General features: G+C 42.7%; 1 protein-coding gene across 5 annotated transcripts; it reads left to right on the top strand.

Moving 5' to 3' along the window:
* The first annotated feature begins 2428 nt into the window (after window positions 1-2428).
* On the top strand, window positions 2429-55339 carry PCDH10 (protocadherin 10). 5 transcript variants are annotated; one of them, XM_056855180.1, is made up of 6 exons: window positions 2429-5141; window positions 7378-7436; window positions 8050-8156; window positions 17368-17673; window positions 48178-48253; window positions 54099-55339. In XM_056855180.1, the coding sequence occupies exons 1-5, from the start codon at window positions 2454-2456 to the stop codon at window positions 48210-48212; spliced, it is 3195 nt and encodes a 1064-aa protein (XP_056711158.1). In that variant the 5' UTR covers window positions 2429-2453; the 3' UTR covers window positions 48213-48253; window positions 54099-55339. The 5 variants fall into 5 exon arrangements, with proteins under 5 accessions (XP_056711158.1, XP_056711159.1, XP_056711160.1 ...); XM_056855181.1 differs by lacking the exon at window positions 48178-48253; XM_056855182.1 differs by lacking the exon at window positions 17368-17673.
* The last annotated feature ends 16750 nt before the right edge of the window (window positions 55340-72089 follow it).

The raw sequence follows: 72089 nt of genomic DNA on the forward strand, positions 1-72089 counted from the left end.
GAGCCTGAGGAGGGCGGGGTTTGGGTAGGGGAGGGACTTCAGTGCCATGGAATCCAATTACCAAAGCGGCCATTTTCTCCTAGTGATCTCTATCAGCTGGAGATCAGTTATAATAGCAGGAGATCTCCAGCTAGTACCTGGAGGTTGGCAACCCTAGGGGTGGAACCTGGGGAGGGTGAGGTTTGGGGAAGAGAGGGACCTCAGCAGGGTCTCATGCCACGCTCCAAAACAGCCATTTTCACCAGGGAAACCAATCTTGGATGTTCGGAGATCAACTGACATAGCGGGAGATCTCCAGGTGTCACCTGGAGGTTGGCAACCACATCTATTGGTTCTGTTCTTGGTGGTCTAATGAATCGTGTAACCAGTTTGCTTTTAACACTAACTCCTTCCTTTGCATGTCCAGAAACCTGTTTACTCCGAAGTTAGACTCAGTGAACTTTACTTCTGGGTAAAGGTGTGGGAAGAAGGGACTTCACCGAATCTGGGGTTATTCACAAACCGGTGAAGCTCACCCCAGCCAGCGCTGGGTCGTTTTCAAAATGTCAGCGTGCTGTTTTCAAATAACCTAGGCACGGCCAGTCAACAAACACCCTTTCCCAAATCTTTATTTGTTTGCCGTGTTTGCCCAGATGCTCCTTTATTGAAATTGGTTTAGGAGTAAGGGATAAGTGCAGCCAAGCTTTTATGACCAGCAAGACCCCTAAAGCTTGGTGGAAAACTGGACATTCTCCACTGCACATGGAGGAGGAGGAAGAAGAGGAAGAAGAAGAAATGGTTTTTATATGCCAACTTTCTCTACCACTTAAGGGAGACTCAAACCGACTTCCCTTCACCTTCCCGTCGTCTCCCCACAACAGACACCCTGTGAGGTAGGTGGGGCTGAGAGAGCGTGACTAGCCCAAGGGCACCCAGCTGGCTTCATGTGGAGGAGTGGGGAAACAAACCCAGTTCACCCGATCGGAGCCCACCGCTCCCAACTGCCCCTCTTAACCATCACACCAAGCTGGCTCTTAAAAAAAAAAGGGGGGGGGGAGAGAGAGGCGGAAGATCAAACCCCGAGGAAAACGAAGAAGGAAAATGCGATCTCAAGTTCCCCTCGCTGTCGAGTTTCCAAACAAACAAAACAGGTATAGGAACAGGCAAAAGACGAAAGGGAAAGCCGGCCGCAGGTGGAAACTCCGTCTCGGCGGAGCAGCGTGGTTATTAGCGTCATGGTTTTCATGCATGGCAAGAAGGTGATCTCCTCGCTCGGCAACGGCGACAGGGGAATAGTCACTTTCCGATGCAGGGAGATTTCCCCAGCAGGCGCTCCGGGAGCGGCAGGGTTATTCCCTTTGCCACAGCCGCGCGCGCGCGCGCCGGGGATCCAGCGCCGGGTTCTCCCCGGCTCGCTCGCCCTCCCCTCGCCTCCTCTCCGCCCCGTGACGGCTCCTGCCCGACGCGCGCCGCAGCCAATGGGCGGCCGTTCGGAGGCCGGGACGGCGCGGCGATTGGTTGGCAGGAGCGGGCCGCTGCGCAAAAACCGACGAGCCGAGCGCTCCGAGCGCAGACACGGCCGGCCGGGAGCCCAGCAGCCGGGGCGGCAGAGAGGAGAAGCGCTGAGCCGGAGCCGCGGGAGTCCGGGGGAAGATGAGGGCGCTCGGGGCGGAGGGAGGAGCGGCGACGGAGACCTGAGCCGAACCCCAGAGAAATTCGGGGGAGCAAAGTTTGGGGCTGCCAAGCCTGCCCCTCTGCCTTTTCTCCCCGATGGCATCCTTTGGCTGGTCGTAACCTTTTGGGGGCACATCCGATTTTATTTTTTTTTGTCTTTCCAAACGATCGTGCCTCCCCCCCCCACCCCGTCTTTCATGGTTTCCCTTCCTCCGTCTGAAGAGGGCATGCCCATCGGTTCCTCCTGCAGCCTTCCCCCCTCCCGCCGTCGCCGGGGAGCCGAACCGAGGACAGCCGTGAAAGAGCCCCGCTCGCCGGGATTTGCTGCTGCTGCTGCTGCCGCCTCCGCCGCCTCTCCGGCTGCCGCGGTGCAGCGCCAAGACTCGGGATAAATTAAAGCGGGCTCCGGTGCCTATATAGCCAGCTACCTATTGCCTCTAGCGGGTCATTCCTGGCGAAGATCACCGATGAGGCGGGAGCTCTGCCAGACCCATCGCGGGTGATTTTTCCCCCCTTTCTTTTTTTTTTCCTTTTCTTTCTTTCTTTTTTTTTTTGTAGTGGTAATTCATCGATTTTGTTTTCCCAAAGGAAAGCCCTGGGGGAGAAAGGCGAAAATGACGGAAAAGGAGTGACCATAAATCCTTTTTAAAGCCCCCCATCCATCTCTGCCCCTCCGCCCCCTCCCTCCGCTCGCAGACCCCGCGTTTCTCAGAAGAGGAGGAGGAGGAGGAGGAGGTGGCTTTTTCGGAGAAGGAGGCAGGAGCGCGTCGGGGAGGGGGGATCTCTTTCCCCTTTTGGAGATGGTCGTGCTAGCCCTCCTTGCCTTCATCTGGATGGCGGAGGGGGCCCTGGCGCAGCTCCACTACACCGTGCAGGAGGAGCAGGAGCATGGCACTTTCGTGGGGAACATCGCCGAGGACCTGGGCTTGGACATTACAAAACTTTCGGCCCGCCGCTTCCAGACGGTGCCCAGCTCGCGGAGCCCTTACCTGGCCCTCGACCTGGAGACGGGCGTGCTGCACGTGAACGAGCCCATCGACCGCGAGCAGGTGTGCAAGCAGAGCCCCTCGTGCCAGCTGCACCTGGAGGTCTTCCTGGAGAACCCGCTGGAGCTCTTCCGCGTGGAGATCGAGGTGCTGGACCTCAACGACAACCCGCCCGCCTTCCCGGAGCCCGACCTGACGGTGGAGATCTCGGAGAGCGCCACGCCGGGCACCCGCTTCCCCCTGGAGAGCGCCTTCGACCCGGACGTGGGCACCAACGCGCTGCGCACCTACGAGATCACCCCCAACGCCTACTTCGCGCTGGACGTGCAGACGCAGCCCGACGGCACCCGCTTCGCCGAGCTGGTGCTCTCCAAGGCGCTGGACCGCGAGCAGCAGGCGCTGCACCGCTACGTGCTCACGGCCCTGGACGGCGGGCAGCCGCAGGCGCGCACCGGCACGGCCCTGCTCAGCGTCCGCGTGCTGGACTCCAACGACAACGTGCCCGCCTTCGAGCAGCCCGTGTACACGGTGGCGCTGCCGGAGAACGCGCCGCCCGGCACGCTGGTGCTGCAGCTCAACGCCAGCGACCCGGACGAGGGCCCCAACGGCGAGGTCATCTACTCGTTCAGCAGCCACATCTCGGCCCGCGCCCGCGAGCTCTTCGCCATCTCGCCGCGCACCGGCCGCCTGGAGGTGAGCGGCGAGCTGGACTTCGAGGAGAGCGCCGTGCACCAGGTGTACGTGCAGGCCAAGGACCTGGGGCCCAACGCCGTGCCGGCCCACTGCAAGGTGCTCGTGCGCGTCCTCGACGCCAACGACAACGCGCCCGAGATCAGCTTCTCCACCGTCAAGGAGGCGGTGAGCGAGGCGGCGGCGCCCGGCACGGTGGTGGCCCTCTTCAGCGTCTCGGACCGCGACGGCGACGAGAACGGGCAGGTGCGCTGCGAGCTGCTGCCGGGCGACGCGCCCTTCCGCCTCAAGAGCTCCTTCAAGAACTACTACACCGTCGTCACCGAGGGGCCGCTGGACCGCGAGCGGCCCGGCGGCGACGCCTACACCCTCACGGTGGTGGCGCGGGACCGCGGCGAGCCGCCGCTCAGCGCCAGCCAGTCCATCCAGGTGCGCGTCGCCGACGTGAACGACAACGCGCCCCGCTTCTCGCAGCCCGTCTACCAGGTGCACGTCAGCGAGAACAACGTGCCGGGCGCCTACATCTACGCCGTCAGCGCCGCCGACCGCGACCAGGGCGCCAACGCGCAGCTGGCCTACTCCATCCTCGACGGCCAGATCCAGGGCATGTCGGTCTTCACCTACGTCTCCATCAACGCCGAGAACGGCTTCCTCTACGCCCTGCGCTCCTTCGACTACGAGCAGCTCAAGGAGTTCCGCTTCCAGGTGGAGGCCCGCGACGGCGGCGGCGGCGGCGGCGGCGGGGAGGAGGCGGCCGCCGCCGCCGCCGCCGAGGAGGCGCTGGCCGGCAACGCCACCGTCCACGTCGTGGTGCTGGACCAGAACGACAACGCCCCGGCCATCGTCAGCCCCCTGCCCGGCCGCAACGGCACGCCGGCCCGGGAGGTGCTGCCCCGCGGCGCCGAGCCGGGCTACCTGGTGGCCCGCGTGGCGGCGGTGGACGCCGACGACGGCGAGAACGCCCGCCTCACCTACAGCCTGGCAAGGGGCAACGAGGCCGGCCTCTTCCGCATGGACTGGCGCACCGGCGAGCTGCGCACGGCGCGCAAGGTGCCCGCCCGCCGCGACGCGCAGCGCCCCTACGAGCTGGTCGTCGAGGTGCGCGACCACGGGCAGCCGCCCCTCTCCTCCACCGCCGCCCTCCACGTGCTGCTGGTGGACAGCGCCGTCGAGCGCCAGGGGGCCGGCCCGGGCGGCGGGGGCGGCGGCGGCGGGGGCGCGGGCGGGCTGAGCCCCGGCGGGGCGGGCGGGCCGGGCGGAGAGCACCGGCCCAGCCGCTCGGGGGCGGGCGGCGGCAGCGGCGGCGGCGAGACCTCCCTGGACCTGACGCTGATCCTCATCGTCGCCCTGGGCTCCGTCTCCTTCGTCTTCCTGCTGGCCATGATCGTGCTGGCCGTCCGCTGCCAGAAGGAGAAGAAGCTCAGCGTCTACACCTGCCTGGCCAGCGACTGCTGCCTGGGCTGCTGCTGCTGCTGCTGCGGCCCCTGCTGCGGCCGCCAGGCGCGGGCCCGCAAGAAGAAGCTCAGCAAGTCCGACATCATGCTGGTGCAGAGCGCCGCCGCCGCCCCCAGCCACCCGCCCCCGGGCCCCGCCGAGGAGGCGGCCGCCTTCGGCTCCCACCACCACAGCCAGAACTACTGCTACCAGGTCTGCCTCACCCCCGAGTCGGCCAAGACCGACCTGATGTTCCTCAAGCCCTGCAGCCCCGCCCGCAGCGCCGACGCCGAGCACAACCCCTGCGGGACCATCGTCGCCGGCTACGCCGACCAGCAGCCCGACATCATCTCCAACGGCAGCATCTTGTCCAGCGAGGTAAGGCCCTGCTCCGCCCCGCCCCTCCCCGCCCCTGTAGCCCGCTGGAGGGGCGACCCTGATGCATTATTCTGGCCGAAGGAGACATGTGCCTTCTTCACAGTCGGTCCCAGGGGCTTACAATCATAGAATCATTAGTTGGACGGGACCACCAGGGCCATCTAGTCCAACCCCCTGCTCAATGCAGGACATTCTGAACTACCTCCCCTCCCCCACATCCCCAGTGATCCATAGTTCATGCCCTGAAGATGGTCAAGGTGCCCTCCCTCATAGAATCATAGTGTTGGACGGGACCACCAGGGTCATCTAGTCCAACCCCTGCACAATGCAGGAAACTCACAACTACCTCCCCCCACACCCCCAGTGACCTATACTTCATGCCCAGAGGATGGCCAAGGTGCCCTCCCTCTCAGAGAATCATAGAGTTGGAAGGGACCACCAGGGTCATCACCAGGCGACTCCCTCCCAAGCAAGTGCACAGGTTACATACAGCCTTTATGGCATCACATGTTGCTCTGTAATTAGCGTTGCTCTCTGTATTAGTGTTGCCAACACCTCGTAGTAGTGCGCTGGGGGTAGGCCAGTTGCCTTGTGATCTCCCTTCAAAGGATGACAGATCTGTAACCTGCACTTTCTTAGATTATACATCAGTTCTCACTCTCCTTTGACTAGATTGGAGGTTTCTTTTGCTGTCTCTTCTGCTTCAGCCGTTGCAAGCAGTAGATGGATAGTCAAGGGACTTGTGTGCTGACTTTTCCTAGCATGTATATACCTCACCCAGTGCCACTTCTCCTCCATCTTCTATGCCATCTGATTCCTTCCCTTCTCTTGAGCTTCCTAATGTACATGAAGCTGCCTTCTACTGAATGACCCTTGGGCCATCAAAGTCAGTATTGTCTGCTCAGACCAGCAGCGGCTGTCAGGCAGAGGTCTTTCACATCACCCACTTGCCTAGTCCCTTTAACTGGAGATGCCGGGGATTAAACCTGGGAGCATCTGCATGCCACAGCCCACCCCGAGCATGATATCTCTCTGGCACCATTTCAGCATTTTGATGCTATCTGCTAGTTTGACAGCACTGCTATTTTCTGCGGTACTTTTGCCCCCCCCTTCCCAATTTTAAAAGCAGAAGCATGTGTACACTAGAGACTAGCTCTGATATTATTGTAACCAAACACCCACGCTGTATGAATTTAAATGAAGCTGGCCTAGCTTCATCCGTTTCTATATAAAAAAACAACATAGCCTTAGGTTAAGTACTTTTATTTGTTTTCTCCTGGGGTTAAACCCATTAATGCATCTGAGTGCAATCTGAGTATTGTTCCATTCAGGAGCTGAATGTCTCCCTATGATAATCTCTGTATTTAATACAGCAACTTTCCCCCCAGTATATTCACATCTAGGAATCTTGCTTTTATGATTAAGGCTGTGAAAGAATTCCCTTGTGGGGTTGATGTACTACCAGTTGGAACTTCTAATTAATTCAAGAATTAAGACTTTATTAATTAACTTTTAATGACTCTGGCAGAGTCATCTCTATATTGAAGCATGCTTTTATAAAGAGAGCATTTGAAATGAATGTTTTTGGAATCCTCTGTTAGACCTTTACAGTCTACCCTTTTATGCGTGTTTTATGTTATCCTGGTGCACAAAGAATCCCTATGGATCATATAATCTAGACTTAACATTCTTCTACTAAATTTTGGTCAGCAGGGTGTTACATTGAGTGTACACTCTATTGCTGGGAGAGAAAAAAATCAGTTTGAGACTTACAAAACCTACAACCACTTTTTAAAATGTTAACATTTGTAAGGATTTAAAACATAGATTGAAGTGTATTTTCTTGCTGGTGCTGTTGATTTTATTACATTCTCCCTTTTCGTATGTTGCATTGAAATACACGCTGGAGACTGGATTGTGGGTCCATTATTCAGACTTGAATGATAGCTCCTTTTATACTTGTCATTCATGGTGTAAATTGTTGTTCAGCATAGGCTAGGAATTCAAATCCAGCCTTAATCCCTGTTGATCAACCTGAGGGCCAATCCTGTTGGCACCTTGCTGTGCGAGTAAAGAGGAAAATATATTTGAGACACGCTAGTAATACATGTTCCTCTAGATGTTGAATGGCCTAACTCTGAATATACATATTTCCATTACTACAACTGCAGCTGCATAAATTGGTTGCCAGCAAACCATACTGGGAGTTCATTTTTTTTCCTAATTATTTTTCTAGACTAAACACCAGCGTGCAGAGCTCAGTTATCTAGTTGATAGACCACGGCGGGTTAACAGGTAGGACCTCCTCATTCCTGATTTCCTAAATGATGGCCCTGATTTTCACACAGCCCGAGATATATTTCAGCAAGTACAGCTAGGGATGCGGAAATATGTTTACTGCAGCTGTAGAATAATAGCTGAGGAATATAAAAATGAATCCGTTCAGACAGTACCATTAAGCAAAATGAATCGGCGCTGAACGAGCATCTTTGAATTATGGCTGTGGTGGATCTTGCTGAAATTACCTGAAAAAGAGAGCCAAAACTAATTTTGTGCTTGTCTGCAACGTGCTCCAAATACCTATGAGCCCCTTTATGAGAATTGGCAGATAATATTGATTTCTCTGGTTGCAGATTTAGCTTCCCAGCTTAAGCAAATTCAACCAAATTATTTATAACAACTGTGTGTAACACAGGCGGTGTCATAATGGCCGCTGTCTGTTCCAGTTGGGTTATTAATGCCTGGAACTACAAGTTTTGTTTGTGATGGAAAGGAAGTAGTGCTGTGAGTGGGAGGTTTGGCTGAGTGCAGCACCACGTGTGGCCATGGGATGGCAGAAGAATGTTTTATGAGTTCTCCTGTTCCTGGGTGTTCAAGTATTAAGACTCTCTTTTTTTAATGTTTCTAGTTCTGCATTCCAGGAAGCAGACATAGTAAGCTCTAAGGACAGTGGTCATGGAGACAGTGAGCAAGGAGACAGCGATCATGACGCCACTAATCGAGGTCAATCCTCTGGTAAGTCTGATAAGAGGGAAATCTAAATATTTGATCTTTTAATAAGAGAGACAGCAAGGGCAATTACAGGTAGATAAATAAATAATAAACCAGCAGTAATGTGATACAGAGTGTTTATCGTCTTATGCGCCTGCATAACTGAATGGCCTTAAAGCAGTCCCATTCTTAATACACAAGGAAGGAGAGTTCGTTTTAAACCCAGGCTTGCAAGACTTTAGCGATGTTAATCCTGCACGGTTGATGCTCCTTGCGTGTCGTCATCTTCTGTAGCAAAGATGCAAAGATAAACTGGTCGATTTGGTTGCAGGCAAAAAAGATCTTTGGAAAAGCTGTTGGAAAGATACCCAAGTTCTTTGCGAGGACTCCAGCTGGCTTAGTAAAGTAATGTGCAGGGGTGAAGGAGTGAGAGATGAAATTGAGTGACAGCTGGATGGTGGATTTTGGGTTTTTTTGCTTATTTGTTTTGAGATCAGTAGTGTCTCTCGTAGAACACTGGGAATACGGGTTATGTTTGCATGATTCTGGTTCTTTTGGCGACTTATTTCTAAACTAACAACAGGACTACGGGCAATCTTTGGTTCAATAATCGTGTCGGAGGCGATTTTGTTCTTTATATGCTGCAGAAGGAAAGTGAAAGTATCTGCTCTTGCATTGCTGCCACCACACCTGTTTGAAATAAGTTTTGGTTCTGATGTTTGCATGGCTGGAACACCCCTTGCAGTTTAGCAGGTATCAGATCTCTAGAGCAAAGGCACCCAAGGTCTCGGAATCCACAATCAGTTGAAAAATCACTTTTCTCACTCCCCCCCCCAACAAAAAAAACCCCAAAAAGAATATAGAAAGTGACACTGCAGAGAGGCAGATATTTCCCTTCTCTTTTGAATTGTCCCCATAAACCCCCTTGACCAGCTACTGAATTAGGAGCGTTAGCGGAGAGGTTGGGTATTCCAGCCTTTTGCTCTTCCCGTGTGTTGCTGGGGAAAGCCTGAGCACGCAGGGGAAAAGTCCGCTCAAGGGCTGCTTTATATTTCTGCAAGTCATTAATATGCAGTCCTAATGAGACTTGAGGAGAGCCAAGAGCTTCTGAGCTCTCTGCTCTTTGCAGGGCTTCATGCTCGGTTAACAGAGCCTCTCTTTTGTGTCTGGGAACTTGACAACAAACCAGCTCTTGCCAGAAGTTTACATGGGGGGGGGGTGCCCTATATTTGGCATATGATTTCTTGTGGCCTGCCCAGATCTGTGCTTGTTGCTTCCTCCTTCCTCCTCAGCCTTCCATGTGGAGGCCACACTCAGCAGTTGAGATGTTATAACAAGCCTCCCTTGCCTTCTCTCCCCATCTGTTTTTTTTCTTTTTAGTCTCCTGTTTTTTTTAACACGTTTTATTGCAGTACTCATCTCCCTGAACATTTCAATCAGTTTATTCTCTCAACATAATGAACCATAATAACCAAATAGGAGAGGAAAGAATAAACATCTGCACAAGGAGCTGGAATGGAAAGGCAGAATGTGGGAATAAAATTGTGCTGCACATCAAGCAAAAAGCCATTTTATTTCAGAAGCATCCAGTAGTGTTGCTATCCTTAGCTTACTTATTGCTGTTGTTTTTAAAGGCTTGTCTGGAATTAGAGCATTTGTGATCTCTCGATGCTTGGCACCAATTCTTATCTGCAGCCAAGTATTGGTGCTGTTTTTCCTTCACTAAATAGGGGCCAAGGTTTGAAGGCATACATTTGTTTTCATCTGTTGACGTATAGGTTGAACACCAAATCAAAGTAGCTGAATAATTCCCTCGCTGATTAAGATCTAGTGACTTCAAAGCTTTGGTCTTTGGCTTGTAGGCCTGCCTGTTAATCTGAATTACAGGCTTCTACAAATAAAAGTGAGAAGAACAGTTTTACAGTCTAATTAGGATTAACATTTTGAAGTTCAACTATGGCCTACATTAATAACTACTGTACTCAGTGTTGGTAAATTATTGCTGGGCATTTCTGGTGAAAATGGTGAATAAGGACTTTTTTTTCTTTGCAGAGATGGTATCAAATATGTATTTATTGTGTGCACAAGAACCATCCACCTTTGCTCCTGAGATCTGGGGGAGTAGAGCTGCCTATTCATGACCATGCTTGGACTTGTATGTGAACATCACCAGTTGTGATTCACTGAAATATTGTAGGCCAGGTTTTCCGACTGAAATAAATCACAGCCAACTTAAAATAGGAAAAGAATGTGTGTGTCCAGGCGTGTGTGTTTTTTCATAATGCCTTTTAGAACCAATGGCCTTTCTACATGTAGAATATATTGGAGAAATTTTGCAAGATGTGGTTTCTAAGCTGGAGGATTGCCACCACCTCTGTGGATAATTAAGCTTTAGACTTCCCTTGAAGATTTCCAGCATAGGTGCTAAGTATCACTGTTTGTATTTTATGCTGTGTGATACAAACACCTGTCTGCCAGGAGTTGGACTAAAGCCATCACCTCATTTCCTCTATATATGAGGAAGCTGATTTTGGAAAACTAGATTTTGAATTGAGGGAAGGGTCTTCTAAACTCAATTTCTAGCTTATTTAGCAATGAAAAGTGCATAGACTTTGATCTTTGACAAGAGTTGATGGTTGTACTAGTAATTACAGATTACTGTTGTTCACCACCATACTGATTAAGGCATTATTTTCTAGCTTATGACTGTTTGGGGGAGTCACCCCCCAAAAAAACCCCCATTTATAACAGATTGGCTACTAAAAAGTTAACTACTAAGATTTTTAGGAGCGTATGCATGCAATTTCACAGGATTTTGTTGTCAAGTGTTTTGGGAAATAGTTTGTAGCAGCCATTAAAAGAGCCAGTAGGCTTTGGTGATAGAAACGAGAAAGAGAATTACACTTGAGTTCATGTGTGGAGAATGACCAATGGAAAGACAAAAATCCCAATGGGGCACAGAATGCTTTTTTCTCCTCTCAGCTTCTGTAGTGTTATAGTTCAATCCTGCTTTGAATATCATTTTGGCATTTAGCTAGTCTTGGAGAAAAATAGGATTGAACATGAGGGAAAAGGGTTTAAGGCAGTTCTTTGACAGTGGCCAAGTATTTTATTTTGGTGTCTTTCACTATGGTTGCTGTGATTAATAATGCAATTTACTAGTCCAGATTCAGCTATGATGTTAATGTTTTGTAAAGCTCATGGGAAGCGGGGCGGGGAGCACATAGATTACTGAAAGCAAACTTGTGAAGACTATCTTTACAACTGAAGAAATGGCAGGCAGCTTTATTAATAAAACATACCGCATTTTGATGAAAGTAGATGCAATGGGGGGATCTGGCAGATATTAGTACCTTACTTTACAGTTGCAATTTTTAATTGGATAATTAAAGGATGATACTTTGAAGATTATTCAAAATCTCTGGAGGCTTTGTGTGTGTAGTTTTTTCTCCTTAATTTAATCAAGAAGAAACAAATCTAAAAAATGCATAACATTGCAGAGCAAAATTAGTGATTTCATGCTAACTCCCATGGCTGTAGTCCAGTGTATTTTTAAGCTTCTTATTTCCCTTAGAACTCAATGGGAATGAAGCCGCCTAACCCCTAGACAGGATTGCAACTCTGTGTTAAACTTTGAAGAAAATACATTTATTAACATGGATTATGCTGCTGTTGCCTGTCTTTTCTTCCCAAGAAAATGTCTTTGGTACTACAATCATTTTCCCCCCCTCTTCTCATAGGGCTTATATTTAAAAGAACGATTTTTGTGGTTTCCTTAATTATGGTGGATGATGTGATTAGGGGAAAGTTGAGGGATCTAGACAGAGAAGCTGAGAACCATGGTTGCCTGATACGATTTTAAAATGCATATATTAGATATAGTGATGAATATTATTGAGCAGTTCTCTGTATTGGTTTTTTAAATCCTTTCAGCAAAGCCATTGAACATTCATGACTTGCATTCACTTTTAAAGAACCAGTGTAACTCTATAATTGAGGCTTTTACCATTTTTTTCAAATTCAATTATAGTTCTAAATGTTTTTCCCCCCACTTCAGATTGACAGTGATAATGGATAGGCTAGCCCAAAAAGACAGCTCATCAAGTGAGATATATGACAGAATGGAGATGGAAGTGTTTGAGTGACTGAACATTTCTTTAAACTATAAATCAAAAATATGACTATCTGTTTATGGAAGAGTAAGGAATTGGAAGCCTCCTTTTCAGATCTTATTGGCAGAATACTAGTAGTACAGTCAGGTGGCTTACGGAATAGCATCAGAAGCTCTGCTTCTAGTTTTAAATCAACAGAATGAGTATGTTAACAATGACATTAACCACTGGACACTTCCTTTGTTTGAGGACAGTCATATTCACTCCAAGGTGCACGGGGAGCCACGTTTACATTTACCATCAACCAAAAGAGCCACATGACTACTGTGAGCCCTGTGCATCACCCCACCAAAAACGCATGCATGCAATAAGATATAGATATTAATATTAAACAACCATAGTGCATCTGAGCAGGTAGGGTTGTTTCTCTCAACCACTTTTGAACCTTAGCTAGTGCAGCATGGTATAGTGGTTAAGAGCGGTGGTTTGGAGCTGTGAGTGGCAGAGCCTAATCTGGTGAACTGGATTGTTTCCCCACTCCTACACATGAAGCCAGCTGGATGACCTTGGGCTAATCACACTCAGCCCCACCTACCTCGCAGGATGTCTGTTGTGGGGAGGGAAGGGGATTTGTAATCCAGTTTGATTGTTCCTTAAGTGGTAGAGAAAGTCGGCAAATGAAAACCAACTCTTCTTCCTCTTCTTCTTCCTCCTCTCCCACTTCTTTTTTCTCTTCGTTGAGGGGAAAGACTTCCCTCTCTCCTTCCTCACCCTATCCTCAGCATGAGGCATAGCAGCTCAGTAGAGAGAGCGAGATTGCCGAGGCACTTGTAGGAGCGTAGGCTGGCAGAAAAAGGGAGTAAAATCAGCACCACTCCACTGTGGCCAACTTGCTCTTTTCCTAGGTGGCTGCCCAGGTGCTGGGATAAGAATGTGAAGGCTGCACAGAAGGTGGGGAGTGTTGAAGAGGATGGGCCCTTCCACAAGGCCCACAGCTCAGGGAGGCTGCCGCTTGCATCTTACCCATCCTCCAATCCTTTCAGCATTTCAAAGGGAGGGGCTGTGGCTCAGTGGTAGAACATCTGCTTGGTATGCAGAAGGTCCCAGGTTCAATCTCTGGCATCTCCAGTTCAAAGGATCAGGTAGTAGGTGATGTGAAACACCTTTCTCTGCCTGAGACCTTGGAGAGCTGCTGCCAGTCTGAGTAGACAATACTGATTTTGATGGGCCAAGGGTCTGATTCAGGATAAGGCAGCTTCATGTGTTCATGTGTTCAAGGTTGGAATCTCCTACCTGACACAAGCTTTACTGGGGCAATGGTCTTGCCCACTTGCCTGGAACATAGGGCAGATGTCAAATCGGGAAATAGTGCTCAAAGGCTCAGATGGCATGTCAAAGAGCCACATCTGGCTCCAGAGTGAGTCTCGCTGAATTAGAAAATATAATGACAGAGGTAACTGCTTTAATTCACAAAATGCCACATGCCATAAACTGGTTTCTGTTCTGGTTGCTTTTGTGGTGGTGGAAGCTTTTGGGAGCCATCCTAACCTTCAAGATGGTACAGGATACATATCTAAATACGTAAATAATGTTTGGAGCCAAGCTAACTCATTGATAAGAGTCCTCTATCTTAAATACACTTTTGGGCACCCCATGCCAGGCATGACTTGAAATGCGCTTGATAAATCGAACTTACTTGTTTTTTAAAAGTTGGGTTTAAATTTGCAGAAAGCAAATAGAGAAATGACCGAAAAAGGGAAGGAAGGGTTTGAAGTCTGTTATTTGACATTGTAAGAGTGATCAAAGTGAGCACTGTAGCGTGGCTAGAGAGATGTATTAGATGTGTTTTTAACTTTACTCGATAAAAATTCACAGCAAATTAAGCTACCAGACCCCTAGCCATTCACCTTTACCCAGTTTAGTACATGTCTGTATCTCCAGCTGTGCTTCTATTGCTACAATTCTAAGCCATTATGATGCCATGAAAAAAAAAAAAAACCACCTGTTAGAAACCATTTGGTAAAATATCACCCTATTGCAGAGTACTTAAAAAATGGAGAATTGGAATTGAAGCCTGCATATGTGCTAGTGTTGTTTCCAAACCAATCCAGTAAGGCATATCGTATCGTAAGGTACAATTGCATGATGGCCAGAAGCTATAACAATTGGCTAATAGTTGACGTTAACTTAATGGAAACTATTTTAAAAGAGTATTTCTTATGTTAGTTTTCCATGTCAGGGTTTCAGTGATTAGTACACTTTGCTGAACAGCTGCTCAGCCAATAGAAATATTTCACGCCATCTCCTTAGATGCACCATTGTTCCTGAACATATATTTCCACTGCAAATGTATACATCTAGTCTTTTATACCAATAATACCATCTATATTTTTGTAGTCCTGTGATTTCAGAAATTTCTTCTTTATTTCAACAAAATTACATTATGTAAAATACTCCCAGCTTAGGATTGTCATAGGGTTGTCAGGTCTCTCTTTGCCACCGGCAGGAGGTTTTTGGTGCGGAGCCTGAGGAGAGCGGGGTTTCGGGCAGGGAGGGACTTCAATGCTATAGAGTCCAATCGCCAAAGCGGCCATTTTCTCCAGGTGACCTGATCTCTATCAGCTGGATGTTAGCAGGAGATCTCCAGCTGTAGGTTGGCAATCCCAAATTGTCATTTAAAAAAAAATACAACCCAGCTAGATTTTCATACTTCAAATCTCCATTGATTTCAGTGGGAGAGAGCTAAGCACAAGCGCATGGAATCAGTTGAACTTAGAGTGCTGGGTCATGACTAATTTCCAGTCGTCGTAGCTCTGTTTTCATGTTTTATATCACACTGTTATATAACATTACTTGCTTGGTTCCTTCAGTTGCCACTTGGCAGGCAGAAATCATAGGAAGCTACAGTGAGTTTGTAGCTCAGAACTTAACATGCAATTGAAAACAGTAAGACGGTTTTTACCAGAAAGCTAAATTGGGAAAGGGGAAAGAACAGAGGGCCTGTTTGTTGAATAAATTAAAACCTTTCTCTGTGCAATTTCTCCCTTTAATTCATTGGGTTCAGTTTCAGAAAATGTTTAATAGACATGATTATTGTTACTTGGATTCCTTCTAAAGAAGATGATGACTATAATATATTAACATTTGCCTGTTTTTATTCATTTTAAATGTTAAATTGTAATTTTTAAAACCAGTTTTGGTGCTATGATACCTGGTGATCAGCTAGTAAAATCATTGAATGCAAAAGCTGGAGAAATGTTGGCAATACATTGGTATACCTTTCATCCTTCCTACTCCTTTCAGACAGAGAGCAAGCCATTTATTTCATTGAAACCCTTTGTATGTCTTGCATGTTGTTTCCCCCCTAAATCTTTAATCCCTGCTGCCGTTCACGTTTGCATTCCTCAACAGCTCACCGATTAGTAATTTACTTCCAGACTTCTGCATACCAATTATCAGTAGAAGGTTACAAACAAAGCCAGACTTTGTACTGCACGTAGCTTAATTTAAAATAAAATTGTCATTATAAAGCAAGATTAATCTGAGACAAATCCCCTTGCATTTTTTTTAACTTTCACAAATACTTGTTGATAAATCAGTGGGATTTCTTGTTTGCAGAATATTTACTGACACATTGCTTCTAGTTATATGTCCCAAATTAAAATTCAGAGCCATTGCAGAATTTTAAACTCTCCTCTGTGCTTGGGGGAGATAGCTAATTATTTCTTTTATGGCCGTGGTTCCTAATCCTTTTTATCAAAAAGCAGGCATTCCTCACGAGGTTCCTGTCTGAGAACCATCTGCCATTCTCAAATATTGATGTGAAAGAACCATATAGTTTACAGATCTTGCAGCAAATTATTGCTATCCTTTACAATCAGATCCTGCCAATCAACTTGTAAATCTGCCCGGATGCCTTACCTGTGAGTCCTGGCTCATGATTTTGGGAACTGATGATCTATGGCTTACAGTAATGAACAACTTGTGGTGTCCTGGCTATTATTCATATTAAAAAACACCTTGAAGGTTATATCAGTGAGCTATAGCATTTTGGGTACCAGTGGTGTGCTCATGGAGTAATTTTAATGCAGTCAACATAAGGCCAAATCAGGAAGGGATTTTGACCAGGTTACATGGACATTAAGCATATCTAAAATATTTAGCTTTCCCAAGCAAGATCTTAAGGAGTAATTTCTGATAATCGAAGACTTAATTCATGCTGCTCAATATCACTTGAGTTACTGCTGGTTATTTCATTCCATTCTAAAAGACTTCAGGCATGACTGTTTTTCAGGAAACCTGGTCTGATGACTTAAAATTCAGTGAGTCTATGGAAATGTCAATTTGAACTTTGTCAGTAGAAACTCTGCTTGTCATTCTGAATTGTAATGGCTTTAAAGGATTTGTAAGCAAACCGTTTTATGTTGGCAAGGACAACTCTTCGCTGGTATAGAGTAAGCATTAACTTGTTTGTCAATAGTATCTGGATCTGTGTCACATCGGACAACAGTTACCCTTAGTGCCGGTAATTAGTGTAATTTCAATCAAAGCTTTTCTCCAGTTTTAATGTGGCTTATAGGATTGTAAGGGAGATGCCTACGAAAAGTATCTTGGAAGAAATGATGAGAAGGCTAGTTCACCTAAGTCAAGTTCTTTCTTCTAAAGTAGGATGCTTAATTTTTAGCCTTTTGATATTTTCAGAAACATTCTACATTTATTTTCTACTGGTGAAATCTAAATGAACAGCAACTTCGTAAGATCCATTTTTTTAACCTCATTTTGTCACCACTTTTGTGTCACATTTACCTTCCGTACTGATTCTAGGCAACATGTTGTTGCCAACACTTTCTAATAGAATGGGGCTTACTCCTCAATAAGCTTGATCGAGTAGCTTCAGAAAAAAAAAATTAATACTGCTTTTTTATGACTGTTTTGCCAACTATGGGCTTTTGAGCACTTCCTTTCTTTTTGACTTTTTAAAGCTAAGTTGATCACATTCTTTATTGATAGGATGAAGGTGATGGACAAAAATCTTTCTTTTTCTTTTTGGCTGCCTCAATCAGCAGCTGGTCGTGTTCTGAAGATTATATCTGCAGTTTTTTTCTTCTCTTTCCTGCATGTAGGCATGGATCTCTTCTCTAATTGTACGGAAGAATGTAAAGCATTGGGCCACTCGGATCGGTGCTGGATGCCCTCTTTTGTCCCTTCTGATGGACGCCAGGCTGCGGATTATCGCAGCAATCTTCACGTTCCTGGTATGGACTCTGTTCCAGACACTGAAGTGTTTGAAACACCAGAAGCCCAGCCCGGGGCAGAGAGGTCCTTCTCCACCTTTGGCAAAGAGAAGGCCCTTCACAGCACTCTGGAGAGGAAGGAACTGGATGGACTGCTGTCTAATACACGAGCGCCTTACAAACCACCATATTTGAGTAAGTACTGTTCAAAAGGCTGCTAGACAGTGTTCCCTTTGTGGAATTAAATCTCCATTCCCTCAGTGTGCTTGCTAGGAATAGAACAGTGTACCAGAGGCAATAGGAAGCAAAACAAAACAAAACTTGAATCCCTTTGGATTGAGAATCACTGAAGAGAGAAATGTTGGTGGCTTTTTTGTTTTTTGTGTGTTTTTTTTAAATGCCTGTGGCATTTTTTTGTTTGTAACTTCTAGGATCATGTTGAAGATGGATTTGTAAAAAAAAAAAATGCATATTCTGTTTTTTGGAACCAATACCCTAGTGGAATTTTTTTGAGTAAATAATTAGGAAGACAAGTATTTCTTCATCTTTTTAGCTATTTGTGGTACTTCTTTGCCGAGATGTCTGCTGCACCAAAAGGTTTTGTACCACAGTTGCTTTGTTCCCATTGAACACTTGGAGCTCATCTTCTGAGTCATGGTTCACTGCCAATTCGACTGCTTTTGTTCCCTTGACCATCTTTCAAGGGAAGAACTTTAATGTTCTGCTCTAATGCTCTTTGAATTCTTCTGATAGTCATCAGTATGATATTTGTGTGACACAGAGGATAGTGTGTAGGCTTAGGAAAGTTACTTCCTTATTAATTTCAGATCTTATGCCACATGAAGTCATTTTTTGGCCCAAGACACCAAATGTACCCATCTCCTTCCATCACGTTATGTTTTATTACATGGCCGTAACGTCTTCCTTTGATTAGAAGTGCTTGTGATAATTCTTACAGTCTGTGTGACTGGAATGGAGGGAAGCAGTGTTGCATCAGCAAAAGCAGAGCTTTGATTCAGTAAGTGAAATGGCTGCAAATGCTGCAGGAATCCTTCTTAGAGAAAAAGGAAACCTGTGTGAAGACAGTGGCATAACAGTGATGTCGCTACGGGAGTCCAGGAGAGTTCTGAAATGCACATTGAATATCGGAGTGCTTCATTGTCTTTTCCCTCAGTTTTGTCTTGGCAGTTGCCCACCAGGAATGCAGTCTTTATGCCAGACATTCAGTCTTTATGCCAATTTTACCTCTTAACTGACTGAACATGCATAAGTTTCTAATATCAGGTTTGTAAAGTGTATATTTAGTTATTGATGTAAAGCACACAATTTATTTCAGAATGGCAATCTTTCTTGTATATGTTGCCTTTGAATTTAAGTCTGTAGAGGAGGATGGTTTTGGTTTTGTTTGTTTGTTATACCTCCCTTCATGACCCATCTAGTCTCATGAGTACATCCTTTTACTCTGTAACAACCTTTTAGCTACGTGTTTCTTTATGGTTTTAATCTGAGAGTTTCAGTTCAGTGTCTGCTTAGGATAATAACTGGTTTCTTCAGTGTAGGTAACATGCCTTTGTTGGTGGCTGAATCCAGTCATCACTCTTATGATGGCAAATTGGTGTCTGAATTGGGTTGTTTGAATCTGTGAGTGGCTTTTAGTTAGAAAACAAACCTATTTCCTGTTAATTTGTCATTTTAACATGGATGCTTTGCTAGTCAGTTCCATTATATATTTTCTCGTGAGCTGTGATCTTTTGCACCTAAAACCTATATTAGAAGTAAGTGCTATATTGTAAAGAAGTGGTAAATGATTTTTTGGGGAGATGGGAACCAACAAACTGATTTTTGCACTCTTTTTTATATTCAAGATGGGAATCTGTATTAAATATGAAATTACATGGCTGATTTTACTTACCTGTAATGAATTTTTTCTTTAATATTATCTTAGTTATTACAAAGTTAAAAGTTTCTTGGGGGTGGGGAGAAAAGAAAGCAGTTGCTTAGAACCATGATGTTCTGTAGAGCTGATAAAAATTTCCTGGTGAATAATTTCTTCTTTGAACACTACAAAGGAAGAGGCTTATTCTCAATTCAATTCGAAGGGAAGCAGCAAAGTTTATTCAAGAGGTAACTATAGCAGAACTGCTAAGTAATAGTGACCACAGCATAATTAAGTTTAACATCCTCCAGGGGCAGATTGTACCAAAAACCATTAAGCAAACATTGAGCTCTACAAAGGGAATTAGACAAAAAGCTAATTGAGAAAACCCTGAAGGGGTATAATATGTAGAGTAAGCATTCTGCTATCACACCTCTAAGCCAGGATACTGGGGTAGAAGAGGAAGGCACATTTGCCTCCAGAAATAAAACCACCTTTTTATTGCAGCTTTGTTCTTGGTTCTGAGGGGGAAAATGACAAACATTTACCTCTCAAAATACAAAGGATTAGAACTACAAAAGAAACCCCCAAAAGAGCGGAGCCATCTGGAACTCACATTGACCCACATCGGGATAATTAGAAATACATGGAAATAACTGCATCTGAACTGCATTTTTGACTCTATTTGTTTTAATAGCCCTCCTCCAGCTGTGTATCAGTAGGTGCTTCTGAAATCTGCAGGGGCAAGTGTCAGAAGCAATTTATGATGCAACCTAGGGTAATTCTTGATGGTGACAGGGATATAATGCCATAATATGCACAAGTGTGTTGCTGTGCTTTAAAAGGTGCTTCTTTCATTGGGCCCCTTCAGTATCAAAAGTGAGCCTTTAAAACAAACTGCAAGAGGAGGGCAGGGCCCCACTATGCTCACTCTTTTAGCTGCAGATGTAATCAAATCATAATAGCTGCAGAACATATACCTAAGCATCATAAAAAATGAACAGCCAAGGTGTACATTCTGCATGGTGAAACTGCATGATGCAGACAAGACAGTTGGATGCCAAATATAGCAATAGCTTCACCAAGCAGGAGATTGGACTAGATGACCCTGGTGGTCCCTCCCAACTCTGTGATTCTATGAAAGTAAAACGAGTAGGGGCAATTCTAAGGGAGGCTAATGAAAGTGATAGATAATAGAAGGCAGCCTAGTGGATGGTTTCCTGTGTCTGTAGCCAGCAACAGAAAAAGGAATCATGTTAGGAGTATTTCAGAGTGTTAGGAAAACTGCTTAAAAATGAGCTGGTTTACCAGGGACCAGCTTGTGGAATGAAGTAGGTTCTGAAGTAGCTCATATGACAGATGTGTATATATCAGTTCTTGTCAGGTAATAATTAAGAGGCCATATCTGGGAATGAGAAGTCAAGTGACAGAGTGAAGGAACAAACTAACACTTTAAATAAAAATAAGTTGATTATACCAGATGGTATTCATCCAACAGTTAGAAAATGATGCTAAGAGAAAAGTTGAGTTATTTCTAACAAAAATAGTTTCAGTGTACTAAGTCCCATGTTCTAAATAAATTAAATTTAGAAATGTTAGAATAATGATTTGAATCTAATGATCATGGCAATTTAGACAGATGCAATAAGAAAGACGCAGTAGGAATAGAAATAAAACATCTGAGAAAAAGTCATTCAATTTTAATAATTTGTGTAGTGATTCTGCTATTCATGAAGTAGCCTCCAAAACAATAATAAATTAATAATTAAAGCAAAACAGTAACACTGACAATGAAAATATAAACTCATCTTGATCAGAAAGAAACTTGCACAGGTACAGACAGACATCATTTTTCTCACCAAATGCCGAAGACTCAACATCATACCTAAGGGACTAAGAATAATGAATCCACTGCAGTCTACTTACCCCACTAACCAAGGTGAAAGATTGTGTCATGCTTTCTCCAAGAATCTACTAAAATATTTGATCAGCATCTTATACCAGAAACAGAAACAGATCAAGGAAAAGCTTGCTGAACTTGACTCTTCCCTACATAATCAACCTGTTTCAGAAACCTTTCATAACAGAAGAAAGGACACCTACAAATTGCAACTGACTTCTCTACAAAAACAGAAAGATAAGAAACTCTCCAACCTTTTACAAGACACTTCTGGACACAACAACTCCACCAACAATATTGTCAACCTTTCCCAACATACCCTCTGCTTGGCAGAGGAATCTGTCCTTTCAAGAGGCCTATCCTTCTGCCCCACCAAGTCCACAGAGACAGTACAACTCTGTGGAGACCTGGAAGCATTTTTTCGCCGTCTACGTTTTCTACCACAATACAGAACAGAATACACAGGAACAGACCTCACAGCTTCAACAATCTACTCCTGAACAACCTCCTCACATTTCCACCATTGAACCATATAAGGATGATCAATTGGCTCCCACCCAACACCATAGAAAGAAGAACTCCATGTGGACTCCACCTGAAGGCCGCAACACTACACTGGACATGTATATTGAATGTTTTCGCCGCCGAGCCCAAACTGAAATAATCAACAGAAAACACCACTCAAGTTCCAATCTCAGCCGTACAGAGAAGAATGCCATAAGCAGCCTGAGAAACAATCCAAATATTATAATAAATAAGCTGACAAGGGAGGAGCCATTGTCATAATGGACAAAACTAAATATATACAAGAAGCTGAACGACAGCTCTCAACCACCAGTTTCTACAGGCTGCTATCCACAGACCCCACTCAAGAATACCAGCAAAAAATACTCAACAAAATCATGAAGAAATTACCAAAACACATACAGGAACGAATTGATATGGATTCACCTCAAGAACCTCAACCAGGCACTTTCTACCTCCTACCTAAGATACATAAACCTGGCAACCCTGGACGCCCCATTGTTTCGAGCATTGGAACCATCACCGTAGGAGTATCAGGATATATGGACTCCCTTCTGAGACCATATATCATTAATACCCCCAGCTACGCCCGAGACACCACAGACTTCCTAAGGAAACTACAGTCCATCAACCATCTCCCAGAAAACAGCATTCTAGTCACCATGGATGTGGAGTCTCTATACACCAACATCCCCCATGACGACGGGCTACAAGCCATTAGAAATACCATCCCTGACAACAACACAGCAGATCTGGCTACACAACTCTGCAGGTTTGTTCTCACTCACAACTACTTCCGGTTTGGTAAGGACTTATACCTTCAAATCAATGGCACTGCCATGGGCACTCGCATGGCTCCACAATATGCCAACATTTTCATGGCAGATCTAGAACAACGTTTTCTGAACTCATACCCACTGGCACCTCTCCTTTACTTGAGATTCATTGATGACATTTTCTTTGTCTGGACTCATGGCAAAGAAGCCCTTGAAAGATTTCACCAGGCTTTCAACGACTTCCACCCCACCATCAATCTAACTATGAATTACTCCGAACAAGAAATCAGCTTCCTAGACACCACAGTACGGATCCATGGGGGACACACAAGCACCACATTGTACCGGAAACCGACGGATTGGCAAACATCTACATGCGTCCAGCCACCACCCCAACCATATCAGACAATCCATTGTCTATAGCCAAGCTCTACGCTATAGTCGCATCTGCTCCAATCCTTCAGACAGAGATACACACTTGAGAGACCTACAGCAAACATTTTTGCAACTACAATATCCTGCTGATATGGTGAGAAAGATGATTGAGAAGGCCAGAATGATACCCAGGCACAACTTACTACAAGATAAGCCCAGAGAGAATGACAACAAAACACCTCTGGTTGTCACTTATAGCTCCCAACTAAAACCAGTCCAACGTATTATTAAGGACCTACAACCAATGCTGGATTGTGACACTTCCCTCGCTGAAGCACTGGAGGGGCATCCCTTTCTTGCTTATAGACAGCCGGCTAACCTAAAACAACTTCTCACCCATGATGATAAACAAGTAGTGAACAGGAACATGGACTCTGGCACCAAGGCCTGCAGCAAACCAAGGTGCCAACTTTGCCCTCATATAGATTCTAGGAACATCATCTCTGGACCCACCAATGTCAGCCATACTATCTCAGGTTCATACTCCTGCTCATCTTCTAATGTGATTTATGCCATCACATGCCAGCAATGCCCTTCCACAATCTACATTGGACAAACAGGTCAGTCTCTTAGACAAAGATTGAATGGACATAAGTCTGACATCAGAAACCACAATATTCAAAAAACAGTGGGAGAACATTTCAACCTTCCAGGACATTCTGTTGCAGATTTAAGAGCAGCAGTTCTCTTACAAAGGAATTTCAAAGGGAGATTGGAAAGAGAAACTGCTGAATTACAGTTGATATTCAAACTAAAGACAATAATGCATTTACCTGGGCTGAATAAAGACCTTGCATTCATGGCTCATTACCAATGCTGATTTCTCCACACCCATCTCTCCCCTAGACATCACAGACTCTTCTGCATACCACACCTAATCCCATCACACCTGCTATTCACATTTACATACTGTTAACATTTACATACTAATGCTTGTCTGAATTCACTCTCCTCTACTTAAAGACAGATGGATTCACATTCTAGCTGTATCTGAAGAAGTGAGCTGTGGCTCACGAAAGCTCATACCCTGCCAAAAAATATTTTGTTAGTCTTTAAGGTGCTACTGGACTCTTGCTCTTTTCTACTACTTGATCAGAAAGGTTTGCCCAAATAATATATCAAGTAGTACCCATCAGATAGAACCTTTGAATAGCAAAATAAATTAAATTGGAGTAATAGCCCCTCAGACAGGAGTCCTGTGGCGCAGAGTGGTAAGCTACAGTACTGCAGTCCAAGCTCTGCTCACGACCTGTTCGATCCTAACAGAAGTCAGTTTTAGGTAGCTGGCTCAAGGTTGACACAGCCTTCCATCCTTCTGAGGTTGGTAAAATTACCCAGCTTGCTGGGGGTAAAGTGTAGATGACTGGGGAAGGCAATGGCAAACCACCCTGTAAACATAGTCTGCCTAGTAAATGTTGGGATGTGACATCACCCCATGGGTCAGGAATGACCCGGTGCTTGCATAGGGGACTACCTTTATCTTTAATAGACCTCAACAAAGGTCACCATGGTCTGGTCTGGAGTCTAGGCAGAGAAAGGAATCTTATGCTCTGGTAGGCCATTCCCAAGAGCCTGGGTGCTGCACAGAGAATGTTGCTGGTATTAGAGTCCAAATGCGCCTCCTGAAAGAAGGGTTTCCTCTAGAAGGAATCATTAAACAAACATAACCAGGCCTATCTAGGAAGATGTGATCCTTCAATTTTTGTATCTGGTGATAATTGTAATTACAAAGTATGACTAAGAGTGCAATCCTAAAGGGGGGGTAGATCTGCGGCTGGGAGCAGTAGAGCCGCACTGCCTTCTCAGAGGCTTCCCGGCCGCCACAAAGCCTAAAAAAGCATTTTAGAAAATAAAATTACAAATGAAGGGTGAAATGCCCCATTGAAAACAGTGAGGCTGCATCACCAAAAAAGGTGGCACAGCCCCACCACCACTCAAGGGGGCTTTCCTGGAGCGAAAGGGCTGTGGAAGCTACCTAAAGGCACCTCCACCCCTGGGAATGCCCCCCCCCACGCTGGCGTGGGCTGTGCTTGTGGCACCAGGACACCAGCATGTTTGCCCCCACGCTGGTGTAGATGCCACCTTATTCCATTATATGGTGTCATCTACACCGGTGTGGGGTCATGCCAGAACCAAAGGAGCTTCGTCAACCCCCAACCCCCTTAAGGAATGGGCTGCCCGTAGAAAAGTTGCGTAGAATGGGGTGTCAAAACACCATTTCTTTCTTGTTAGGAAAAGTCCTTGATTCTTTCTTCCTGATGTACTTACAAGTTATTGGCTTTCTTTCCCTTTGAGTGGGAAAGCAGCGGGGGTAGGGGGGAGGGAGCTGAGTGGAGATCCTGAAGGAAGGAAAAAGGTAAGCAGCCTCTTCTCCCACACATCCACTTTGAGCTCTGATACATTTTCAGAGCTGCTCTGCATTAAGCACCACAGGCAAGGAATCAAGTGATTTAAACGTTTTAGCCCTAGATTTAATTCTGGGTAATTTGGGTCCACTGAATATTAAAAAACAGATTGGTGTGATTCTTTAAAGAAGAAATATTACCTTCCTTGTGTTCAGCTCTGGGGCTAGGGAATTTTGGTTGATGAGATTAACAGCCTAGGTCCTAAAGATGTTGAAATGAATCGTGAATCATCCTGTAAACTAGATGCCTTAATGGTTAGCTAAGAAATCTTTTTTTTTTTAAAGGGGGACTTGCAATATCATTACTACTTAATTTCCTCCAGTTGTAGGGCCTTTGGGGGAAAAAAAAAGCAAAGTATTACTGATAAGATTTACCATGTCACCCTTTCAAATTCCTCAACACTTGCATGTGTGCTGGCTGTGTCAATGCTATGTTTGATATGATTGCCTGGGTTCTGGTTAGCAGAAGTGTAATTGTATATTTAAAGCTCATACCCTGCCAGAAATTTTGTTAGTCTTTAAGGTGCTACTGGACTCTTGCTCTTTTCTACCGTATATTTAAAAGCCATTATTTTCAGGTGATGAAAAGCTGTAAGGAAGGTTAGAAAATAGTAATGTTTTATACTCAAAGGGCCAAAGGTGAGTTCCTGTGTATTCACTATGCTTTTAAAGCAACCCTCCCCTGCGTTCCTTCAACATCCCATCACCCTTCTGAAAAGCCACTCCTCAAGGTCAGGAGACCCTCTACACGGGCATCCAATTTAAAATAAAGGACTATGATTGGAAGTGAAAATGGGAAAGTCCTGCTACCTAGGTGCTAGCTAGCTATGGTTTTCAAGAAAAAAAATTCCCTCTGCCGGTGGCTATTCCCCACCGGTGACCATGGGGAACTGGCAACCCTGACCAGTGCAAAAGAGACACATTCTACAGTTGGCCACATTGAGACCATGTGAATTTTGTAAATCTGTGTTATACTGAGCTATAATTTTTGTAAGTGGATAAAATGACAAACTGACACTATACAAAAGCATACTAGGTTTGTATTTTTAATGGTAGGCAGTGGGTTCTTACAGAAGTTGGTTGCTCTTTATTCATCAAAAGTTGCTTCTCCATCTTGCTTTCACCAGTTTTTAGAAAGCTAGGGTCTTTGGTGGTGGGTATGTGCTCTTACGTAAGAGAGACAACACAGTGATTCTTGAAATGATGGGTAGAAAAGAAATGAGTCTGCCTAGCAGGCAAGTGTTTAGAAAATTAGGACTACTGAAAAATCAATGACCTTCATTTTACGAGATTACTAATGTTCCACAACAGCATCAGCTACTATATTTTTTAAAAAGCAGAAGAATAAATCAATACATTGTAAATCAGAGTAAAGTTGATAATATGAGCATCGTCATTTTTATTATCGATCAATCATATGTGGTCTGACATTCCCAATTTTGCTTAGTTACATTCTGAACCCTGAACAGCATGACGGAAATAGTCCCACCTTTTTTTTCCCCTTTTATGTCAGTCACATGCTTTTCAAAGCAGCAGTTAGGTACAGTAATTGCCCAAATCTCTTTCTATGGTAAAAGCATTTAAGGAGGTTAATGATATAGTGCCACTGATTTATATTTACATAGTATCTTTAATCAGTAAAACTTATAAATCTCTTTTTAAACCTGCACAAAATAAAGGTAATGTTGTCCCACCAAAGAAAGGCAGCCTTCCTCAAAGAAATGCTGCAGATGCTAACAACATGGTGCTAATAATAGCTTGGCATAAAAGAGTTTGTGTAAGAATGCTATTTTTCTCATATGCTTGTTTTAGTTATATCCTGAGATATTGTCAGTGTTTCAGTGCTGTCTTTCCACAAACTATAAAACTAAAATTCTTACAACAGAGTGGTAAAATTCTATAGTATGCTAAAACTGATGTCAAATTTAATCTATTTACTCAAGGTAATTCAACCAACAGAGGATACACAGCAGTTAACAATATGGGAAAAACTTGGTGTATGTTAATAAGATTTATATTTATCAATGCATTTTAAGTATTAGAATTACTGATTGATTTTCTTTCTGAATGCCAAGTATCTGCAGTCTGTGGGGAACATCTTTTTTTGGGGGGAAGGGGGTGGAATTTATTTCCTTATTAAGCACACATAAATAGTTACCCATTGCATTTCTGAGTGCTTCATTTCTGGATCTGCACATTGAAGAAGAATGAAAATATTCTTTGCTAATTTGTTTCAAAAACATTTTCCTTAGTATTCTAACTACATTTTTTTTCTTTTACCTTATCATTAATACCCTAAGTTCCCTGGTTCCAAAGCATCAGTTTTGACTCAAGAAGACTTAATTTCAAGTGCCTTCTTACACACGAGAAGAAACCAGAAGAACAGCAGAAAATTAAATTGGGTCTCTAAGAAGCCCCCACTTTAAGTGCATCAGCATATTAAGGTTGCCAACCTCCAGGTACTGGGGAGAAAAACGGCACCTCTGTACCCGTACCAAAAGGTTTAGAAAAACAGTACAGGAAACTGTATATACACAAAGTGCAAATATTTATAAGCTACTGAGGTGAAACATAGACCATATACGTGACATATATACAACACAATTATATACAATATGTACAGTTCACACAAAAAATGTAGAGAAATTTCCAAAGGTCTCAACTGAGTACCAAAAATATATAGAGAAGTTCCAAAGGTCTCAACTGAGTACCAAATGAATGCTAATATTGTAATCCTTGTGTAAAGTTCATATAGAGCCACAATCATCGATGGATACGGCCGTTTCAGATCCACAGCAGTGGAAATCTTGGGGATGTATGCCACAGAAAATGGTTGAGCAATCTCAATAGTTTTGCCCCCCAAAAAGGCATACTAATTTTGGGTAATACTATTCTGTGCTTAAATCATGCCATTCCATGCAGCACTAACAAAAAAAAAAAAGTCATTAGAGGAAAGGGGAGGAAGTTAAGGGGGTGTTCTCATAGGAGAGGAATGCAAACTGAAAAATGTGCCACTTTCCATGTGAACATATCCTTCATCTTACCATTTCACAACAAGTGTAAGTTTTGAAAACAAATGTAAGAAAAATGGGAAAATAAAGCTCTCACGGTGACCTGAACAGGAGGCAAGGGTAATGCAATGTAATCAATAGTAGGCCTTAATGAAAACTGAAAATGTACATTATTTCTTGTCCTTTCTGTTGTGCACTGTGAGCTACTTAATTTCTTCCAGGTTTTCAACTAACTGCCCAAGTGTAGAAATGCTATGTGCAAACACAACTTGTGACAGTTAACTGGTTTCTTACAAACCAAGAAGTAATTAATTTGCTCATAGCACAAAAGACGAGAATATAGGAAGTTGAAGGATTGTATGAGTAAGCTGCAAGCATCTTCTAGATTCATTCTTGTGGCATCTAATAATGGTTTGATGTTTTAGGCAGCTGTTTCTGTGTGAGGTAAGGGCGGGTGTGCCTTAGACATGTGCCCTTCCATTTTGTCCCAAATTCATACTAGGGTAGCCTGAGTATAAAAGGAAGAAAACCTTCCTTCTGCTTCCTCTCCATCCAATGAACTCCTGGCTTAGTTTCTACCCATGGCTTGAAGAAATATGCCTAACTGGGCCAAGGCTACTACAAGCACCAATCAAGGTTTTTGACAAAGTGATGAGACTCTTTACACACGGTTGAAAGATGTGTTGACATCTTCAATGTGGTGATATTGGAGCTAGCTTGAGATGGATCGCTAGTACAGCCAAGCTGTCACATTACTGTCAAGCTCTTGGGGTTGGCAACCTTCACGTGGGACCTGGAGATCTCTTTGAATTTCAACTGATCTCCAGACTACATAGAGATCAGTTTACCTGGAGAAAAGGGCTGCTTTGGAGGGTGGACTCTATGGCATTATACTCCACTAATTTTCCTTCCAGACACTTCCCTCCCAAGGCTCCACCCCCCTCCCCAAATCTCCAGGAGTTTCACAACCCAGGATTGCAACCCTTCATAAAGCTTCATAATGCCTACATTAAGATACGATATTCCAGGTGCCTGCACACACTGCAGTGTGCATCATTGAGGAAGGGGAGGCAAGAAGCTGAAAAAGGTAGAACAGGAGGGTAAAGATGGGGATTAGAGCTTCCACAACCCAGACATTTGGGATACTAGCCTGCAGGTGTGGCTTTCTGTCTGGAACCTGCTTGGATGGGTTGCTAGTCATCAAAATGGATGGAGAAGCAATGAAGGAAGTTACAACTGGCCTGTTGGGTCACTGTGAATTAACATAGTTTTAGCTGAGAATGCCAATATGATACTAGGTTTTTGTCAACTGGAATAGTAATGCACAGGATCTTTTGGATCTAAATATATGTTGATTAATTACCGTGTGCTCCCAATTGGAATCTGAGACTAGGCAAAGGAGGGGGCTGTGTGTCCCTCTTAAGCTGCCTTTGTTTCTAGTCAGTGGGATGAGATAGTGTGGAACTGAGCCTGATCGTGCCCTTCTTTGACTTTCTACCTTTGTATTGTAGAAAAGCACAACATTCATTTTATGGGGCTTATGTGACTGACAGAGAAGGGCTTGTCATGGTTGCCATGTTAGGGAGAGGGTTAGAAAGAAAGACCAAACAAAATGGAGGTTTGAGGGCTCTACGCTCCACATTTTATCTTCACAACTACTTTATATGAATGTAGTTATACTTAACATGACTTACATTTAGAATATCTCTGCACTTTCCGGTTGGAACCTTGCTCCTCATCCACAGCGAGTCCATAATTGCACTAATAATATGCAGGTTATTATAATATCTTGTCGTGTTTTCCCATGTGCTGGAGTGTTGTTGAAAATGCCTGATTAAACAATGTTACATTTCTTTGTCCTTTTCTGACCGTGGTCCATAAAGATGTGTCCTCCTTAACAGCATTCCGCAATTGCAAGTATGTGATTCCTCCTTCCCTAACAAAAATGGTGTATGCTGTACATTCAGTCTTCCAATTTCCCCTGATTGGTGGTAAATTTCAGTTATCTTAAGGTAACTTGCTTTATGTTCCCCTACAACACTCGCAGGGGTGGCTTTAGTTGTCTCCTCTTATGCTTCCATTAATTTTTTTTTTAAAAAAAACTGGGAGAAATAGTGTGTGCAGGAGTGGCAGCTCCAGCAGGAAAATTCTGCCTCCATTTGCAGAACCTTTGGCTTTAGAAGATTCATAGCTTGAGAGAAGATAGGGAAGACTTGGAAATCTGGTAGATAATCTCTGTGGATAGTGTCAAGAACACATATGTGACTGCATTAGACTGTAGTAGTACTTGTCTAGACTAAATGACCACATCCCATGATAGTAAAATACAATTACTTGGATTTGAATTCCACTGACATCAAAAAAAGATTGCTTCCCAATCATCTGTGCTCAGCTTCGGAGCATCCAAATAAATTATATCGAAATAAACAGTTGATTCATATGTTAACTTCTTAATGAGAGAACGCATAATAAAGCTCCTCTCTATCTGCTGTCGGCTCTGGTGATGACTCAGGCTCTTCCTATCAGCATTTGCTCTCCTCCACTGCTTTCACACCATTGGCAGCTACATGTAGCTGCTTTGGTCAGAGCGCTTTGCTGTGCTGACTGTGTTCTGCCTAGTGACAGCTGATCTTCCCTGGATAATTGAAAGGAAGGTAGTTGCCCATTTCTTCAGGGCAAGAACACTTGCCACCAGCCAGGGAAAACAAGGATCCGAAATGCTACAGTGAAACACTGCTGCAGGAAACAGTTTGATGCTGCTGCCGAGGATGGATAGAAGTTCCTTTTGTGTCAGGAGTGCAGGGCAAGACAAGGGAAAAAAGAAATGCTGCAAAATCTATTTTCAGCTGAAGCCTGTACTGCCTGTTATGGAAAGGCTTTTTCTATATTCTTGGGATGTTGGTGCACATGTTCTCTCAGATACGTAGTTAGCAGGAATGGAACATTTCAATATATTTGAGTTGGGAAAACACAATGTAAATATAAATCCCTTTTTCTGGCACATACAGATGCATTTCTGACACAATGATATAAGCCAACTGTGATGGTATTAAATTTGGAATCTATAGAATCTCAACTCCGGAACAGAGGCTTTTTGATTAACCCCCTTGTCAGGTTTGCCATTGTGTTTCCAATATGTGTGTGTGTGTGTGTTCACAAATTTAATTTAGTAATAATCATACCACAAAATGAAAATGTGCATCTCTACAATGGTGGTTCCCATGCTTTTTGGGGCCACTGTTCCTTTCGTTCCATAGACTCATCCCCACTGTCTCCAACCCTATAAAAAGCAATATTCAGAATAGCAGTTTGCATAACCCACTAAGGAAGATAATAACAATAACATTCCAAACAGTAATGATTAATTACACATTTATTCAAAATCCAATTAAACTTTTCAGTTTAATTTATTGAACAAAACTGATGAACTTGATCGAATGATAACCAGCTTTTCAAAGTCTAATAGTCATTTAGCAAGAATCTTAGATATCACATTTAATAACTTCTTCACTGTTCAGTAAATTCTTAATGTGATGGATGGGCTTGATGAAGTGATACCAGTTTCCCAATGTTTGGTTTAAAGTCACTGAACAGGAGTTTTAAATCATCACGTTTAGTAACCTGGAGTCAATTTCTTTGCTTGGAGAGAAATTGGATGACCACGCTAAAACCACGTTCCACCAGATATAATGTTGAAAATGCAACAAGGAACTTCTTAGCCTCTGTCCATAGTGCAGGATAGCGATCAGAAATTTCCTTCTGTAACCAAAACTCTTGGTACAACTTCTTAAACCTTGGCTTCTGCTCAGTGCCATTTTGTAGTTCAGCTAGTTCTTCTTCTCTACTACCCCAACTTCCTCAGTATCTGAAAATGGATTTATCACCCAATCTGGAATTTCCATCAAAAGAACATATGTTCATGCAACATATCTAAATGGTCACAAAAAGCTTGCAGATCATCTTCTTGTATCCCACCTTTGTTTTTTAGCTCAAGCAGGCTAATTACCAATAAATTTTAATTATAGCCATAAAAAGATCTCTGCTTTAATGGTTATTTTGGGGGAAAAAAGAAAAAAAAGGAAAAACTCAGCACCACAAACAAAATTAGTTACTAAGGGTAATTTTTCTGAAGCTTTTTGCAATGCATTCCAATGTATGTGTATGGTAAATATAGAAAATTTGCAATCTCCATATTCAGTTCAAAAGAACTCCCAGCCCCACCTACCTCATAGGGCATCTGTTGTGGGGAGGGGAAGGGAAGGTGATTGTAAGCTAGTTTGATTATCCCTTAAGTGGTAGAGAAAGTTGGCATATAAAAACCAACTCTTCATTTCTGAGCTTGCTTCAACCACACAACCTCTCAGATGATACATTCCTTATCACACATATTTGTTGCAGTCACCTATTTCATACAGTCATCCCTTTAGTAGAGTTTGTCTTTGTGCAGATGACAATGAAGCACAAAGAAATGACTGGGTACCACTTGCATGTGACCCATCAAGGATCTTTCACCCATCTTTTCTTAATTTAGAGCGCATTACTAAAAGGGGAGACCCGAAATTCATTTGGAAACGGCATGACCCGTGCCAGCTTAATTGCCCACTTAACACAGTATAAGGGTCACTGACGCTGGTGCGGGGGGCATTCCTGTCGGAGCCTGGGCTCTGCAGAGCTGCATGAGGCTCCCCTGCCAATGCAGCCTCTCCAGGAACTAAATCCTGGAAGAGAACAGTAGTGCCTGCAGGAGTGGGGGGCAGTCCCGGGGCAGTCCCGGGGCGGAGCTGACTTCCATTTCCAGCCCAGGAACACCCTCACTGCTTCAGCGGAGCTGTGACACTTTTTTTCCGAGGGGCATTTTACCCGTTTTTGCTTTTTTAATTCTCTGGTGGCCAGGAAGCCATCGAGGAGTTACTGTAGCTGCGCTGCTCCCAGCCACTGTGGATCTATCTCCCCCTCAGGAATGGGCTGCCCGTACAGAATATGCTACCACAATAGATGGCCGAAGGAAGTCTGCTGTAGACATTTTAGGATTGTCTTCCATACCCTTTTTCTTCATTTTTCACTGTAATAAAAGAAAACTAATTGTACAGTTTTGCATAGGATTGCCAATTCTAAATTGAGAAACTCCTGAAGATGGTGGATGGTGGACCCTGTGGAAGGTGGGATTTGGGAGTGAGCTCAGCAGGGATATGATTCCATAGAGTCCGCTTTCCAAAGCAGCCATTTTCTCCAGGGGAATTGATATCTGTAGTCTGGAGATCAGCTGTAATTCCAGGAGATCTCTAGGCCCCACTTGGAGATTGGCAACCCTAGTTTAGCATAGCCTTCCCCCTCCTCGTTGTGTCCTTCAACTCAATTAATGATAATTTTTTTTTTTTAAGTCATGCCTGTGTGGGATGTGCAAATATGCAGTAAGATTTTGTTGGCCCAATCAAAATAAAAGTCATGGTGCCAGTATCCCGTTCTTGTTAAATAAAACAAGGGCTCAAAAATGCAGCTCACAGTCACAAAGCACACTAATTGTTGTTATGATGGCCTGGTGTCAGTGATGAAGAGGATAACAAAGTGGCCTATTTCAGGCATAATATGACTCATCAGTGACTTCGCCATTGCAGTGAAGAGTATGCTAATCACATATTTAAACAATACAGGCTTGGAGAGGATTGCAAATCTCTCGCAGAATGCAATTAAGTACTCTATAATCTTGATAAATTGGAAGGACGGGCTGGAATTTGATAGGATAGTACTTCAAAACAAAACATAATTGCTTTGCCTCTGAACACAAAATAAAAGACCTAAGCGGGTAAAGAAATATGGGGCGGGGGTGGGGGGGTGGATGGTTAAGGAAGCTTGGCTGAGGAAGGCGTATGATGAATACATATTGGCTCTAATATCTGACTATCTCCGCTATAATAAAGAAGAGCGAAATAGACTGATAACCGCACTGTGATGTTAGATAAACTTGTCGACACAGTCTGGCATGGTGTAACCTTTGTACTTCAGAGCATTGGACTAATAGCTGGGCTTTATGTCAGGAAAAAAATTGGTGAATTTTATAGAATACAGGTAGAGAATTGTATGTTTCAGTGCACAAAAGAAGAAATTCCCAGCATCTAGAAAACTAGCATGTCCAACCAAAGGGTGTATTTCTCCTTGACAGGCATAGGTGTAAAGTTTCAACATTGCATCAATTAATACCAGACATCTGTGTTCAAAAGTGTTATGGGACTAGGAGTACTATTCATCTTTGTTTGTTTATGAATGTGTAGACCTTCCCTTATTTCCCCTCCCCGATCTTAATGTGGGGAAACAAGGTGATAGAATAGATTGTCCTGCAGCAGATGGATGGATTTCATTTTTCAATGCTTTTTCACATTAAAAAAAATCAATGCAAATGGGAAACTAGCAAAGCACAGGAAAATCATCCACCACTTCTCTCTGCTTGCTCTGCTGGTTTTCTGTTACAGGGAGATTTTAACATAGGTGAGTATTCCAAAATGTGATCCTCAACCTACAACCTGACATCTTTTCCGCCACCCTGGCATTCTACCATCTCACTCCCATCTCTTCCTCCTGCATATATAAATCAGCCCTTCTTCACTAATAAAAGGATGATTGTGTATTTCAGAAATTGCTTTTGAAGTTAATAATGAAATATGCTTTGGCTTGAGTATTTAACTTCAATTACAGTGGCCCACATCCAGTGATAGAAAGGACCGATATTACAAAAAGAAGAGATTAGCCTTTTTAAATGCATCACCATTATTGGGATATTTGAACAATTATTAGGCATTAATACCATGAAATGTGAAAATGAGTTGCACTAGGCCTTGCACAAGTAGAAACACAAATGGAGATACAGTGGTTGACCTAGTGCAAGTGGCTACTGGGATCTTTTTTATTGTGTTTCTGCTTGTGCAAGGGCTGTACTGCAAGTGGAAGTTTTGTGCTGGTCCAGCCGTATGACTTGAATCCTGACCAGACTGGTATTTTCCCTTTATACCCCTTTCCCGCCACAGTCCCCCTTCATGTCATTCCTGAGGGTCCCGTCTCCCTTGGGAGCAGGATTTTGTTGAGATCAACGGAGTACAGTGGAAGGAGGGAGATAGGAAAGTTCTGTCCTGCTGTTGGAAAATTTAGGCTGGATCCAACCCAATACTAGTATTTCTGAAATTCAGGGGTGGTGAATAGCTAGTTAGATGAGCAGTTTTGCACATGTAACTGTAAACCTGAGTATTGACCCAAAGTATGGGTTGCACTTCTGGGATCTCCAGAAGGGAAGATTGAGTTTGCAAGTGCCAAACTAATTCAGGCCCATTATCTCCACTGGAGATAAAGTGGCATGAGAAGAGAGGATATGGAGGAACCAGGGGGGAATATTTAGAAACTGTGCAAGGATGTGAAATTGCACAGCTGGGATTGCAAGAGGGGAGTAAATGTGAAAGTTGTAGTGACGGAGGTAAATGTGCCATGAGTAAGGTGTGTGTACCCTCGGGACTTTAGGCTGGGATAAAGACTGCAGATATAGCAAGGGAAAGGATGTGCTTTTATCAAGTCATGTAAACACTGCATTATGCATTTTGCTAACCACAATCACACTTCTGGAAAAATTGTTCCTTAATAATTTCCTCTTTATCAGCTATTTCATCAGTTGCATTTCTAGGAGAACTGTTAATATAGCTTTAAGACAAACACACTTATAATAAGTGTAAAACTGAGTAGTTATTACTCCCAAGCATTGAAAATAAATAATGGAATAAACTGTTAATTTTTTTGAATGTATAGAATAGTGGACAATCAAGCATCATGGGACAGGACAATCAAGCATCATAGGCCACATTTCAGTACTTATGTGCAGTACTATACCACAGTATCCATAATTACTTAAAAACGGTGTTAAATATACAATGTGGGCATTATGCACAATATTTACTTATCTACATTTTTTAAAAAAATGTCTGAAGGTACTTGATCATGAACATTTAAGAACATTTCTTGTTTCGGGCCATGGAAAATGTTTGAATGCATCTAAAGGTTTTATGTTACTTTAAGAAGATGAATAGCATGTTGTTTGTAATGTTTTGAGGAATATAAAAAACTCTTGCATGCTTGTTTAGGGGTTTGAAAAGATAATATATCGGGGGGAATCCATGACTGGGTCTTCCCAGCATTTTAAAAATGTGAGCAGATGTTTCATGAGGGTTCTTTTCTGCATTGAGGTTGATGGCTGAACAGGGAGAAAGAGGCTGCTCATCCCCCCCCCCCCCACATTTTGAGGTTAATAGCACTGAAACTACCGCAATGAACAGCTCCTCCAGTTGAGGATACAGCTCCCTTAAATGATACCGAGAGATCCACAATTCCAGTCCCATCTACTTTCATCTGATATCTCTCTTTGAGGCACTAAGCAGAAAGGTGTACCTTAAAAGTCAAATATATTCAGAACCTCCAAAAATGGCTCAAATGAAAAATAGTCTTATCTCCTTCTCTTTTATTGCATGGATCTTCTTCAAATGAACAGAATTACATTGCCTGACACATGTAATCCCATTCAGGGTTGAAACAAATGAAGCTGTGTATGTGTGTTTGCAATATTTGGTTCTTAAACCTTTTAAACAAATTCACTTGATTGCAGGTCCAGTACTCAGAAATATGCTTTGACAGAAAAAGTGACCTATTTGCATTTAGATGAGCCATCTGTCCCCTTTTGATGGTGGAGGTAACAGCGTCAGCATCAAAGTCATTCCAAGTGGATTGAAAGCAGTGAGGGGTTAGGGCCATGTCCATCAGCGCCATATTCATCCCCGGTTGCCTCTGAGTCAGTGTCACTAGAATGGATTTGACTTGAGTTGAACAGTGATATTATACATCCACTTATGTGCAGCACCCTGAAAAGCTGGTATACTTGGTAATTTTATTCCTGCTGTGAGCAAGTTAGCTCTTGGATGCTCTAGTTCATCTTTTTTCTTTCTTTTTTTTTGACCCTTACATATGGGCAAAACTCTCAGTATTGTGAAAGACATTTAATGATCTTTTGTATTTACTTAGATAAAAAGGTGCTTGTCTGCAAAAGGGAGAACACAGCAATTATTAAATTCGTTATTTAATTCACAGCCTGGAGAGACCTGATGCTCACGTTCCGTTTTGATTTTACACAGCTTCTGAATAAATTGTACATGCCAGGCTGAGCATTGTCAGCTTATTTTAGAAATTGTATGTGAAGCCTGGATATTGCAGAATGGAGAGAGAACAAACAGAGCCCTATTAGAATTCAAACACAGGGTCAAATTTAGACTAGGTTTGAAGTCTTTGTGGGAAGGAGCCTTCTGTCTCTCTCTACTTCAGAACAAGTTTTGCAAAAGTTAAGGAGAGGTGCTGCCCTTGGACATGAGCAAGCAGATTCTTTTTGTTCTCAGCTACTTTGGAAGATGTGCTGCCTCTAAAGTAAGGTAGCAAACAGAGCAGAACAAGTGCCGTGTTGGCTAAGAAATGCATTATCCAGGAGACCAAACCTGCTATATGCAGAACAGTAAGCACAGCCTTTTAATGGAAGGCTAGTTGATTCCTTTCAAAGCTAGGAGACACAAGGCTTTTTCAGATGTTTTCCAGATGTTATTTCCGTGTGTGGGAGAGAGCAAGCAGGATCATGCACATTATTGGTTATCCCAACCTATATGTATTGATATGAAAGTCAGAATAGAAGAAGAGGAGTTGGTTTTTTATATGCCAACTTTCTCTACCACTTAAGGGAGACTCAAACTGGCTTACAATCCCCTTCCCCTCCCCACAACAGACACCCTGTGGGGTAGGTGGGGCTGGGAGAATGTGACTAGCCCAAGGTCACCCTGCTGGCTTCATGTGGAGGAGTGGGGAAACAAATCCAGTTCACCAGATTAGCCTCTGCCGCTTTTATCGAGGAGTGGGGAATCCAACCTGGTTCTCCAGATCAGAGTCCACTGCTCCAAACCACCATTCTTAACCACTACACCACGCTGGAGTCTGCTTATACAACTGCTTGTACAACTGAACACACATCTTGGGGAGGGACTCTCCACCTGTTGGTTATCTGGAAAGTTAAGGGTTCCAACCAAATGAAGGAGACCCTCCCCATGTACTGAGTGCTATATGCAGTCAGGTCTTCAAATCAAAGTATAGTGAAATCAAGATTAGAGACAATAATACGATCCACTCTTTCCTCTAGGGTTGCCAACCTCCAGGTGGTACCTGGAGATCTTCCGCTATTATAATTGATCTACAGATGACCAAGACCAATTTCCCTGGAGAAAATGGCTGCTTTGGAGGATGGGCTGTATAGCATTATACCTTGCTGAGGTCCCTTTCCTCCCCAGACGCCACACTCCCCAGGCTCCACCTTCAAAATCTCCAGGTATTTCTCAACCCAGAGCTGGCAACCGTACTTTCCCCACATATTGAAATAAAATGTAAAACTCTTTAGAGGGGAAATACACTGAGTTTTGAATGGCTGAAGGTAAAACTGAACACTGCACTGATACCAGTAGCCATAAAATAACGTGATTGTTCCATATACCCATAAATAATATTATTATATAACATGGGAGATTTCTTCTGTGGCTGAGGTCAAGTGCAGTAATTGAGGTCTTTTCCAAAGTCATTATTATTTAACATAGGTGCTTGAAAGAGGAAAGTAGAGTTCTGTAGTAGCCCAAGGATACTTTCTACACTCAGTGCATGCTGACAGGTGAAGTAGAAGGAAGAATCCAAACTGTCTTGGGGATTGTGGAAACAGAACCAAGGTGTGGTATATACAAATTTAATACAAAATAAAATGGTGTGATTTTGTGTATCATTTTAGGCAGATAAATTGGTTCAATGTAGGCTTTAACCACATGGTAAGGATTCTGGGTTTCCCTGTCATTGCAGTGTAAATGCAATCACATTGGCAATGAAGCATCCACACAGGAGTTTCCTCCCTCAGTCACCTCTTTCCCTGATTTTTTTTCCCTCCAGTACCCCTGGAGGGCTTTATTCATGCCTTTTAACCCTTTTCGTTGCAGATATACATCTTCACACTGCAAAGGGCTAGAAATTTACTTTTTTAAAAAAATGAAAGCTGGGAATTCAGAAATTAGTAATTCTGGCAATAAATTGTTACAGTGCAGTAACAATTACTGATTTTTACCCCTCTCCCCAATTGGGGTGAGGAGGATATGGTGACTGTAGGGGGCTAAGGCAAGGCACGTTGTGCTGATGTTGATGGAACCTAAACAAAATAGCACTTTCCTATCACCACAGTGTGCAAACACACTTTGGCTGCAATCTAAAAAAAATATTTCAAACCAAGTCTGAGAAAGATCAGAGCAAAATGGGGAAACCCGAAAAGTAGAAGATTAGGGGACAATGTCATCCTGGATGCTAAAAAAAAAAAAAAATCCCGTTTGAATTTCAAACTGGAGCAAAGCATCTGGGAGGAAGCAATCCTGATCTGGCTCAGGCTCTCTTTTTCTCTACATCACCTCCAGCATTTCACAGATAAAAATAGGAATGCCGTGGTGTAGTTGACACCTCTATTCTTACATCAAGGATCACAGCCTGGGAGCTTCCCCCAGCACTGCGTATTGCTGAAGGCTCTTTGCCTGCTGCCTCTTGCATTTATTTACTCTGCAAAAGCCTTCCTGGTTGAAAAGCAAAGATTGTGCTTATTCTTTTGCTTAAGGGTCCATTAGAAAAACATAATTGTCCTATAACAACAATAGCCAGTATTCCCCAGCCAGCCTCTTCAGGGGCTAAGCTCTGCCATAATAATACCATCACCAGGCTGCAGACACCCCTCTACACTAATGATACTAGAAAGTGTGTTCCAACCCCCACTCCCCGGAGTCTTAAACATCGGGGAAATTTTGCTTTTCCTAATTATTTTGGGGTCTTCTGTAATAGAAATCATTTGTTGTTGATTAGAAGCCTGCATAACCCAGCTTTGGCCAGGGAAAACTAACCATCATGGGCCATAGTTAGTACTTGGATGGAAGACCACCACAGAAGACGGGTTGCTGTGTAGGGGAAGTCAATGGCAAACCGCTTCTGTTCATCCCTTGCCTTGAACACCCCACGAATGGGATTGCCATGAGTCAGTTGCAACTAAGTGGCTCATTATTCTTTCAAGTCTTTGACTGTATTACATAATGGGGCTCATACTACACATTTTCAAAGTAAAACCTCCATGCCTTAAAAACCATTTCACTCATTCCCAAAGATAAATATTTCATAGGTTTATTTTCCCCCACCGCAATCCTAAATTGTCCAATTTCTCCACTGGAAAGGTTTCTCCATTAATTTTTTTTTAAAGAGGTGCTCAAGGGGGGAAAGCACCTTTATAAGGAACTGGAGCCCAAATATTTCTGAAGAATTAATCTTAATATGAACAAATAATTTCTCAAATGCTCAGCAGTCTTCCATAACCTACAACATTGCCATCTGTATTTTTTTTTCCCAGCAGGACTCTTGTGCCTTTAGGAATGGTGTATCAGGCAGAAACACATTAAGCAAATGGTGAGTTTAAGGATAAATACAACTCATGCAGTTGTGCATGCAAAATATGTGCAAGAACTAAAATGAGCTCCTTGTACAACTAGCTAAATTGTATATTCAGCTTGTGCAAGGGCCTGTATATCTAAATATGGGATTATTGGTATGGCCTAGTTTTCGTCACAAGAATGTGAGTGATTTTCTCAAAGAAGAGAGCTGCTCTTTGTGAAAAAGCTGGTTCTTCCGTTAAGGAACAGATATTTGGCCAGAAAGCATATAAGGCTGTGTGTCATTTTGCTATATTTGTTCTGCTTGTCACAATGGCTGTTACCACACTTGTATTCCCAGCAATGTATTAAGAGTTTGAAAACGTTATAAAAAATACTGTTCGCACTTTCTCTGTATTCTCAGCGATGTATTAAGAGTTTGAAAACGTTATAAAAAATACTGTTTGCACTTTGTTTGGCCCCTTTAGCTGTGAAGACGTCTTCCAACCATTTATAAGCCGTGGTATACAAAAACCCTTTTAAAGCGATGTTTTTAACAACATTTTCAAACTCTTAATACATCGCTGGGATTAGCTTTGGTGTGATCATGCAGACAAATTTGGTTGACTATGTAGCATTGTCAGACCTGTTCAAAATGAGGACAATATTTACTGCCCTCACTCTGATTTGGCTTTGTGATTTTGTCATATATACAGATGCAATTGCTTTTTTTATATAATTTTTTTTTATTATTTTTATAACATAAAACAAAACAGAAAAGAAAAATACAAATCGATACCTTCAAAATACAAAATATAACTACATTATATGATAAAATACAAATAATGAAGGTATCATAACAACTCACCACCCACCTTATTAAGTGTCCCATCACCAGTGTAAGAGACTTCCGTAGAAGTGTCTAAGCAGTTTAAAATTAAAAATATAATCATCAATTCAATTGTTCTATTGTATCTATAACTCGTTCACTATATTAGTAAAATTCATTTTTGCCATTTTATCCCAATATGCAAAGGCCTTTGACCAAGTAGTTTTAAATTCTTCCAGATCCTTCCCATGAAGGGAATCAGTTAGTTTGGCCGTCCGCATATATATCCATAATTTTTCTCTCCAGTCTTTAATTAGAGGTCTATTTACTTGCTTCCAGGATTTAGCTATTATAATTCTTTCTGCAGCAAAGCTATATTGACATATGACTCTATCTAGATACAATTGCTTATATGACATCATCCCAGTGCATATCAAAAGTAAGCAGTTAGGGGGAATCATGGCAACTACCCAGCCTTGCTTTTGCCCTCTTCTCAGTTTTCATGGATGAAAATTTGATCCAGCCCTTCAATTGATTCACTACTCCTAGTAAGCTGAGCTCAGCTGATGTGAGTCCGCTTCTGACTGTCTGTGATGCCGGAATTAGCTGCATTTGAAGAGCTCTGTAGTCTTGAGAATTGTTCCTAATGGGGAGGTCAGGGACATATAGTTCAGGATATCATGCTGGAATGGCAAAGGGGAAAATAACGGACCTAGCAGTTGATTGCAATGAACTTTAATTATAATGTAGTTAAAGGGGCATCTTCCAGTAAATCAACATAGGTTAGTATGGAAACTGAAGTTTGCTACTCTGTCCGAAAAACGTATTTGCATAGGCTTGCTTACTGCCTTGGGTTCTTGATATAGCTAGTAGTTAATGTTACAGCATGAATCACGCTGAAGCCAGGCATTCCTATGTGTATTCTCTACAAATCTCTAGAATAATTTTTCTGTTCAGATTCAGGAAACCTCCACACATATGTGTTAAAACAAAGGAAGTGTAATTATAATTAGTCCTCTAAAAACAGAAGGGAAATAGTAAATAAAAAGGAGGATGAGACGATTCTTTTGAGCTTTTGAATATGTGTGTGTGTGTGTGTGTGTTGTGTATTGTTTTAATTTGAAAAGAGCTTTATTTGGGGGCTTCTCATAACTCTAAAATCCTAGTTCTTCCCAATGATGTTTTCCTTTAGATTCCTGATTGGAATCTTCTTTTTCCCTAGTTATATTTTTGATAACATCTTATCAAATTCCCCCTTTTAATGTATACTTTCACATACCATTGAATGACTGCAAAATCATTCAGGGCTGCAAAATCTCTGTACTTTCTACATAGGCAGGATTTCAGAAACGCTTGAACCTCTATTTGTGGTTGAATATCCTTCTCCCCCACCTGAGAACAAGAACTCCCACAAGCTTCACTTTTCCTCTTACCTTTTGCATATGTTCAACTTTTATTTTTATCAATGTATCTAATTCTCAACATGGTCAAATCTGAGGATACTTAAATCCAGAGTTTGGGGTCATGAACAGACAAGCCAATCTTTCTACAAACCTGAGGAAAGCTCCACGTTTGCAGAAAACTCTGAAATCTTAAAAAACAAAAAACTTTCCAAAACAGTAATTCAGAAATGAATGTGCTCAGTATCTGTGCTAGGCAGTCACAATGGTATTGCCAGTGTCAAAGCCTTGGTTTCTTTTAGTAAAAGGCAAGGGGAGGGGGCAGAACTCTTTCCGGAGTCATGGCTTGATACCACATGATTTGCATGATTTCCCCAAGACTGGCTGCTTGCTACTGTTCAATAGCAGCTATTGCACAAAAGTCCACGTGGTGAAGTGGTTAGAATTTCAGGCTGGGATCTCTGGAAGCTCACTGGGTAATCTTGGGTCAGTCGCACGTTCTCAGTCTAACCTACCTCACAGGGTTTTTGTGGGGATAAAATGGACAAAAGGAGAATGGTGTATGCTGCTTTGGGTCTCCATTGTGGAGAAAGACAGGGTATAAATAAAGTAAATAAATAATAAATATAGCTGAAGATAGGAGGCACAGAAAAAAGTAGGTTTGTTGGTGGGTGGGAAGGGGAGAAGAAAGCAGGGAAAGGGGAGCGGATATAGAGGTTGCCAGTTAGAGGGAAAGAGGAAATAGTGAGGGGTGGGGGCGATTCAGGCGAAAATGAGGTGCCCCGTAACTCCTTGCAGGTTCCCCACTGGGCAGCTGAGCCCATACATGCACTTTGGCCATAGTCTTCCTAGGTGGAGGCTGTAAAACAAGGGAAAGCTGACACAGGGGACAGGTATGCTGAATGCTGGGTGGGAAGGAAGCAGGGAAAGGTGGGAGGTTATGGGGCCTTTCAGGGAAGTGAAAGAGGAAATAGTGGGGGAGGGGAAATGAAATGCCCCCCACAAGTTCCCCACTCGTTGGAGGAGTAGCCTCTCTATGCTGCTTGTTGAGGAGATAGTTGCAGACTTCCTTTATGCTAGCATGGTACAGAGGTCCTTGGATAATAATAGAACTGTGCCTTTACAGGAGTGTCAGATTTTTACAGAAGTGTTACACGACTAATGGTATAGTCCTGTGCAAAATTACTCTGGTCTAAGCTAATTTATTTCAGTAGGCATCACAATGCATATGATTGTATTGTAAGTGCTTCATCCCTTAACCTTCAGTAGGTCACTCTGATGTTAGCCCTACATGGAACAAGAATCGTGTGAGTAAGAAGGAATCCCTTTCATAGTTTACTCACTTGAGATCAGCCATAACCTGAGCGAGTATCATCATAACTATGGTTGCAATTTTTGAGGGTTCATTGATTTTCATAAAATCCATTCATTGCTTTAACTTTTATATATATATTTAATTTATGTTGTGGATAGCATGTTAAAAAGTATTTGTATTTTGGATTCCATGTTAAACACGTGTTAAATACATCTTTCCTGAAGATGTACCGTCAAATGACATGGAAATCGTTTATCCCTGGCATGAGCCCATGCAGCTGAAACTACATAGTCAGGGTGAATTATGTGGTCCTTTCCTACCTGGTAGTCATGAGACTGGAAGGGCAGGAACAGCCTATGGGATTGCTCACCCATGTGCTTCTAGTACTCTGACATGTATAATTCAGCAGTATAGGTTCATACCCCGTGCTCCCCTGCTACTGCATGTGAGGCCCAAAAGAAGCCTCTCTTTACCCAACAAAAGTCAGTTTAACTAAGGTATCCTGTATGTCCTCTTTGTCTTTTATTTTTTTCTGGGATCAACCTGGCAATGGTTTATGATAGTCTGTCCCACACAGAGAAATGTGCATATGCTTTGTCAAAAATAAGTAATTACCGTGGGAAAATGCATGTTTGTAATGTATACCAGCATTTTGTAATACTCGTGGTAAAGTGCAATAACGGTTCAGATTTTAAGGTCTCGGCTCCAAAGCTGTAGAGGCTTTCTAGTGTGTACATGGAATGTACATAGTGCACATTCATCCACTGAAACGTGGGCAGTATCAGCATAAGCTTTGGAGGGTACATTTAGAACTGTCCTTGGCGTTGCAATGAGTGAGGAAGCAATATGCGAAGGAATTGCCTTCATTCCTATAGCACAATCTTATGCAGAGTTACTCCAGTCTAAGGCCATTGAAATGAATGGGCTTATATTGGAGTAACTATCCTTAGGATTGCACTTTTAGGGTCACAACATCTTTGAATCAGGGTAAATGGGTAGAGGTTTGTAATAAATGTGATACTTTCAGTTTTTGTCTATCTGTTTGTTTCTGTAAAATATCTAGCATATCACTATATACTTGCATTTTTTTAAAAAAAACCTTCAGTTTATTATAGTTTTCATTATTTTTCTTCTTTCCTGTTTTAAAAGCATCATCTTATGTGTATAACTATATGCTTGTTACTGATATTCATGGGAGTTACATGTATCTACAAAAGAATACAGAGAGAGAGAAAAAGAGAGAGAGAGAATTATAAATATGCCCTGTGCTTTGTTTCTGAATTGTATTGAAGTCTGTTACATTCAGAGGCTTCTTTATACATTATAGTGTACGCAGCCTGGGTCTGGGGTCTCCACCCTGTGTCCTGTGTAATAGTCGTGGATGACTTGCAGGTTCTCCTCAATTTCTGATTTGGATTACAATTTTTGTGCCCTTCTACTCTGCAGGGGGCATTTTTCACGGTAGATTTTGCTTCTGTTTTGCCACGGACTAAAAAAAAACACGATTTAAATGTTTTTTTCATGGCCGCGATTTATCCCCGTCAATTATCTGTAGTTTTGGTTTTTCATGGGAACAAAGCACGCTGTATTTGACAACGATTTGGTCTGTCCCTTTTGCAGGAGGCCTCCCCTTCCAACAGGCTCATTGTTTATGCCTGCCCCCAGCTCCGCCCCAACTCTGCCCAGCAGATTACCTCGTGCGGTTCACCAGCCCCAGCGCAAAAAACAAGCCCCAGTCCCTCTGGTCTCCTCCATTTTTCTTCCACCCTCGCTCTGTTCTGCTTTTGGAACAGTCAGATTCTAAATTGGGGGGGGGCAAGGCAGCGCTTTCCTCAAAGCTTCCCTCTATTTTCTAGAGGTGTGGAACCCATTGCCCTTTAATGAAAGACAGGATGGGGGGGGGCAGGGAATCCATGTGCCCAGAAGTGTTTAGCTGAAAGTGGGAATGGCGGGGGGGGGGGAGAGGAAAGAAGGCCCCTGGATTGCAATCCAGCCATGATCCGGCCACATTGCATTGTGAGAGACAGGAGGGCTCCTAGCTTGCGCACCAGCCCCGATCCAGCCAGTGTACATGGCGGGGGGGGGGGAGAGGAAAGAAGGGCCCTGGATTGCGCGCCGGCCATGATCCGGCCACATTGCATCGTAAGAGACAGGAGGGCTCCTAGCTTGCGCACCAGCCCCGATCCAGCCAGTGTGCATGGTGGGGGGGAGAGGAAAGAAGGCCCCTGGATTGCGCGCCGACCATGATCCGGCTACAGTGCATCGAGAGAGAGGAGGGAGATAAGAGCAGGCTGGCCGCCCCTCTTCAGAAGAGTGATGGGAGGAAGTTTTGCCTTGGGTTTTCCGCTCTCAGGATGCACATTTTTCCCATCCGAATTCTCAAAAATCCCCCCTCCCCGCTGGAGTAGAGGGGCCAACAGCCCCTTCCCTTGAACATCCCTCCCACGGGTCCAGCTGCCCTAGACTGAGCTGCCACCCCCACGGGGAAGGTGTGCGGGGACAGAGGGAGAGAAGTGCCAGGATTCTAGGCAGGCAGGCAGGCAGCAAAAGGGGTAGTATTCTTGTCCGAGCGCGAAACTCCCCCAGCCAATCACCGTTCTTGGGGGAGGAGAAAGGAGACGTCCCGGGGAGCGAAGCAAACATTTTTTCATGGGCATCCGAGAAACAAAACACGCGTCCACAGGAAAGATCGTCTCAAAAGTGGTTTGGATTGCCTCTCTTTTAATGCGGCTTATTTTGCTCAGTGGGGAAAAATGCGGATCTCCAGTGAATAACCAAAATTTGACTCCGACGCAAATCAGCGTCGAAACAGCAGCAAATCTCCATGAAGAATACCCCCAAGCAGGAGAAAATACTGAAGCCCCTTCTCCATGTGTGCCACAGTCACAATCTGAATCAGGTGTCATACACGTGGGAAGTGAGGATAATCCACAACTCATGTCTGACACAGGGTGGGTACCCTGAACCCAACCTCTGTCCTTTGTAATGTGTAAAAGAGTAATTCTTAAAATCTGTTCCTCTTGGGACTATAGGGTTGCCAACTCCAGGTTAGGAAATTCATGGAAATTTGGGGGTGGAGTCTGGGAAGGGTAAGTTTGGGGAGGAGAGAGACCTCAGTGGTGTAAAATACCATACAGTCCACCCTTTTCTCCAGGGGAACTGATTTATGTCATCTGAAGATTCATTGTAATTATGGGAGATTTCCAGGCCCCACCAGGAGGTTGGCAACCCTATGAAGCACATTGGCCAAATATTGCTTTTGAATCAGTTGCATAATTCATGATGTTAAGAACTGTCTGTGTTTCCCTCTGAAGGAAAGAATGGAGTAGAGGTCAGTAGTTGCATGGAGTAAGGGTCACTGGGGGTGAAGGGAGGAAGCAGTTGTGAATTTCCTGCATTGTACAGGGGGTTGGACTAGATGACCCTGGTGATCCCTTCCAACTCTGTGATTCTATGAATGTGACAAATTGAAATAACCTAGCATATTTTAATTTTGTTTTGTTTTCTGCCTTTTCACTGGTTGCTGATCCTTTCCTTCTCTATACTTTTATTATAGGGACAAATTTTGTTGTGCAAATATAGTAGCAGTTTTGTTTAACATTGCTAATGAGTAATTAATGGATGTGATTTCAGCCACCCTTAATGAGCAAACTTGGCTAAAAACATGAGCTCAAAGCCTATAGGTTTTTTTAAAAACATAACTACCATAATGACCATGATGCTTTTCACCTCTCTAGGCCTTGCCATTTGTGGATATCAGAATGGATTATAAAAGAATAGTGATGTAAGACCCGCAGATCCTCTGTGAGATAGGTAAGCATTATTATTCTCATTTTACAGATAGGGGAATCATGGACAGAGAGGTTAAGTGATTGTTTTCCCTCCCTCCCCCCATCCCCGCCAAGGCAAAACCAGAAATAGAGCTCGGCTATATTGTCTTCATAGCTTCTGCTTTAAGCACATTGCCATCCTTCTTTCAATGTAACCTCTCTGACTCTATTTCCCCAGCTGTAAAGCAAGGATAATAATACAGAATTCTGTCAGGCACACTTGTGTGCCTGCAGAAAAGTGAGGAGAAGATTAGTGCTGACCCCACTTTAGAAACCCATCATATTCTTTCTCAGGTTTTTTGTTTTATTTTTTTAGTTTCCTCTTACATTTTGTAGAAATGAACTAATTGGCAGGATATTGGCTAGCTTTCTTGGTATGGCAAATATCCAAGTTTCAGAATAATTGATCTTTTGGGTAGGGTGATTTTAGAAATAGTTGGGAAGAGGACTCATGGTACAAGGTAGCTGTTAATTTCCATCACAGGAAGTCTTCTAAAAATAGATTTTGCAGCTCTCTATTTTACCCATTCAGTATAATTCCATTAGCAGTTGAACTGATAGAGAAGGAGTTCACTTACCAGCGCTCCTGCCCCCTTACGTAACTGGGACTCCATGGCCTCTGCCGCCAGGCCTGCTATGCTCCCACACACCCCAACACCCCTCGCTGAACTGAAGCTGGTGAGGCCAGTGCAACTCTTGAAACCCCCAACCCTCGCAGCTGATGCCAGCAAGCCTGGCGCGGCTTCTGCCCTCCCAACCCCCTGATATCGATGCCGGTGAGTCCAGCGTGGCTCCTGTCCTCTACCACTGGGCCGGGTGTGGCTCCCCAACCCCTTCCCCCTCACAGCTGCTGCCAGTGAGGTCAGTGTGGCTTCCGGGCTCCCGGCCTCCCTCGCTCAGTCCAGCATGGCTCCTGCCTCCAAGTCACCACCAGCGACAGAGGTAGGGGCATTGTTTATGAATGCACAAACAACGCTTGTGTTTTGGGGGGATTTAAACCCCCAATGTAACTTGTTTGTGTTTTCAGATTTTTCTGCAAACCATGGGGTTATCCCAAGTTTGAAGAACAATCTTTCTCGCAGTGTGGTCTCATGCCACGTATTTAGATATCTGCAGATCCGCCCTCACTTGAGAAATAGGTATATTGATGATTACAAGGTCTTGCATATTGTTTAATTTAGCTGATGATAAAGGTATGTGTAAATACACTAACAGAGTTACACACACACAAGCCCATTGACTTCAGTGGGTTTAGAATGGTGAAATTCTGCTTAGGATTGCTCTGTAAAGAGAGTAGTTCTAAACATGTCTGCTCAGAAGTAAGTTCCATTTTATTCAGTGGGGCTTTCTCTCATGAAAGTGTTCTTAGAACTGTACCCTAAACATCACATTTGTTATCATCTAAACAATGGGAAACCTGTCCAGGGTTCAGCTTAAAAGTGGGGTGTGGTAGTTAAGAGTATCAGACTAGTTTCTGGGAGACCTGGGTTTGAATCCCTACTCGTGCTATGGAAGCTTGTTGGATGACCTTGGCCAAGTCACGCTCTCTCAGCCTAACCTGCTCCACAGGGTTGTTGTGAGGATAATATGGAGGGGAAGAGCAAAATGCAAGCCATTGGGGAGAAAGGTGAAGTACAATTGAACTAAACAAACAAATAGATCAGACATGAGGGAACTCTGTGCGTCCACTCCCAACCTGCAATCCATCCTCACCCCTGCCCCCGTTTATCCTCCCTTTCCACTATTGCCTGGTTATGGGTGTGATAGTCTCTTGGATTAAGAGGATCTCCACAGGCCCTGCTAAGGACAATAGAAACTATGCCTTCCACAGTTTCTGGTGACCCTGGATGTTGTGCATGAACCTCCAGGCCCTAAAAAAGACTGAATTGAGCATTCCACCAGTTTACTCCTCCTGATGGTAAACTTAGATGGAAAGAGGAGTGGTGAGTAGGTACATGGTGAGATGAGCCCATTATGAGTTGAACTTAACCTTCAGAGGGGTTTGGAGTTGGCTTATAATAGCTTCAGGTATTCCAAACTCTTCTGAACCTTCAGTGCTGAATTTCAGCAGCATCACTACTTATATAACCACTATTTCTATGGAAGCATTGAGCGATTCTTGTTTCAATTAAATTCAAGAAGACTACACAGCATCAGTGTATTGTTGAATGCTAACTTAGAATATACAGTGCAAAAATATCTGTGCTTATAGGCATTCCATTTTAAAGAAAACATTTTTTTATTAATTAGTGCAATAAGTCAGGGTTTATTTTATACAAGATTTATATGCTTCTTTCTCTTTGTGCCATCCTTTATATATTATCCCAGTCATGTGGCAGTCATGTTGGGCTTATCAGGCACAACATTTAAATATCCCAACCATGTGTGGGGGGCCTAATCTCATGGGCTTTCCTCACAGAATTCGTAAAACCTTCCTACCTCACGAAGTGGCAGTTCTACAAAAAGAAGTTTTCATCTACAGAGTTGGGTCATTTAAACAACCTACTGACCATTCATGGGCTGTTTATAAATGAGCAGCTCCCATACAGTCTAAAGGCATCCATTGTCTCTGTTTGTATGAGCAAGGAATTCTATATTGCAGATGTTTGGGGCATGCTTCCTTACTGAATATCTTGGTTTATTCATATCTATGTATTTCTCCAATACCAGTGATGTTACACTGTTGTTGACACTATTACCTAACTTTTGAGGCAGCATTTCAAGAGACTCTTAGGATTGCCAGTAGGGTTGCCAACTCTGGGTTAGGGACTACTTGGAGATTTAGGGGTGGGGCCTGGTAAGGGGAGGGACCTCAACAGGGTATAAAGTCATAGAGTCTACCTTCAAAACAGCCATTTTCTCCCATGGTACTGATCTGTGTAGTCTGAAGATGAATTGTAATTCTGGGTGGTCTCCAGCCCACACATGGAGGTTGGCATTCTTGGTTGCCAGCCTCCAGGTGGGGTCTGGAGATCTTTCAGAATTACATCTGATCTCCAGGCTACCAATAGCAGTTCTCCTGGAGTTAATGTTTGCTGTGGAGGGTAGAGTCTATGGTCTTACACCCAACTGAGGCCCCTCACCAAACCTGGGTTCTCCAAGGTCCACCCTCAAATCTTCATGAATTTCCCAACCCAGAGTTGGCAACTCTAGAGACTGTACCTGCTGGAGTTACTGTTTCCTATAAATTCACTTCAAACTTTATACATTAAATAGGTTGGAGTGAGTTCAGGGATTGTTCTCCCTGGAAAACGGATTGTGTAAACAGGGTCTTGGTCTATTAATTTAATAATCACAAATCTAATGTATATTTTAATTGGTTTTTAATTGAAGGTGTCCCCTGTGAAGGGGTGTAAAGCTCTGTGATGATATTGCTGTAACAGAACTGTGTGTTTTGCTAGCTTTTATCAGTACTTTAGAGGGGTTTTTCCAAACAGTAAATAGCATGTTTATATTATTTATTTATTTTATTTAAATTTTAATTTACTCTTAAGCTACCGCTTTTTAGATACTTAAAATGTTCTCCTGTTAATGCCTTGTGGGAAATTACCTTAAGTTTTTAGATTTTTTTGCTATGATTTACATGACTAAACTCAGTAGCAAGTTAGAAAACCTCATTTTACTTTGATTCCAACAGTTCCCTCCCACAAAATCTCCTCAACCCCTTTTCTCCAAATAGCTTTTGCTACTTTTATGTCAAAACTTTTAAGAGAAAATTGCAAAAATAATATTTCAAGGAAAGTCGTCTTTAATGCATAAAGTAAAACCACAACGAAGGAGAAACTATCTTAATTCAGATCATAATGTTTGTTCCCATAAAAAAATGAAAGGATACTGTTCCTTTTTAAAAAATAGAAATTGTTTTTCTCAGGGCTTTTTTCTGTGTGGTGCTCAATACTCACCAATGCTGAGTGCTGGCACCTTTGGCAGGGGCATGTTCCCATGTCCTGTAAATCACTATTGGAGTCATATAACTATTTTTATAGTTCTTTGGATCATAGTCAATGTAGTTTTCTACATTTTAGGAAACTGATACTTTACAACAAATCTGAATGTGCACAATTCAGTGTAAAAATGCTAATATCACTCCTTGGGACCCCAAATAGAACTTCTGCTTTCATCCAATAGTGCCTTTAATCTATTTAGAACCAAATTTTAATCATAATTCATGACCACAAACAGTGCATTCTTGAAGTGGGAGCGGGGCTGAAAGTGATCTGGAGGTGGCTTGACGTTGCCGCCAGCATAAGTGGCCTCTTATCACGGAATAAGAGGCACTTACATTGGCGGTGGGGGCAATTCCATCGGTGCCTGGGTGCCGCGGAGCTGGGTGCCACGGAGCTGCTCCTCTAATGCCGCAGTCTCTCCAAGACCTAAACCTCGGAAGAGAAATGCGGTGCCGGCATTGGGGGGGGGGGATGTTGTTCCTGGGGGCGGAGCTGATGGAAGAAATATAATACAAAAGCACTATTGCTTTAATGTCCATTCTGGGTTGACTGTTTCACACATAATGTTCATGAAAGAAATGGAACAAGAATAGTGGTTTCACTTTCAGATAAATGGATGAAGAGGAGCTTTCTATCATGTTTTGAGAGTAATGGTCTGTGATAAAAAAGTAGATATTAAATAGAATTTAATGTATTATTGGAGGTATAGGGAGTTCTGTTAATTTTATTTTAGGATAGGGACAAATGAGATGAGATGGCAGATGATCCATGATCTTATTTGGAGCATATTTGTTTTTAAGTAGAATCAGCTGGCAGAGAATTGGGGTTGTAATTTGGTCAGGAAAGTGACACAGAGGGAAGGGGCTTTTAGCCAGCATGGTGTAGTGGTTAAGAGCAGTGGACTCTAATCTGGAGAATTGGGTTTGATTCCCCATTCCTCCACATGAAACCTGCTGGGTGACCTTGGGCCAATCACAGTTCTCTCAGCACTCTCTCAGCCCACGTGGAGGAAGGCAATGGCAAACCACCTCTGAACGTCTCTTGCCTTGAAAACTCTACGAGGGTCACCATAAGTCAATTGAGACTTGACGGCATGCACCCCCCCCTTTTTTTTCTAGTTTAGCTTTAAATATCTCAATTGCTTATCATTGAAGTCTGTCTGCCTATTGTCTCATTTTCATAAGGAAGATGATTATCTAGTGAGGGTTGCTGCATGAATCATCCAGATTACATTGGGAGTTTCATCGCCAACAGTGGAATAGCCAACCCTAGCAATGAACAGCTAGACAGGGTGAAGAGAATCATGGTGGACAAATGAGTTGTTGCAGAACAAAGTTATTGTGTAGATGACCCTTGATTTTTGAGGCTAGCCAGGCTGGAAAATAGTAGTTAAACTCTATAATACATATGGAGATAATATATGTGTAGGTTTAAAAAAAACCCATTGCAAATCACAGCAATTCTTAGCTCTAGTGACTGCAGGTACACACTCCAGCCACTGCAAGCTGCAATCCTTACATTCATTTAGGACTCGAGTAATAGTCATTGAAATCAGAGGGACTTAGTTCTAAGAAATCATGCACAAAATGACATGTACCTCCAGCTGATTTCATTGGAGAGCATTAAGCATGTGCTTAATTCTCTCCACCTGAAGTAAATTAGATTTAAAAGTGCCTACCTTTGAATGAATCATTCACAATTGTTCATTACCATTGGATGGTTTTCCTATCAGGTGTACTAAAATGGAGAGCTGAACCACAATCATTACTGTTTCTATGATTTAATTTAGAGTGGCAACAGTATGTCAAGTTTCATACTGAATATAGATTTTTTTTCTGTTATCTCAGATAATACCTGAAGTTTCTTTCTTTTCCCCAACAGCACTGAAAAGGATATGCTAGTCAATTCTACGGGACTTACCTGAAGCAGCATGATTTGCACAAAAGTCGACCAACAAAAGCATCAACTTTTCAACTTCATTATCTTGGCCATCCAATTCTGTGTTAACTGAAGAATTACTGTGCTGTTGGAGACATCATGGCCAACAATAGGACCTAACTGCTCTCAGCAGGCCTGAGAAATGAGTTGAAATGTATGGAACTGTAGAAACTTCAAGAGGCGACTGATTTTTGCCTCTCTGATCAGTGTGTGCCTGTTTACAGCACTATATAGCTCTCTCTTTCTCTTTCTCTCTCTAAAATGTCACTGAGCCCTTTAGATGTTTATATTCGCCACAAGAAGCCAATCGTACAGATTTAAAAAAAGGAAACGTGCATTATAAATGCAATATCACTGTTTTAAACTTGACTGTTTTATATTATTTTTGTGTGATCAAGTGTCCCCCAAACTATTCCAACTTTACAAAAGAAATTGTGAATCATGTTCTTTTCACCTGTGGGTCATGAAAATGTTGTTAATCTGCAGACCCACAAAATATCAAAGACATTCTGTAGTTTATACACCGTGTTGCAAAGTGTTTACTGTACTATTTCAAAGCTTCTAAATAAATATAAAATATATATATTATATTACATATAATTTTCTGGGAAACGTGGTACCATTTAGTTGATTTTTAAAATGAATTCATACAGTCCACACCATACACTAAAGTGAGAAGGTAATTCAGGGTCCTTAAATTATCCTTGCCTAAACAATAAAATAAATTTTAATAATACTTCCCCATTTTTGTACTTTGGTCAATCCTGTTTGTCCTTGTTTAAAAAAAAAAAAAAAAAAGAGCTGTAAGCAACAAGTTTTTTTTCCTGAAAGTTGTACTGAATTTTCAATGCCAAAGATGCAGCTGTCAATAATTATGAAAATGAGCACTGATTATGTACTATCAAAAGTATATATATATCAACCTCCATTATTTAATTCTATTTCTATGGCTTTTAATTTGGAATCAAAAAAAACTTTTTATAAAGGCTCTATAAACTCACATGTATATGTTGTTAAAACGTACACTGGGTGTCTGTACATTTTGCAATGTAAGATATAATGTAAGCGAAGATAACTATTTTAAGGTAATATCCTTTCCCCCCCTGCCCACAACTCATAGCTAACATACATGGTCCTTTGACATAGTTTTGTGAAAATATATCTTTTCATGCTGGCTTGCAGTAGTTTTTGAAAGAAAGACCATTCTCAAAGACATTCATGTTGCCAAGCCATTCATTTGAATTGGTCTCTTTTACAAAAAAAGAAAAGAAAAAGCAATTTGAAGTTAGGAATAGACTTTACCAACTTCACTGGTAATCAGGTTGGTCCCTCTTGTGTTATTTTTGTAGTAATTTCGTGACTTGACAAATCTAAGAAAGGGTATTTTTATTAGAAAAATAAATAAATTGTTCTAAAACTCAAAACTGGCAAAGTAAAGTTGAACCTTTACTGTCATGTTCTCTGATTATAAGTACCATTGAAAAAAGTGATATATAGTAAGGTGTGTGGGGTTTTTTATTTTGTTACATACTCTGCTGTCTTTTTTTCTGATGACTACCTGTCAAGTGTTCAAAAGAAACCATAAAATTCTGAATGTGATAACAGCAACTGTTTCAGTTGACGGTGCTTAGATACAACAGCCCTTTGAACTAGGGGGAAACATGCTCTTTCTTTCAGAGGGTTTTGGATCATATCCAAGGACGATAAATTTGCATCCTTGCTCTCTCTCAGTACTGTTCACAGGGTAAGAAAAAAAATGAGTCGGTGTTAGCAAGGGAGGAGAAACTGGCTCTTATTTTTTTTTTTAATAAATTAAAAGACTGTGACACTGATCCAGAGCCCCAATGATGCACACATGGAACTTTTGTGTATGCAGGCTTCCCTATTTACCTCAGTGGATGGGAGAGCTCTGTGCTTGCACCCCTTTACACTTGTGGGTGCACGTGCGTCAAATGACCCTGTGCCTGCAAAAAATTTCTAGATGAGACTAATAGACCCTTTGAAGTTTATCTCATCAATCATTCTCCACTGTGTTCCCATTAACGTGAATGGGAGTTGTGTGTAGGTAAGGTTTCAAATGTTGTACTGTGAGGTTACAGTAGTTTCCAAAGTCTTAACAAAATATTCCAGCTAAATACTTTTAATGCGTATTTCTAAACTCTTTGTATATCTACAGGGATTTCTTGAGATCCTTTTAACGATGTATATTATATATGAATCACAGAAAAAGCACAGAAAATGACCATACATTGGGGGGGGGGGGAACACAACCATGAAATCTTTAGCTTTAGGTAATGGAAGTTTTGGTCACCTCTATGCCTTGTTAGTTTTATGAAAAATGGGCTATTTTAGTAATGAATTGTGTGAAGAATATTTCATTTGAAGAAGTCTGTCAACCTGTTGCTGCTTTTAAGGCAAGAAATGGAATGCCCCTCCTGGAATTGGTTTTGCTTTATTTGTATAGCCTCTCTGAATAGAGGTGTATACTGTAAATTAGGGTTGTTTCTAGTCCTGTGGAGAAAAAAAGAATAACCTTTTCTTTTTTATAGACTATTAAAGTGTTTTGATTTACTGAAATCTCCCTCACATTTTGCATGCAACTTTTTGGGGGAAAATAGTTATGTTGCTACAATATCATCTGTCTTCGCTAGTGCATTTATTCCATTTCTCTGTGTATAATAACTATGTGTAATAGGCATACATATACATTTGTTCATTTCATGCTTTAGCCATTCCTTATCTTCCCATCACTTAATATGAACAACACAATGGGACTCAATGGGAGACTTGCATACAGGGGGAAAAAAGAGATTGACTTGGGCTTTTGGATGGAGAAGTAGCCTATCCAAGAAGACAGTGTGCAATTACATTACTAGAGGGGGACCCATACTTTCTCATTCTCCGACTTAAGTAGGATGAAAAATGCTTGTGGGAAAGTCACTACTATGTGACTTCATGATGCCAGTATCACTTGGTGAATATTTCATTTAAATGTGTCCTCAATAGTTTGTCAACCTTCAGGTGGAACCTGGCGATCTCCTGCTATTACAGTTGATCCCCAGATGACCAAGATCAGTTCACCTAGAGAAAATGGCTGCTTTGGATGATGGACACTAGAGCATTATACTATGCTAAGGTCTCTACCCCCAAACCCCACCCTCCCCAGGCTCCACGCCCAAAATCTCCTGGTATTTCCCGAGCCAGAGATAGCCACCCTATCTCATATGGTAATTTCTGATATTTGCAATCCAATTGAAACCATTTAAAATTAGGGTGTTTCCTGACTATCAGAGGTCTGAAATCAAATAGTTTGCTACCCAAAACTGATGTAAGAAAACCACTTCATGGACTAAATATTTTTTAAAGAAACTTGTATCAGGCCTCCTTTACATGTTGGATATAGTAAGAATCATCCCGCCTTGCACTTCCTACTGCAAAAAAAATTGAATCCAAACTTCTACCAGATTTAACTGTTTAGGTTTTAACTTCATTGGCTTGACATGCTTGTACTACTGTTGCTGCAGGTATGAAATGGAACTGGAAATCTGGGGTGGAGTTATTTCAAGACTCACAAGCCCTTGCACTGCCATTCTCCCATGAATCTTGGTGGTGGCTGCATAGCGGCATTGGTTGCAAGAGGAGTTGGTTGGAATCTTTACCAATAAAATAATTGTGACCCTGCAGGTACAAGCTTAAAGGAGTTCTCTTGATCCCAGCCAACATAATCCACTTCCGGAGAACTGATCTTCATAGCTTTCTGAATGCTAAATGTTTGCACTGGTAGAATCATCCAAAGGTGTGTGATGCAGTTCTGTACCTGAATCTAAGTAGGATTGTATTTGAACGCTTCCAGTATTAGACACCATCAATTTCATTACACCATTCGGACCTCTTTGAAAAAAGAGCAGAGTACAGATATTATTAGTAGGTTTATAAAAAAATGTTCCAAAAAGGAAGAAACAATATGCAGCCCTGTGGACAGAAAAAAGATTTATTTAATGCATATATTTTTAAACAATTTTCATCACATCCAAAACAAATAACATTGGAGAATATGTTGCCTTTGCATCTGACTTTCATCAAAATCGTATATATGTGCCAGAATCTCATAATATAATAAAAGTCTTCAGGGTTGTTTTTTAAAGCCAGTAGACTGGATTTTTCAGCTGTTGGGTTGTTTGATTTTTTCTTCTTCCCTGAAGCAAAAAATGAAGCATTTAAGGTGGTGTTTTTTTGTTTTGTTTTTTGTTTTGCTTTCTCAAACCATATTTAGAAGGATAAAATATTAAAAATTACCTTCTGAGGGAGAATATTTTCTAATATCAAAGAAGTATGTGAAATGTTGGGTGACTATTATAACCAGAGTCCACAAGGCTCTACTGAGTTGAGCACACACAACAGCGGGGCTTCTGGGTCCCCTTCCTCCAACAACAGCTCTGTGCTCTGATTGGCTTTCCTTGGCAAGCTGAATCATGAATCAGTTTAGGCACTGCTGTGTTTTTAGCAGTGACAGCTTAAGCTGCAGGTCTAAAGTAATTTCATAATCCAGACCAACATAATTATAATTATTTTGGCTTATACCTCTCGGGAATTGTAAATAAAGCCTGGTGTTTTAGTTGTTAAAATATAATTTGGGTTTTAATTACCGTTTTTTTTTCAATCTTTGCTTTCTGTCCAAAACAAATATATGGACTTACCCAGCAGTGCAAGGGGAAAATATAGTATAAAGGTTCAACTAACAGCTTTTTAATGAAATGGGAAGTGAGTGTTCTTTAATTAAAGCAAGATTTCATCCCTTTATTGCATGCATTTAAACTTTCCGGCAGATACTGGGTTGGACCCAGTCAGCTTTTTCACTGAATCTTGCCCAGTTTCCCTTCATGCTACATCTTCCGCCTCACTTGGCTTTTGTACATTTAGGTCTCATGATTCTCAGTATAGCTTTCTGTGGGTGGTCAAAGAGTGGCCTCTTTGGGTGGCCCCTCCTTCCCTTTTCAGCTGCAGAAATACTGGTTGGATCCAGCCCACTGTGACCAGCAGCCACCTGTTTATTAACATGAATGATAAACAGTATCCCTTCTATTGCTTAGAGATGGGCACACCTCAAGAGCTGTCCTGCTTCCATAGAGTTCCATAAAGCCGTCAGCTGTCCTTTGCCATTGTTTCATGCTGCTGCTCTCACTTGGGTTTGTTAATGGATGTTTGGAATAGGTTTCAGAGCAATGATTCCTCAGTCCTTCAACAAAGGAGGGACACATAGACTTCTTCAGCTGCAAAGACTTCCCCAAAAGCAGGAAGAGATGCCCCAATTTACTCTCATTGATGAAAATGGGGAGGTTTGCACACAGGCAGTGAGTGGCTTGCTGGCCAGCCGCTGCAAGCCCAAAAGGTAATTTCCTCGAAGCCCCATGAAATTGCTCCATTCATTTTCATGGTGCTACATCACCATTTCTGCTGACGTAACTCAACGTTGGCAAAAATGGCTGTTCCCAGGGCGAAAGGGCTTAGGGAGCTGACGAAAGTCAGCCCCGACCCCGGGCATGCCCCCTTTGGCTCCAGCACGAGCCCTTGTGCCAGAGAAACACTGCTGCCTAGACTGTCCCAGAGTCCGTGCCAGACCCTGCAGTGGCATAAGTGTCCATTTGGATGATGCAAGTGGCACATGCTGCTGCAGGGGTCACACCACCTCCAAACCCTTTTCGGGGGGCCCTTCAGGATTGTACTGAAAGGGACTCAGTATCTGTGACTGGGTCTGTGCAAGTCTCATGGGAAATAATGGATTGCATTCCAGCCAGCTACTCCAGCACAATTCCCATTCATTTCAATGTGGTTTTCCCTAGTACAATTCCTGATGGCTTGTGTTCACAATCCTAAAACTCGTGATAAACTTTTTAAAACATATTTTGTCACCGTAGTCTGACCAAACAACACTGGCAGCTACTGATAGGATGATGAAGAAAAGTGTTTGTGTATAATACAAAGAATCCAATAAGACTTCAACATTATATTACCACCATGGAATTTTCAACCAAGGCCAGAAAGCTTCTTAAAGAGCTCTTCCATCTTAATGTTCTTACTAATCTGCTAATAAGTTTGAGAATAAAATGGATACATGTACATAAACACTGTCTCCCTCACACACAGTCCAAATTCATTACTGAAAATGTGTGTCTTTGTAGATATATTTCTGTGTCATACTCAAGAACAATTTTTGACAGCTTTCTTGAACTGAAATTGTTTTGGAATTTGAATTTGTTAATAAAGTTCACAATACTGTGCATTGACTGAAAAGTCAGGAAAAGTCAAAGTTTTGTGGATACAGTTCTCCTAGGGAAAAAAAATATAACGGCAACAAAGCAGCCTGAAGAAATATTACATATTTAATGTTAACAAGGCTAAGGGGGAAAAGGTGGCAAAAAGCATTAGAAATGACTGTAGACAAATGTTATGCTCATTTCTGCCCCACCTATATTTCAACTTTTGGCAACATTTGCCAGTTAATCTAGCACAATGTTGTCAACCCTGGAATTCTTCATTTAGGTATGTGTATTTTTTTTAGACTGCAAGTTAACAAAACAAAACTAAGATCTTCAGAAAACATAGTTGAATGAGAAATCTTACAGGGAAGAAATGATCATGGTTCAACAAAGTCAAGGTTTTATTCCATATTGTCAAGAACCTCTAGTTCAAAGGATTCCCGTGATGGGCCAGCAACATACAAAATTACAAAAGCCTGGGGTGTGAGTCCTCAAATCTCAGTCTTAGTGGCTGCCACCAGCCCCTTTTCACTACCCAAACAGCCAGAAGCCAAGGGGCAAGCATCCAACCTTCCTGAGATTAAAGTTAATAAAGTCACCCTTGCAAGGTAAACCACTTGCAGTGTGAGTTTCACAAAACAATTACCCATGTAGGCCTAGATACTGGAATTAGATTGAAGCCACCTGAAGACAAAACACCAGAAGATATCATTAAAGCGATTTATTAAAATTGTGCAAGAGTATTCCCAAAAGAACGGTGAGCAGTGAGGATTAAAACAACAAAGGTTAAATCAGAAGGACTAACTACACAGTTATAACATTAGAGTGCATTCCTAAGGGGGGGGGGCAAAGCTCCATAAAAGCCGGTGTGACCCTGAACTGGCATAAGTGCCTGTTGAACCTGCGATAACAGGCACTTACACTGTCCTGGGTGGCACACACTCCAGTGCCCTTGAGCAGTGCAGGCCACCGCAGCTTCAGCACCAGAACCTAAATCCTGGCCACTGCTGATCTACCCCCCCCTTTAGGAATGGGCTGCCCATTCAGATTACCAGATGTTACTCTTCCAGCTGCAATCCTCCAGCAGTCAAAGTCCGCTGTTTCCAAGAGTCAACATGGACAGGCAGCATGTCTGACCCATAATGCAGGTATGAAATGAAAAGGTCCAAGGTTGGATCAAGGAGCCATGAATAAGGTACCATGAACAAAAGTAGACTGAAAATGCTAAACTTTATGGCTAAGGGTCTGAATTGGCCTGAGCTCATTTGACCAATCAGATCTGTGGCCAGTGATGTCAATTAACTGCGCTGTTTCTAGCCATGTAACCCTGGGCAGGGGAGTCAGAGTGAAATGAAGCAGTGGGGCTTATCTGCAGCTAAGCCCTCCCATTTTTCACATGTTGAGGCTCATGATTTCATCTTCCCTAATTGGATGGGACGTGGTGCCGCTATTCTCAGCCTTGGAGACTAAAGGGGAATCAGGCTAGAACTGTCTCCCCCCCAGCATCTGGACTCTTGTCTCAGTTGCAAAAGGTCACAGCTTGCTGAATCTAAAGCAACAGTGCAGTTATTTTCCAACTTAAACTTTTCTTTTGTAGGCCTGAAGCAATGTGTAAGAGAACAAGAAACTGCACTAAGGGACTCAGTTTCTTGACACATATGAACTGGAACCCAGTGAACAATTTGAAAGACATTTCAGATACTAAACAGCTGACATGAAGTGGTCTCAGGGATCAAACCTGTCAACATTTTATGGCTAATGATGTGAACAAATGTGCTCACTTGTGAAAGATTCAGATCAGTGCTGAGGGCTGTGCTGTGATTAAGAGTTTCTTTGTATCTTATGAGGCACAGCAGGAGTGGGGACAGAAGTGTAAGTACCTCTGTTGCTCTTCATTACATACCATTAGAACTTTGTTCTGATACTTTCTCATGATATAAGGAAGCACAGGGAGCAGGAAGGGAAGCCACAGATTTCCCCCCTATTCCATAATATTATGTCATTAAGATTTCAGACCATGCCAACAGCGATGTTAGCTGGACGCTATGCCCAAATCCCGATGGCCTCTCATGTAGGTATCTGCGGATCCTGAGAACACGAGGACCTCCCCCATTATGTGCTGAACCCAGATCTAAATTTCTTGGGTCATTTTTATCCAGGATTAGCTGTTTTAATGATCAGGAGAAGCTCTCTTTTCTCCTGTCCGATACTGACTCTGCTGTCACTTACAATATGTCTCTTTTTGCCTTAGCAGCCAGGAAAATTCGAGCCAGCATTGCACTTAAACCGGATGATAGCAAATACATCCCTGAGTTGTTTTAGTGTGACCACGGCACCAGAACAGTCCTGCTAATCATATTATGCTGACACTATAAGGCTGACATTTCAGGTGCATGCAAAATGTTAGGTGTGTAAATTCCAACCAATCCCGGCGTGTCTGCCTGAGTTTTCAGATTGTCTAGAGCAATACCTTTAATGAAAAAGAAACAAAATAACTCTCTTCCGAGCCTTGTTTTATTTTGTAAGTGCTGATTCCGTGTGGATGCTTGGTTATGTCAGCATTTTGAACTACATTATCAGTATATGCAAAAACTGAGGGCTACATAATGCATTACTCTACTTAGAACAACTGGAAAAATACATTATCTACTCTGACAGGCTGTTTACATCAACTAGGACCCTGGCTTTACTCAGTACAATTAGTTTGCTTTCTTAAAGAAGGATGTAGTCTTCTAAACGAGTGTATAGCTGAATGTATTGTGGTCACGTCATCTTTAACTATATTGCTGGGTATGACTGATTGTATAGTTTTAGCTTTTGCTTAGATTGGTTTGTTCAAATGACTGATGGTAACGTGTAAGCACCTCTTAATATGACGAGGAACAGAATAACATTTATGTTTCCCTGTAGGTGTTCACCTTTATGCAGTTCTCAAGCTCCTGCAGGGGAGCTTTTAAGTTATTTGAAAGGAAGAGGGACTTGCTAATGAATTCTTCATGGAATCTGGGACATGTTTAACATTCATAAACTTGAATCTAGTATGCAATTCCCACAACCATATTTTATTAATATTCACTTCTCTTCTCCTGAAATAGGACTAAACTAGAACAATTCTGCATTCCCAGTTATTCAAAATATAAGAACATTTTCTACTTTAGACATCGCTAATCTGTGACCACATGCTCTTCAGACTGAGAACAGCCATAGCCAGATACAAGCTGAATAACACTGTGTGGCATTTTATTGTTCTTCTAATCCTGTTGGATAAAGGGGTGTTATATGATGCTACTGTCAGGATGTCAGACAGGAGAACTGATGCAAAATATGGATTTAGGCTGCAGTGTGAGTTTAAAGAAGCCATTTAAAAAAAATTATAACAGAAACAAACAAAAAACTCCATCATCATACCATTTACATTTGTTAAAAATAAGGATCATTATAACAAACATCAAAGTAGAAAAAAATAATAGTTAAGAGAATAATCTAATAACAGCAAGGAACACTTAGAGCCAATTCAAGAAGTGGGGGCAAAGCTCCTTAGGAGCCAGAGTGACCCTGCGGCGGCATAGGTGCCACCTTATATAAGGTGGTACCAATGCCAGCACAAGGGTAAACACGCTGGCGGCCAAGTGCCGTCAGCCCCTGCTCCAAGCGCAGAAATGAAAGCCCATACCAGCATGAGGTGGCATATTGGACTCAAAAATAACAGTATTCCAAATATTCCAGAATACCAAATACCAATATGGTTTTTTCAGGTTTCCAAATTTTTCAGGTCCATTATTCCCTATGGGTAAAATTTTCAGATGGCTGGAGGAGGTTTAAAAAAAAAGTACAGGCACCAAAATTACAGTGGAGCTGCTAGTACCCACTCTTTAAATAAACCCCAAATTTCAAGTAGATTGGACCATGGGGTCCAATTCTATGGACCCCTGAACATGGTACCCCCAGCCACCCTCAATTATTAATGTGCATCTAGAGAGCGGCAAATCCTAGGCAAAACCTCCCGTGCATAAATGGCCAGACAGAGTCTGTGTGTATGAGTCTGCTAGAATTGTATTGGATTACTCCTGAGTCCTGACTCCCAGTCCCTGCTCCTGATGGAAGAGAAGAAGACATCCACAGTATGACCCAATTTGGGGCTTTTTTCTCTATACCTTTTTTCCTGTGTGTGTGTAAGTGGGGGGGGGAGAGATTCTGTGTGTGGGGGTGTGGGTGTGTGTGTGTGTGTGAGGGGGGAAGCCAAAGGGAGGGGGTTTACCTGTTCTGCTGGGGGGTGGGCTTGATTGCCTCTGTGTGGGACTGTGCTTCTGTTGTTTTCACCGGTTGCCAACTTCGTCTGGAGTTAACTGTGGGTTAACATAGTCTCTCTCTGGCTGGCTCCTATTGTTTTCTGTTGTTTATAATAGGCTAGCCTGTCATTCGTTTTAGTACATCCCATGTCAGTGAGACTCTCTCTCTGTATGGCCCGTTCTTCTCCTTCGTTTGGAATTTGCGTCTTCTGGCTGGGGGGGGGCTGTTCTGCTGGGGGGGGCTTGATTGCCTCTGTGGAGTCTTATTTGGGGGGGTTACCTGTCCTAGGGGGGGCTTGATCTCTTTGTGAGTGTGATTGTTGCTGTGGAAGATTTGAATCCAGCAGCATGAAATCTGTCAATACTGAAGAAACGCAATATGTGCAGGTCGCACTTACACAAGTAGCGTTATAAGATGCACTTTGGCTGTGTTGAAATGAAAAGATATGTACATTACCCATGATACTTACGCTGTTTACTTACTCTTTGAGCGGGATGCACTTTCGGCGTAGTTACATTGGCTCTTAGAAGCCACAGACTGGCTTCTACTGTGTGTGTGGGGGAGCCAAAGGGGGGTTACCTGCTCTGGGGGGGTGCTTGATCTATTCACGAGTGTGATTGTTGCTGTTTTCATTGGTTGCCACCTTTGCCTGGAGGTCAGTGTGGGTCGGTGGTGAGTCTCTCTCTGGCTGCCCCAGAAACAATGGGAGGTTTTGCTTTGGATTTGCCGCTCTCTAGATGCACATTACGGATCGCCTGCTCCCATTCATTCCAATGGGTGGATGGGGGGACCGCATAACTTGGGACCCCCTGACCCAATCTTCACAAAACTTGGGGGTTCTTGCAATAAGGGTCCCCTCAAGCTACACTGAAAGTTTGGGACCTCTACCTCCAAAAATACTCCCCCCCCCGGAGCTGTGGAAAGCCACAAATGTGTTTTTAATGGCTTTATTCCAATGGGCGATTTGGGGGGACCCCTTCCGGCCCCCATATCTCTGGACCCCCTGAACCAATCTTTACAAAACTTGGGGGTTCTTGCAAGAAGGGTCTCCTCAAGCTACACTGCACGTTTGGGACCTCTACCTCCAAACATGCCCCCCCCGGAGCCGCGGAAAGGCACAAATGTATTTTTAATGGCTTTAAATGGCCGAATTTATTTGCGAACTCCGAATTGAGTGCCGAATTCCACGGATCTGAATCGGGGGAGTTCAGACTTCAGCATTTCCCAAATAAAAACGGGCCAAATTTTGCCGGATCCAAATTTTACCGAATATTTTTTTCAACTGCCCTAGGTGGGGGCACTTTTGCAAGCCCAGCAGAACCAACTGCAGTGTGTAGAAGCCCAGCACAACCCAGGGCCACTGTGGCAGTGTAAGCTCATCAGGACTAATGTCAAACCAGAGAATCACAACAGAACTAATCCAAGTGTGTGTGTGGGGGGGGGGAATTTTGCAAGCCCACAGAACAAATGGCAATGTTTACAATGTGCAAGAGAACCCAGTGCCACTGTGGCAGTGCAAGCTCAACAGAACCAAAGTGAAACCACAGCAGAACAAATCCAAGTGGAAGAGTGATTTTGCAAGTGCTGCACAACACTGTAAAAACCCAGAAGGGGACACAAAGCAACTCAGGTAAAGAAGCAAAATTACCCTCTGGAAACTGACAAACATGCTTGAAACTGATGCAAGCTGCCTGGCAGTCAATAGAAATACAATGAGACACAGAAACAAAGGGGACATGGGGGGTGGGGAGAGAAAATACAGTCCCTGAGAGCCTGCAAACTTTGGCTCCCAATCTTCCCGGTAAATCCCAAACATTTCCGAGATTTTTCAGGACCATTTTTTTCAGTATCCTGAAAAATTCCCATATATATATATATTTGGGCTGCCAAATATAACCAAAGAATACTGATAAGGTACTTTTGGAGTATATTTTCGGTTCAGGTGTATTTGAACACACAGCCCTTGTTACAGAACACTAGTCTAACTGGTGAAGCAAGATCAAGATGATAATGAGGCCAGTTCACCTTGCTCTCTTCTGCTTGTGTCACAGGGCAGTTGATTCTAAATAACTGCTGTGAGGGGAAGAGTGACCCAGCTCCAGCTTCACACATTAGAAGAGGTAATAGTTCACCTCACTTGCTTGACCTGCTGACAGGACAGCTGGTTCTAAATGGCTTCTGGGCAGATGCAGAAGCTCCATCTGGTTAAGAATTACCCTAGTACTTTATTTCATATATGAAAAGAAGCGTGTTGAAAAGTAGATTTTTGACAAGGTCAAACAACACAGAGATGGATAAGCTTATGGTCTCAAAGCTTTGGAGAATGAAGATTTATTTGACTCAGGTAATGATGTACAAAAACAATATGGTTGTTTGGAAGACTGGTTGGCTGACCCAGGTAGCATACATGGTAACTGTATCTGCCCCCCCTTTTTTGTTGTCTAATGGCCCAGTAACTTAAAGAAACTAACCTGTGATTTGGGTCCTGCAAATGTGTATTTCTGACAAATGTCCTTTTTTTTTTCCAGTTGCTGGCTTAAGCTTGTGTTGTTGGGGAAGTAAATCTGTGCTTACCTAAACAAAGATATTGCTTCTCTTCTAGTAGTGCAGTTATGGCTCATAATAAAACAAATGGCTTATGATTGAGATGAATTCAATGGACAAAATTCTGCTTAATGTTACAATATATACACACATTTGTACAGCAGAACTCTATTTATCATCTTGCTGCACAGGCCAAGGAACTATATGTTGCCATAGTGTATAGTAACAAATGGAACGGAGCGTTTTTTAAAAAAGTTAGATGGTTTTTGAGGGTGCCACTCAGTACCGCATAATGCTAATACTACTTTTGCTTATTAGCCTAAATCCTGTGATGATAAAAAAAGCTGACAGACCAATCAACCCATTTGCTGAGTGTGGTGCAGCTGCTGAAAATGGGGAGTGTAAAAGATTATTTTCTTACTAGTATCTGCCCCTCAACATGCCAGAAGCTGGGGTAATAACAGAAGAGTTTGAAATTGGGGGAGGGAAACCCTCCTAAAACTATTGTTTTACTCTTTATGTTTAAAGGAAAATAGTAACTTTTGAAAATGCAACACCATCATTTCTCAGTTACATTATTCTCACACTTCTCCTTAGAATACACTATTACACAGTTAATATAACTTTTTTTCACATATAAAAAAAAATTCAGGTATTTATAAATACCTATCAATTGCCTGTATATAAATGTATAGATTCTCTTCCCTCTTTAAATATTATAAAAAGTTAGTTTCATCATCAACATATTCCAACCTCTATTTTACTAATCCCCAATAGACCATTCTTCAGTATTCCTTTTAAATCCCACCTCAATGTTTGTTGTTATTAATAGTTCATCATTTTTTTCTATTTCATGTTTATAATTTTAAATTTCTCCTAATTGCACCGCCAAGTGGTTTTGAAGTTCTTATCCTGTTATTTTCATTATTCTTTGGGTAGTTCTTTTGGGGGGTAAGGCAGTCCTTTGTGAGTCCATTTATTTTCTACTTCGTTATTAAATTCATGTTTGTTTGTTTTTAATTGAATGGTGTTATTATGATGTTTGTGATCCTGGTAATCAAAACTGGGATATTAAGCTAAAATACATTCATATTAAATATAAAAGATGAAACAGATAGTGTTTTAAATGAAGGAATCTCCAAAAGAGAAAAGCAAAACAATAGTTTATGTTTCTCCTTCTTTGGAGATTTTTAAGCAGAGGTTAGATGGCCATCTGACAACATTGCTGATTCTGTGAGGCAGATCATGAGTGGGAGGGCAGGAAGGAATAGGTCAGTGCTTGGCTTTCGTGGCCCTTTCCTCCATGCCTAGCGTAATGGCAATCACCATTTTGGAGGCAGGAAAGAATTTTCCTCCAGGCCAGATTGGCCAGTGGTCCTGGAGGTTTTTTGCCTTCCTCTGGGCATAGAGCAGGGGTCACTGCGGGAGTCTGTGGGGGGTAGTTGTGAATTTCCTGCACTGTGAAGGGAGTTAGACTAGATGACCCTTGAGGTACTTTCCAGCTCTATGTTTCTGTGCTTGTCTGTTTATCTGTAAGTATATACTTAAGACGCTGTTGAATAATTTCCCCCAATCTTCACATCCTTATGAGTAGAAGCCAAGACTCAGTGGTAGAGTATGTGATTTGCATTCAGATGGTCCCAGGTTCAATCCTTGATATCCATGAACATATGGTGGGACGGCTTATGTTATATTTTCTGCTGCATTGTGGCTGGAAATAAAAACAAAAATGGGATGTCTGCTGAACTGTCTGACAATAATGAGAAATGTTTCTGAGGTTCATGGCAGGGGTTGGGCCCAACATGTAGGAGTAAGCACTGAGACAGAAAAGTAGCATACTGCCACTGGCTTCTGGCTTGATTTAGGGAATCCGTTAATCTTCATCTGATTGGTCTGCTGGGCAGGGCTGGCCCTGCTTCCAGCAGCAACACACTTTAAAATGGAAGTGGTACAGCCTGGTAAGTGGGCTGGCCATGATTGGTGGTGCACATTGTAAACTGGGAAGTACAAGGTCACTGCCATACATTACGGATGCTACACTTACGTCAGCACTTCCATTTAAGGGATCTGAATTATCAGTTGATGGGAAAGGCCATTCTTCACCTACAAAGTCAGAAATTGTATTGAGCTAAATGGTCTGATTCAGTATAAGACAGCAGCATATGTAAAAGCAGAAGTATGGCAGTCCGGTTTTGTACTTTAAACCACCTCATGCATATATGTGTATGTATGAGCAAGACAGAGAACTGATAATTAATAACTAACTTGAACAGTAGACATTTTTGCGAAAACCCAAGCTATAATTGTTTGAGTTTTCTTCATCCCTTTCTGCTCTTTTTTTCTCCTTTCCTATATTCTCATAACACTGTTTATTCAGGTTAACCTTCACAGCTTTTCTCCACAAAGAAACCAAAAGGTGTTGATTTCCTCCTGTTTTCAGACTTGGTTCCTTTCAGCTTGCTCATTCCCACCTGCAGGAGCTGTTAGCACCTCACTGGAAACCATCTTTCCTTGATTGCTTGTCACTCTTCAAGGGAGCATATTTCCTTTTCTTCACTGCTTTCTCTCTTTTAGATCCTTTCCCTGGGATTTCTCAATCTTTAATAAATATGTAATCAACAACATGCTTTCATCTATTCATTAGATTTTTGTACTGCCTCTAGAATTGGTTTTTTCCTGTTGCCTAAGCTTGTCAGCAAATCTGTTTACATCATTCATGAGAAAGGGGGAAAAGATTATCTTTGTTCCTTTCCCTGCTCAGTAACTATGTAAGGTAGTTTGTACTTCGCCATAGGTAACAGATTTCCTATTTGCCATACCTCTAGAGCTTATGGTATTGCCAGTTCAAAACTTATCTCAGCCTTCACCTCTCAAGGTAGCTCTGTTAAGGCCATACTCTCTCAGTTACCCATCGGCAATATGGAAAGAATTATTCTGGCTTACCATACAGTATTATTGTTATAGCTCTGAGTATTATGTAAGTGTTTGGTAATATTATTACTGATAATAAGAAATGATATTTTAAGACAACTAAAATATCAATATAAAGAATCAGATAATAATTTACTATATGATTCAGGCACCATTCAGAGTCAGGACCTTTGCACTGTTACAGACAAAAGGAGCTCACTCAAATCAACAGACTGCATTCTTAACTGTGTAAATTGTAGTCCAATCTGCCAACTGACAGTCCTATATGAGCTTCAGAGTGCACATGGGGGTCTCTGCTTCAGCAAAGATTTCTATTAAGTTTTATAGAGAAGAAAGCAAAGTCAGTATTGTCTGCTCAAACCGGCAGTTAGGGCTGTCAATTCGGTTCGGTCCGAACTGAAAATCAACCGAATTTCCCCTGATTCGGTGATTTTCTGTTCGGACGGATCCGAACTCAAAACTGGCGGGCAACCGGGGGGCCCGAATTCAGCGAGTTCGGGAGTTCACGAATAAATTCGGCAAATTCGGCCTCCCTTCAGGGGAGCCCGCTGAAAGGCGCGGGCTGCCCTTTAAACTGATCTGAGCCTCCCAGCTGGGAGGCTCAGATCAGTTTAAAGGGCCCCCGCGCGCCTTCAGGGAATCCCTCTGAAGGCGCGCTGGGGCCGAATTTCCCCCCGAACTCCGGATCCCCCTGAATTACTGGGGATCCGAAGCGGGGGAGTTCGGACTTCGGCACGTACCGAACCCACAAGGGTCAAATTTGGCCGAATCCGAACTGTACCGAATTTTTTTTTTTTGACAGCCCTACCAGCAGTGGCTCTCCAGGGTCTCAGGCAGAGGTCTTTCACATCACCTACTTGCCTAGTCCCTTTAACTGGAGATGCCAGGGATTGAACCTGAAACCTTCTGCATGCCGAGCAGATGCTCTACCACTGAGCCATAGCCCCTCCCCTGCTGTCCAGTAATGTGTGTGAGTAAAGTGCCATCAAGTCGCAGCCAACTTATGGCAACCCAATAGGGTTTTCAAGGCAAGAGGCTAACAGAGGCTAACAGAGGTGGTTTGCCATTGCCTTTTTCTACATAGCAACCCTCGTATTCCTTGGTGGCCTCCCATCCAAGTACTAGCCAGGACCGACCCTGCTTAGCTTCTGAGATCTGATGAGATCAGACAAGCCTGGGCCATCCAAGTCAGGGTCATCCAGGTCAGGGCTGTTCAGCAATAGCAGAGTCACCAGAATGGATCAAAAGAGTCACCATAATGGATCAAGGCTCTCTATGCAACTACCTCTGCCCACGGAGAAAGACTGTTACACCATTCTCAAACCATCTGAAATGGTTCATTCAATCACATCAGTAAAAAGAGAAGTAAGCTACTGGGTTTTCCAACAGGAATGTAGTGCCTTCATCCTGCTGGTCAAGTGGAAACTCTGCAGTAGCTCAGGCACACCCAGCAGTATTTCCAGCTGTAGCTGAACCAACATGGGGAGTGAGCTTATTGTGAAACCTTTCACAGCCATGAAAAGGAGGGGTCTTTCCCCCAGCAATTTGTTTGCCTGTTTTTTCAGGGGCAAGAAGATGGAAACATGTCCCATATTCTTTAGACAATGCGCAACTCGCTTAATCTTTCCACGCTGCATTACAAGGTAGTTTCATTACACTACACGGCACAGTATGGTAGCATAGAGCAACATTTCCCAGCTTGTGAGTCCCAGCCGGCCCAAGCTGGGTCACAAGGCCTATGAAAGTGAGTCCCAGGCTTTTTCAGTATTATTGATTTGTGCATGCTCTGTTTTTTTTTTTTAAGATGGCCACCATACCAAGTAAATGTGGACTTATGTGTCATCATGTCAAAAACAGTGGTATCTACTGGCATAGAGAACATTGCTGAGGCAACTGGCAATACCTTCCTTCT

Source organism: Euleptes europaea, chromosome 9 (genome assembly GCF_029931775.1).
Source record: "Euleptes europaea isolate rEulEur1 chromosome 9, rEulEur1.hap1, whole genome shotgun sequence".
NCBI lineage: Eukaryota > Metazoa > Chordata > Lepidosauria > Squamata > Sphaerodactylidae > Euleptes > Euleptes europaea.

Bases quoted from the DNA above. Each gene is read 5' to 3' on its own strand.
- PCDH10 (XM_056855179.1), top strand. From the start codon at position 2,454: ATGGTCGTGCTAGCCCTCCTTGCCTTCATCTGGATGGCGGAGGGGGCC. The intron at 5,142-7,377 runs GTAAGGCCCTGC...TTATTTTTCTAG, and splicing joins GCAGCATCTTGTCCAGCGAG to ACTAAACACCAGCGTGCAGA. The intron at 7,437-8,049 runs GTAGGACCTCCT...TAATGTTTCTAG, and splicing joins AGACCACGGCGGGTTAACAG to TTCTGCATTCCAGGAAGCAG.